The sequence below is a fragment of the Aythya marila genome (assembly GCF_965140915.1).
Source record: "Aythya marila genome assembly, chromosome: Z".
Classification (NCBI taxonomy): domain Eukaryota; kingdom Metazoa; phylum Chordata; class Aves; order Anseriformes; family Anatidae; genus Aythya; species Aythya marila.
In genome coordinates, this window is record NC_139080.1 from 14,250,991 (window position 1) to 14,323,079 (window position 72,089).

Sequence of the window (72,089 nt, forward strand, 5' to 3'; positions counted from 1 at the left end):
TTAGCTCTGTGATCCCTTTAAATAAACAGGGAAAACACTGTCTTACCCTGTTGCCTATTAAAGTTGTATATAATAGAATCATAGAATAGTTTGGATTGGAACAGACCTTAAAGGTCATCTAGTACCAATCCCTTTGCCATGGGCAGGGAGACCTTCCACTAGACCACCATGAGCAATAAGTCTACACTTCTAGTTCAGCCTCAACAAATCAAGTATGATTTCCTAAGTTTACAACAAAAATGAGAACCTGAATATTCCATTAATATTTTTTTCTACTCAAAATTACTTATGAAGTAATGAAAGGTAATTTGTGAAGAAATTGGGAGATTTATTAGGCATGAGCTCATGACTCAAATGTCAGGTACAGGCTGTTTGACCACCACCTTTTGATCAGTCTACATTTGTACTTCCAGCTGACAGCAAAGGTGACCTGAAATGCTGCTATCACCATAGATTTTTTTTCTCCTTAGCAGTTTTAATTGAAAGTGATTTTTTTTTTTTCTGTCTTAAAAAGCTTCTTTCATGTTGCAGTCTGCTCCTACTTCCAAATGAGGGATCTTAGTATCACCTTCAGAGAAATCAGAAACTCTTAGACACCGATAGAAATTTAAAACTTTGCAGTACCATTGAGATGCTTTTGTTAATAGTAGGGAAAATGGGGTTAAACAAGGAGAGGCATTGTACTTTTAAGTGATGAAAATTAAGAAGAGACATTTTTTTTCAAATCTTAAAAGTGCATTCACAAGATAAGAAAGTTAGAAATGACTTTTCTTTTTACCTTCAAAATGGTGAAGCAGACAGAAGTAGAATCAGATTTTTAGAGGCGTGAAGAATAGCTGTGTCTCAAAATACCACAGATAGTTGATAGAACTTGGATATTTATTTTCTTTATTTTATTTTATCTTCTTCAGAAAATCTCTTCCTAAGAGACTTTCCTGACCATTTATGGCCATGACAGGTCCAAGAATCAAGACCAGAACTCTTGGAGACTGTCACTACATATGCTCTTTTTATTTATTTATTTATTTATTTATTTATTTATTTATTTTGTCAAAATCTTGCTGCTAGTTTAGATTGAAGATCTAATGAGAAGATCTAATGGCTAACACAAAGCGGAGAAGAGAAGGAGGAGGAGGGATATGACACCAAACTAGTAGGTGAAGGCTGAATTGTCATTACAGGACTTGCCAGGCTCTCTTTAGGGAAGTCATTTTCTGAAGAAATGTCCTGGCATGCTGATATCCCCTGCATACCAAAATGTATTCTATTTCTGTGCACGCCCTCCACCTCTGAAAAGCATAAAACTAAAAACTTAATAATGTCCTGGACAAAACTAAGAGAATAAAAATAAAACAAAACAAAACAAAACAAAAACCCTCTGAGCAGATTTAAATCCCAAAAGTATTTTCACAGATGCCAGTTTCTTAGTTTCATAGACTCCAAAAAGCAGCTAATCCTTTTAACTCATAAAATCTCATGAAGTACTGACATGTCTACACTAAGACTCAACATATGTCCTTCAATTTCTATGTCAGAGGAAGATTTTTATTCAGCATATGAGGGTTTTTATTTTGCTGTGGACTGATGATACCAAGACATTTTAACCTTATAACCTTATTGATTTTCTGACTTATTTTTCAGTGTTCTTTCTAGTAATACATTAAGGAAGAATCTCATATATATGTACTTGATTTATTTATCATTTCAGATTGTTCAGCAAAATAATAAAGTACTTTTACATCAGTTGTAAGATAAATACAGTCTCTGGCTGGGCAACCCTACAATCTATTGGGAAAGAAAAGACTCTGGGAAAGCAGAATGTTTCTGTTGCAGTGTAGCTATTTTGCTTTGGTCCAAATTACAACCCTTGGAACACATTCTAAAAACATAGAGAGACATTTAAAAAAATAGTATAGAGAGAACTGAGTCCTACTCAGATTTGGACACAAACCTAGGTCAATAAGCAGGCCTTGCACTGTAACTGAAGGATCAGTAAGTTTTGTCTCTGTCAAATTTTGAATCAAGTAAATTATAGAGGAAGGGAACATTGCTGTCAGTCCTTTGTTTCCCAGATACACTGGGAAGCTCACTGCACAGGCTCAGTGCTGAGAAACCCTGACTAAATTCCTGTGGTGCCTAAAAAAGGCAAAGTGATTTCTCAAATACCTAAGCTACAGAGAACCTGAAGTGCTACAGATCAAGGTAAACAACTCATTTGCCATCAAATATAATTGTTTTGCGTATGAACACCAGAGATCTTTATCATGTTCAGTTAGACACAATATATATTTTTGCATTTCTAATTAAACTGAGCCTGGAAGAACACTTGTTTTTACATCTCTACTCAAACACAAGCATCAAACATTGAATCCCTCAGCTCCTTGTAGAAGAAAAGAAAACCAGGCCTGTGAGGAAATGTAGAAATTTTCTTATGATGATCTGGACACTTAATGATTGGTAATGCTTTCTCCTGTTTGGTACTTAGCCAAGTTGGTTTTGAGACATTGAAGCTGATTCAGATGGGGGCTGGGGCATGGAAATGATGTGAGCCCTGGTTCTGATTCATTATTGAATAATTTCTGACACTTTAAATTACTGATAATCAAACTGTGCTCATGTCTGGACAGCTCAGATGTGGAAATGAGCTATACTCAAGTTTATTTATAGTCTGCAGTGGGCAATAGAAACTGTTTTCTTTAGTTGGGTTGGATTTACATGAGATTGTGTAGAATAACCCCCAAAACAATTTTAGAATGTTTTAGAGAGGTGGGCTTGTGTTTGTAAGTAAGTCTTCTATCCACTAATGTGATAATAGAGACATTGATTTACAAGACTCTGGAAGTATGAAGTAGATAGCGTCTGACCTGGAGTCACTTCATTAGTGCTGCCTCCTGTAGTATTCCCCTCAATGGCCTAGACAGAATGAACATGTTGAGTTGCATTTGCAGAAGGAATCAAAGTGGATTGAAAACTGAGCTGCTCATTGTCTACTGGTACATAGACTCTAGATTAGTTATTTGTGCTCTCTGGAATGGTTGTGGTCTCATGAACTTATTCTGTGAACAACTAGATGCTTTCAGCAGGAGGAGAAGCAAATTCAGAGGACAGGATGGGGCCTTTCATGTTCAAGTCTAAAAATGTTAAGCTGGCAAGTATACGTCCATATTATATTTCTGTATAATTATTTCAGGAAGCAATCACAAAGATTTGTCACACAGATGGAAAATTCCCTGTTGTTAATTGCCTTCAATGGGTCAAGGTCGTCAGGATCAGTGTCAGGTTGTACAGTGTCTTCTCAGTGGTTTTGTCCTATACAAAGTTCACTTCAAGGTTCCCTCTTGGCTGGAAGCTGAAAATTAATTAAAAATTTGCTATCTGTTATCTGTTCTTGCTGCACAGTCTGTGATACTTCTGAATGCCATCCTGACAGCACTGTGTCCAAAGTCTTTGGGTATAAAACTTCATAGGAAAATTCTATTAATATTCCAAGGTTTCATGCATTTTTTCAGTTGGTTTGATAACTTGACAAGCAGTTCAGTACATAATTCTTGTTTTGTTTTGATTTGTGTTTTTTTGTTTGTTTGTTTGTTGTTTTTTTTTTTGTTTTTCAGGCCCGGCACAGTCAGTGAAATGATATCGTGAATATCATTTGTTATGCTACATGCATTTCTTCTTGTGCATTTAATGACAGTAGATAATTGTTCTCTTTTTTCTGTTAACTCTGCAAACAAACCAGAGAAAAGCTATAGATGTCAGATGTCATAAGTGACTTATTGGGACTATTCTTGCAATGAAGTTCACATATCAACTTGTGGAAAATTAAGTTTGAAACTTTCCCTGTTTCCTACCTTTACAGATTAAAAGGGTTTGCTATGTTCTGAAGCCTGACAACTCAAGCAGAAGGTTATACTTAGCTCTTCAGGTCTTCAGATGTGGATTTCTATGTGCTTTGTGTTTTTTTCTTTGTTTGTTTGTTTGTTTGTTGTTTGTTTTTGTTTTGTTTGTTTGGTTGTTTTGTTTTGTTTTATATCATATTCAGTTATTTTTTAGCTCCAACAAAGCTACAAAACCTCTCTCTTTTGCCCTCCAGTACATACTAGTGTACAGGGCAGTCAATAGGGAACAGGAGAATCGGGGAATTTATTTTCAGACTTAAACAAAAATGTTCTCTTCTAACAACAACAGGAGAGAAGAAATAGCACTACTAGGACAGTGCTTATACTGCACAGGATTTTGCAAGAAGTGTTTAGAGTGCAAGTTTGGCAGAGAGCTGGTATATATATACATAGACATTGTGACAGGATAGTCAGTTTTGATTAATGGAGGGCTCGGAACTGAATACATATTTTAGTGGGGATATTTCTTAATACACATCAGTAGTCAGGTGACCATGAGAGAATCTAGGTTTGTTTGTTTAAGTGCTTTCAGCTCTTGCTGTTACACTACTGAGAGCCTGAACAATGTGTACTTTAAAATTTCAAAATAAAAGTTCACAAACTGTCAGTCCTTAAATGTAGTATTGTTTTTAAAATCAAAGGATTTTCTGAACACTTGGAGTTGAGTATATTGGATAAATATTTCATAGCAGTGCACACATATTGCTTCTCTGGACAGGCTCTGTTCTTTAGAAGATTGTGGTGGTTTTACCATGCTAGGCAGCTAAACACCACAACTGTTCTCTCACTCCCCCTCCTTAGATGACGAGTGGAAGAACTAAAGTGAAGAGATAAGGGGTTGAGATAAGGATAATTTAATTAAAGGAATAATAATAATAATAATAGTTATTAATATTAGTTAGAAAATATTATTATTAACTAAACAATTTAACTAAAGGAAAAAAAAAAAAAAAGAAAAGAAAGAACGGGGAAAAGGGAAGGGGAAAGGGAAAAAAAGAAAAACAAACAAACAAACAAACAAACAAAACAAAAAAAGGCTATGTGGAAGCACAGAGGAAAGAAATTACTCTCTACTTCCCACAAATTAGTGATGCTTGACCATGTCATTGAAGCAGGGCCTCAATGCACGTAGCCAGTGTTCAGGAGGAGGACTGATGTTTTCACGAGAACCCACCCCTCCCCTCTTCTTCCTGTTTCTACCTTTTATTGCTGAGTGTGACATCATATGGTATGGAATATCTCTTTGGTTGGTTTAGGTCAGCTGCTCTGGTGATGTTTCTTTTCACACTTTTTTGCCCACCACCTAGGAGGGTTAGAGAGAGTCCTGATGCTGTGCCAGCACTGCTCAGCAGCAAACACAACACTGGTGTGATACCACTGCTGTTCTAGCTACAAGTGCAGAGCACAGCACTGTAGGGTTGCTGCAGGGAAAGTTAACATCCCAGACAGAGCCAGTACAAAGATCTTCTTTATATAACTTGAACTAGAATTGCCAATGAATTCAAATGTTCCTGCAGAAATATTTGGTTTCACCTCCCAAAAGAAGGAACTAGAGCGATGAAGAGACTGAGCCTTTCTTCTCCACTCCTGTCCCATGTCCTATTTGTTACTGAGGCAATGAGGAGTGGTGACTGCAAGCTGGCCATTACTTCCTGCAGCATTACTATGTGAGTACCACAAGAGCTTGTTTCACGGTTCTTCGGTTCTTCGAAGAGTGTGGAAAGCCAGCCCTACGGGCCTCCACTTGCCTTGCAGCCCTAATTCAGGACAAGGTCTGCTCAACATCAGCAGAAACACAGCATTCGTCAGCACATCATTGGGTCCCCAGATCACTCCCTCTTCTGCATACAATCAGCACAACAAGAAGTCCAGATGATTTTTTTTCCCATCTGTCTTCTCTAAAACGAATATTAGTATTTCTAAGCTACTTTGTTTTTAAATACCAGCAAGACTGCTTACAAGGCAGATGTTTTTATTGAACACAGTTGGCACAGTTTTTCTTTAATGTTCTCTGTGGACAAGTTGCAGTGTGAACAAGCAAGCACCCTCACCTGTAGAAAACTGTGGTAAGAAGTCTTACCAATGGTAAAGAAATATTGCTGTATATATACAGGGCCTGTGGAGCAACATTAAAGCTGTCCTTTGAACATGCTTTTGCATCTAACTGCTGCACTAATTTGGTTAAGGTTCAAGGCTGATTTGTACAACACACCACCAAGTCAGAAAAACTGTTTCCTTGCTGCCAAAAGCCAAGGCACTGCTGTTCCCAGGTTAGTGTGCCTTGTTTCTAAAGAAAATTATTGTGCCTGGACATAGTGCAATAACAACATAGTATGGCTGTGAGTGTAGCCAGAGCTGGTTCAGTCTTGATACATGCCACAGTCTGATCACAGAATCACAGAATTGTTGAGGTTGGAAGGAACCTCTGAAGATCATCTAGTCCAACGCCACTGCCAAGCAGGATCTCCTAGAGCACATTGTGCAGGATAATACCCAGGTGGGTTTTGAATATCTCCAGAGAAGGAGACTCCACAACCTCCCTGGGCAACCTGCTCCAGTGCTCTGTCACCTTCATAGTAAAGAAGTGCCCTCTCATAATCAGCCGGAACATCCTGTGCTTCAGGTTGTGCCCATTGCCTCTTGTCCTGTTGCTGGGCACAACTGAAAAAAGAGTGGCTCCATCCTCTCAACTCCCTCCCCTCAGATATTTATACATGTTGATGAGGTCTCCCCTCAGTCTTCTCTTTTCCACGCTAAACAAGCCCAGCTCTCTCAGCCTGTCCTCGTACAATGGGTGCTCTTGTCCTCTCATCATCTTTATAGCCCTTAGTACTTAGGACTACTTCACATCTTATTATGACCTGGTGGTAGTATACCCTTATGCAATTGTAAGTGCCACAATACTTACATTTTCCAAACCTGAATAAAATAGAGAATACAAATTTTATAATTCAAGACCTTTGGCTCTGTAAAGTGCGAAACACACACACACACACACAAAATAGTAATAATTAATTTTTAAAAAATATTGGACAGCTAACAAGGTAATGTAAGAAATTCAAATACTATCAAGGGATCTGGTTACAGAGAGACAGCAGGAAACCACATAAAGGACATCTTCCACCTCTCAGAGGCTTACTCTTTTTCAATGTGGCAGTAGTACGATGAGCAATCCCTCACAGCTGGACAGATGTCCAAGACGAACACTCTGCCCTCATTGCTTGGTGCGGGAGCATACCCTCTGAGCAAGGGGTTTCCAGCAGCAGAACCAAGGTATTCTGCCCAGATTGTAACTGCAGCTTCAGGAACATTAATGGAAAGTACAGAATTAAAACCAATTTTCTTAGAGCCCCATTAAATTGGCTACCTTTACTGACACCATTTCTGTCACTTAGAAATTGAATTAAGAGGGTGATTTCAATATAGATTTTTAGCAAGACATTTCAGGAAATGATCCAGGACAAAGGGACACCCAGCCTGGAATGAGGTGTCAAAGCCCTAGATAGACCCAGTGTCTATCTTATGTGCAGAATATACACTATCTGAGCAGATTTTAAGAAGCTCCCTGGCCTCAACAGTGGTCATAAGGAAGCCTATTTTGAGGTAATGTTCAGGCTTTGCATAAAGCCCACTTTAGTACCAAAGAGTGGATTCTCCTTGAGAGAGGTGAAGGGTAAAATTCTTTAACCCACAGGCATTGCAAGGCCTGACTTTCAGAAATATGTATTTGTAATGTGAAAAACAACACCTGTATTTCAAAACCATACTATTACATCTTGAAAGAATTTGCATCTACTTGAAAATACAGACAAAAAATTCTCCTCTGTTGTACCAGGCTGACTGTGTAAAGCTTTTAGCAAATGTCTCTGTTAGACTGGGCAATAAAAAATAAACTATCATTTATTTAAAATTATAACACTTCCCAAGAACTAAGAGATGAAATCTTTCCATGGAGTCACCTCAAGATAATATTTGCCAATCAAAAGATGTATTTGTTTACAGTCCTTCTAGAATAAGTCTATTATAGGATGTTATGTTCATCATAATAGACTTTAGCCATTGCAGAATAATTCACTAGATTGATCCCATGTGACACAGATAAAAGATCTGACTGATGGTGGTAAGAATCCTGTTTGCAGATATTATTAACCTTGTGAAATAGATGAAGAAATGTAAGGCAAGTGAATTCAAAAGAGCATAGATTATTTAGGGTACTGGATGAAGTCTAAATAATATTGTACATAGTCTGGGAACTAGAGAGTACGAGGTGAATCAAACAGCCATCCAATAGAGAAAAAAGGAGACAGAGGTTATTTTAAGAAAATAAAATTATAAAATAATATGAAACTTTTGTTCCAGTACAAGCAGGCAAATAAGGTTATAGTTTAAATTAGCTGAGATTTTGTGGTTGCAAATTCTGTTTACTCTGAGTTCATTGGTAATGCTGGGGAACATTCCTGATTGCCGTAGGGTAATCCAAAAATGAGTCCAGGATTCCAAAAATGTGTCCAAAAATGTCCAGGAGATCCCACCACTCTTATTCAGTGGATGCAAAGACCAAATAACTTGCTCAGCCTGAAAATCCCATAAACCAATAAAGAAAGAAAGTCTGCCTAGAAACAGCCAAGTTACTTGCAAGTGGAAGAAAGTCTGAAAACAGCCTGTGAGAAAAATGTGGTCATTTCAGGACCTTCCCACTTTAATTACCTAACACTTTTGTATAGATGATCACACAAACATGTTGTTGGCAGCCATTCCCTTTACTCCCCCTTCAGAATCTCTATGTATATTCCCACAGTGAACTGCTGGAAAAGAACTGCCTGCTTTGCATACACGTAAGTAATTAGCACAGCATACCCCATCTTGGCATCCTACAACAACAAGTGTTTTCCACTGGAGTGTTTTTTTTTAAAAAGCAGCCAATCTGTAGATATTCAGATAGAAAGTGGGTCTTATTTTATTTCAGAAAAGAAATTGCCTAGTGGAAATTTTGAAAGTAAACCTTGTTGATCCAGGCTGTGATACAAACATTTTATTGTTTGAGAAATTAGCTCATTCATATCCTTTTTTACATTTTTGACTTTTTTAATGTGAACTAACTAATCACCTGAAAAAATTCCGTAGACATCTGTCATATGAGAACAGGCTGAGAGAGCTGGGCTTGTTTAGCGTGGAAAAGAGAAGACTGAGGGGAGACCTCATCAACATGTATAAATATCTGAGGGGAGGGAGTTGAGAGGATGGAGCCACTCTTTTTTCAGTTGTGCCCAGCAACAGGACAAGAGGCAATGGGCACAACCTGAAGCACAGGATGTTCCGGCTGATTATGAGAGGGCACTTCTTTACTATGAAGGTGACAGAGCACTGGAGCAGGTTGCCCAGGGAGGTTGTGGAGTCTCCTTCTCTGGAGATATTCAAAACCCACCTGGGTATTATCCTGCACAATGTGCTCTAGGAGATCCTGCTTGGCAGTGGCGTTGGACTAGATGATCTTCAGAGGTTCCTTCCAACCTCAACCATTCTGTGATTCTGTAACCTCGTTTTATCTACCTCAGTTAGAGCATGGAGTAAACATTCCAAGGTTGGATATTTTAATGTATATCATAAACTGACTTCTTCAAATAAGTAAATAAAAAGAAAGAAATTCAGAAAGCACAATGATTTGATGATAGGAGGATTAGAGGAGAAGTCTGGAGAAAAAAAAAAAATAATAAGGTAAACCATGAAGAGAGGACACAAATGTATAGATTTTTCTTGTTCCTCCAGTTTCTAAAGTTCTTGTGTGAAAGCTGCTTAAAGCATATGCACTTCCTCATATCAAATTTAATATTAATGCTGGTGCTTGTTTATGAAAGACATGAACAAACACCACATTATTGGTCAAATTCTTATTCTAGAACAAATAAAGGGGATCAGAAGTTTTTGAAACAAAGAATGATTCACAGAAGAAAAAGAGCAGGTAAGGTGGAAGATGTTATCCTCAACATGAGAAATGCAACATAATCTGGAATTGTCCTGACAGTGACCATACAAATATACTTGTTGTATATTTAGTTATGACAAACACACACACACATAAAAAGTCTTCTGAAGTGACAAGTGAGAAAACCAAGCAGAAGGCAATAAGTCTAAAACTATGTTCTAATCATCAAAACAATCCCGTTTAACATACAACTATAATTGTTTTTAGGATGAAGTTTTTGTTTGTTTGTTTGTTTGTTTGTTTGTTTTTACGTGGGAAGAATCGTTCTTAGCTGGCTAGCTTCTGTGCCCCCATGAATGAAATCAGGAAATAGAATATTTCTGTCTTTCACTAAGTGACTGGAAAAAGAGGGTTATTTTCACCAACACAACATCTTCTGCTACTTTATCATGAGATGTTCTCAAATGAAACAAAAAATTATGTTTAATATGCCTGCAACAGGAAGCTCTTATTGCAGTTCTTAATGATTTTATTTCTGCAGCTGGGGGATGTATTACAAATGGAAAATCTCTTTGTTTTTTATTTTGTGTTGTACTTTGTCATTTGTAAAATCAGCAGAACTGAAGTTGCTGTTACACTAATGTGTTGTTTTCATAATAACAGTTATTGCAAAGAATTTATTCCTGTCTAGTTTAGATTGAGATTTCCAAAATAGATAGAATTTAAAATAGAATTTAAAATGATAGATGGGAATGATATAAAATCAAAATTTCATAGAACAAACCTGTTATGATGTTTTTCCAGCAGATTTTTTTTTCATCTTCATGCAGTCTGATCATTATGTTTGCTGTTTAGAAAGAAAGATAAAAGCAGTATTAGAAAGTATTTCTTTCAATTTTTTATTCCTGATTTCTCATTGTAGCTGACAGGCAGAATGTTTATGTGTCCTAGGCTGGACGATTGCCTTTTCTGGCTCTTAGAAACCCTATTTGGAAACAACTCTTTCACAGAACCAGGGGAGATGTGAAAATACAAGGGAATATTGTATGTGTAACAGTAGAAGAATCAGATGATGTTGCAGTTCAAATTACAGTAATATCATTTTATGAAATATATTTCATTTTGTCACAATTTACTCAGAGAACTAAAAAATCTGTCTATGTAATATCTAGTTCCTATTGAACTAACTAAAGACATAGTATATGACTTAAAACTACATTCAATTAGTAAGAGTTTGTGAATCTTTTTCTTTTTTTTTAGGTAAGATGAAAGTACATCAGCCTAGGATTAAGAACATAGTGGGATAATTATCTCATTGGTTTAACATTGAACATGCCTCTTCAGTTCATAACCCACACTGAGTGGGATCTGAGCTAGGTAATCTGTGTCATAACTTGTGTCAAGGCACAGGGGAACAGTCTGCTCCACAAAAGAACAGAAATTTGGGAGCTAAGGGGACAGGCAGTTAGGCGGGACCCCATCCCACAGCACCCAAATAAGAAAGACAGAGCAGGGCTGGTGGCAGTGGCCAGGGTCAGCCCTGACTATAAGACAAGAGCTGATGATGAAGAGAAAGGCCCTAAGCCCTGACCAGGAGGAAAAAAGGTTGCAGAGGCTGTTAGTGAGCACAGGGCCCTGGCAGCTGTTTTGGAAGTTGGACGTCGGGGTTGAGGGAGGCCAGAGTAAAAATCAGTGCTGGGCTTAATTAGTTTAGTTCTGAGGCCATTGAAAAGACCATCATGAAAGTTTTTCCACCAGTAGTTCTCTCAAGAAAGGCAGGTTTTAAATTTGGGGACACATCAAATAAAATGAAATAGAGAAGTCTTCTCATTAATTAACTGAATGGAACCGGAAAATAGGAACTGTTATTACCATATCCAATTACCACTTCCACTGGAATGTCATTTTAGGACACTTACACAATGTTTTGTATGGATCACATGTATGTGTGCATGAAAGCACACATCCAGGGGAAAAAAAAAAAAAAAAAAAAAAAAAAAGAGTATATGTTTTTGTATATGTTTTTTCCATAAGCAGTTCCATAAAATGGAGAGTCTGGCAATATCTGCAGTAGAAATGGAGGGATGAAGGCAATTTATAGGGATATGCCTGAATGAGCTTTTAGCAACCTGGTTATGATATGAGATGCATAATGAAGACAGTAACTGCAAAATTCTGTCTATCCTGAATTCTTCATATTTATTTCTATGACCAACATGCATTGAGAGCTTATTTGCTACAGTCCCTACATCAGACAGTAGAGCTGGTCTGGGAGTGACTACATATGACCATATCACTTGGCTGAGCCCAGTGAAGACACCTCTAAAACATAGCCTCTATGTCAGTTCTGATATACATGTCAGTTCTGGCATATACTTTTCTCCCTGTATATATTTTAACATTTAGATCTATCTGCGTCACTGTGTATTGACATTTCAATGTTTTCATATTTAACTAGCTCAAGAAAAATATAAATCAAAATCTGTGACAAATATTCTCATATAGAAAGTGTTTTTATGGGCCCTTGCAATCAAACCCTTACGGAAAGATTACCCACCAAGCAAAAGACCATCTAACTGTAGGGTCTTATCTAAAAGGTAGGAACCTCTTCATTAATGCGATCTTCTAGACATTCCATCAATCTGTGAATTATATATTGATACTGTACAAAGGTACTCTCTTGTCTGATCCACATGTTACAAAATATTAGCAGTAAAACTTCCACATTTTCAGTCATTGTATAGGAATGATTCACCATGTATTTCATGGTTTGTGGTTTGCTTACCCAGCAAATTTTCTCAGTTTCCTGTATGTTTTCCTATTACCTGTTTGGTGCTTCTTGTCCTTAACACTGATCAACCATTCTTAAGAATTCAAATACTGTAATTTATTATTTAGGGCCTTAGTGTACACTGATAAGAAAAATCTTGCTAGGCTGAAAATTATGAGACTTCCATCTTTCTTGGAACCCACATGCATGCACATATGTACACAAATCCCCTTTCATTGACATCTTCCAAGAGTTCCAAATTTCTGGGTTTTACATGGTTTAAATTCTTCAGTGTGTACATCAAGCTGTGTGTCTTCCACATATAATACCATCTTATTTTGACTCAGAGAAGTCAAGTACCTTCGTATTTTAGAATTGCTCTTTAACATCTGCCAAGATGCTGGTTTAAAATATTTTGCCTACAAGCTTTTGATAATTTCCAAGTAAAATTATTTTGCTGTGCTGAGGATCACCGAATAATTAGTACAGTGTGATACAACTCAGGTATTCAGATCAATTGGTGACAGATGTCTGGCTACTGAGCAAAATACCATGCAGAGGTAGCTGTGTACTGGCTTTTCACAATTACACAGATGCTTGAAAATATCAGGAATAGGCTGAAGTTCAAGGCTTCCATCGATAACATTGTCAATTAATAAAACATTACTTAAATAGAAAGTTACACACACCCTTTTTTGTACTGAAAGAACTTTTTCTTTTCAGTGTTTGTTCTTTCATTTATTTACCCATGACATTCTGATTGATATGATAATACAGAAATAGCCTAGTCAGGTGGCCACAACACCATTTGCTTCATGGAGAAATCATGGACAAAGCTTGGGGAGACTCATTCCTGATGCCTGAAAACCTGTATTTGAGCAGGAGCTGACTCCTACTGCAAAGTATTTTAGTAGAAATCTATGAAATAAAAAATCATGCTTTTGTTTTGTTTTGTTTTGTTTTGTTATGTTCACATATCAGTGAACATAAAGGATGTGTTACTAATATGTCTAGAAAAAATGCTAGATTTAAATTACAAATTTTTGTATATCTAAGGAATGCATCCTTTCAGATAGCAAAATAGATGGCTTAACAGCATTTTCCATCTCTAATGCATATAGTCAGTCAGTGTTAAAGAATTATTTTTCTTTTTCAAAGGGAGGTAGATTCATTTTTTATCCCTTTCATCCCTTAACCATTGTTAAAGATAGTACCTGACACTTTTAACAAGCAAACTTTATAAAATCAGAAATTTTTCATCCATAGTTTCCTCATTAATTCCTTTTTCCCCAGTACATACCAGTCAATGTTTCCTGCACTAAACCCTTAAGGAATATATTACAATATTTCTTTTAGTATTGCGCTTACCCAAGCTAATGCAGAGAGAATACATTACAAAAACAAACACAGCAGCTGGGTTGAAGTAATATTAATGCTTCTTTATAAAATGTTCTGAGACACACAGAGAGAACACATTTTAGAAAAGCAAAACATTTCTGAATGGATGACTTGCAAAACATCCTTCACCTTCTTCTGATTTGGTTTTGACAAAATTCACATCTGTAAACACACACCTTCAAAGGAAATCTATTTGAAAACACGACCCCAGAAGTAAGGAGAGTACCATTCTTCAGAATAGCTATGCTGGTGTTTAAAAGGGTTTTATGTTAATCTCATACAGTTGAAAAAATTCTGATTTTATAGTGCCTTCCTTTGCAGAGGAAGGCCAAGACAGAGCTCCACCTCTTCTTTTGATGGGTCTCTAATGAGCTGCAATTCAAAATTTCTAACTACAACCTTAGCTGGGGAGAGATACAAAGCCGTCGATTTACCATTGTCAGAATGATGCCATGACAACAGAGTAAAACCACAGAATCTCACTGTTAAAATGATAGGCTTTATCTCTGTAACATAGACTTACAAACTCAGCCAAGTTGCCTTCCACCTTCAAAACTCACAGAGAGAAACAGGAAATCCCTCATTTCTCTTGCCTGCAAAATGAGGCGTTTGCATGGTTAAAAAAACTTCAGCAAAAAACCACAGACCACAGTTAGCAGCAATGAATTACTGACCCAGAAAATGCTTGCAGACCTCACAGTGGTTTTTGTGATAGCAAGTACTTATTACCAATTACAGCCATCTAAATGATGATAATCTCTATGCATTATCTAACAATCTTGCTTTCTTACATTGGCAGTGATTCTGTGAGGGTTTGCAAGGTACACTTACCTGTATGCATATAAAAGGGCTCAATAAAAGCCATGATACTGTGCTTAAAGGTAATGCTGCAAGCAGTTGGGTATTTGATTTTAAATTACAGATTCAATAGCCCAACATGGACATAGAGGATATTCTGCTGCAGACAAGCTTCTATTAAGTGGACTTATTAATGGCATAGTTTGTTAGCCCCTGTGTTTAGCTGTAAATCTGTAGGTGTTTAGTTTCAAAATTATCCTTTTGAAACATAACAACAGGGTTTATAAGGTAACTTTCCATGGTGGCAGGGAGGGTTTTTATTGCATTATCAGAGTAAAGGCCGCACTGCTTCTGATAGATGTCTTATTTCTTCTCATCAGAGGTGACAGCAATGCTTTCACCTTCAGCTGATGAAACAAAGCTCAGAAACATTGAGCATATTAAACCCTGTTGATAAGTGAGGTAAAATGACATTCAGAAAAAAAAAGCAATTTATATAAGGTCAAATTGACCAGATGAGTATCTCTTTTCTGAAATTTGATTTACTACAATAAAAAGGATTAACTGTGTCCTATATAAATGGTTGTATCCTTGTTTGTACAAAATCTGACATCTGCTTTTAAATCTACTTATACCCAGACTTCTGCGATGTATCCCAATTACTAGAGAAATTCTCCTCTGGGAATCTTCTTGACACTTCTAAAAGATATCCCAACATTTTTGGGAATTAAAACATTTTTGCATTTTTTGTTTGTTTGTTTCTTTAAGACTCAGGTTTCAAATAAATTATTGTGTTACCCTTGTTCCCTCTCAATACTGTTTGTTTCATAAATTGCAGTATCTGTTGAACAAGTTTGTCTGCAACTGTTTGGGTCTTATAGAATAAGAGGTAAAGAATGGTGTGAAAAGAGGAAAGATTTCAAAAAGCCATTCTTCTGTCCTGAAGGCAGAATAATCTATTTCAAAATTACTATTGATATACTCATACAACAGCACTGATTTTGTTCTTACGGTCACTGATTGAGGGAAGTTTAGAAGACTCTTCCGATAACCTATTGAAGTACCTGTTTTCATTGTTAGAGAAAGTCTTTGTGTTTTAGATGTACTGGCATGCAATTTAAGCCCATTATTTTTTGCTCTCTACTTAGCAGAGATTATTACTTCTCCTTTTGCAACAGCCTTTTGCATATTTGAAGGCTGTTATCATGTCTCCCCACAGTCTTTCTTCTTGTTAAGAATAAACAAATACTGTTCTTTCCTCACAGGTCATGTTCTCTAGACCTCTGATCTGTTTGTAGCTCTCCTCTGCACTCTCTCCACTTGATCTGCATTTCCCTCGGGAAATGGCTGAGAACTTGCTTGCAGCCCATGAAGCAAAAGGATTATTTCTTCTGTCTCAGATATGAAACTTCTTCTCAGACTTGTCATTAAATTTGGTGGTTTTTTTCTCAGTAATGTGGCTTTGCTTTGTGCACAGTTTATTATCAGTTTTAATATCAGATTCATCCTCTGAAAACCTGCAACCTAACTGTTCATGTCCCAGTTATCTCTGCTGGAACAGTATTTTTAAATTTTTTCACAAAAATCTTTTTGTTAAGAGCTTGTTGAATTTGAATTACATTTCTCAAAATAACTGAAATACTATCTTGTACCAAATCTCAGACAAACTCTTTTGAAATCCTACCTCATATATATGTAGCGTGACAGTAAATGCATTGAAATTGCACTCTGGACTTTCCAATTAACATTTGCACTCATTTGACAAGTATTGAATCTAAGCTTTTTACTAATGTAAGTGGTGTGAAAAGAAGCCCTCTCCAAGTTAGTGTAGTACACACCTCTCTTTCTCAAAGGCTCTTACTTTTTCATAGATACAAACTAGGTTTGATGGTTCTTGACAAATCAGCACTAGTTATTCTTTATTTCAGTGTTATCTTCAGGATTCTTGTAATGGATTTATTTTTTATTTTAGTATTTTGTAAAGACTTTAAGTTAGGCTGACCAGTCACCAGTCTTCTGGCTGCTCCCAGCCCCTTTTTCAAAACTAATTATTCTTTTGCTGTTTTCAGTCTTCTGGAAACTCATCCAGCAATAAATCTTTCCCTGAGTGCTCTGGGATGATTTCACTCCCTCACAACCCAATTCAAAACCATTGTCCATGTAAACAGCCTCCTCTTTTCCTGATCCAGGCTGACTTCATCACCCTTTGTCACTCATCCTAATTATTATCAGCTTCCTTGCTCTGTTAGTCTTCCTACAAAAGGCATCCCATACATTGTCCTTCTCTGTGTTCACTATTGGAATTGTGGAACCATTTAGGTTGGAAAAAAACCTCAAGATCAAATATTGTTATCTTTCCTTTCCAGCTGAACAGACTGACTTTCGTCTTACAAAAAATGTGAACAGAAATTACTTATTTGTTCTTTACACTTCCTGTTTTTAATTTTTCCCCAAATCCTTGAACTATTTCTTAAAATATATTCTCTGTTATTTGCCATACCTTTTGCTTATGTATTCTTTATCCTGAGCTTTAGACAGTCTTTTGCTTTTTCTCTGTGATTGGGAGAGTTCACACTTTATTCTTAATTCCATCAAGAAAACACCAGTCTCTCATTTATCCCTAGAGGTCTTCAGGTAGAACCAGTTTTATGTATGTCATTACCGTGCATGGGGTTGATTACTAATAACATTTGCCTTGCTTCTCCCATGAGGAGAATCCCTGGGGTCTGACATCCCTCTCTCTTCCTCACCCCCTGAAATTTAGGAGGAGACTAAATTTAGGAGGACTCTTTTTTTTCTTTCTTTTTTTTTTTTTCTTTTTTCCCTATGTATCTCCCAAGCTCTTTCCAGTCCCCAGTCTCTTTTGAAATATTATCTCTCATCCTACAATAGTGGGTGGCATGTCTTGAACATACTTGCACTATTTTTGCACACATGCTTTCAGTCAGCTCTTGCTTTATCTCTGTAATTCTTCCTATTCACCTGACCAGGCTGATTCTAAGATAATAGGACCAAAGAATAATTCAGGGGGAAAAGCATCTCCAGAGGACTGACCTCTAACCCAACAAGCCTTCCAGAACAGGACCAGCTTCAGAGTCAGATCAATCTGTTCAGGGCTTTGTCCTTCTGAGTTTTGAAAGTCTCCAGAGATGGAGATTCTGCAGATTCTGTGGGCAACTTGTTCCAGTGCTGTACCGCTCTCATTGTGAAACATTTTTTCCTTATATCTGGTTGAAATTTCCCTTGTGACCATTGCCTCTTGCCCTTTCTCTGTACAAATGTCAGAAGATGAATCTGCATTCAGTCTTATTGTGTGCTGAGGACTATGAAATCTGTAAGGATATGCAGAAATCCAAGCCTGGTTTGTGTGGATTTGTTAATGATCATTTCTTTCCACATTATATTTCAGGTAGATTCAAACAACACACTACTTTGTAAAAAAAAAAAAAAAAAAAAGTGAAAAATGAAGATGCGTGACATGGTGATATTCTGGCTAGTGCAAATGGTGCTCTGAAGTTGCAGGGGCAAGATCATAAAAGTAACCTTTCGCACTAAAAGCAAAGATACACAATTTTCCAGCTGAAGTTTTCCCTCATGCTCCAAGCAGATGTAGCAGCAAAGAATGAAAAAATATAGGGATCTGTAATCAGTAAATACATATTGCAATTTGGATAATATTATGACAATCTTATCTCCGGATATCTTATTTCCATGTTTGTCAAGGAGCAGAGGCAACAGTAGTGAGATTCATAGAGCAGAACTAAAACACACAGCGTGCTGGAAAGCAGTACTGTACTTCACCTCTTCTTTCTAAGAATTTATCTTTCATTATGAGGCACCTTCCGAATGTTCCTGTTTATCTTTGCACATTTGTACAGTAGGTACTAATCATAAAGGCAGCTTTTGTTATAGACTTTAGTAAAGAGCTAACTTCAAAAGGATACTCATGTTTTCTGTTGACTGATGGTGTATTAAGTGATGATAGATATCACCTGGCAGGTGATAGATATCATGATAAGGGTGAACCTCAGTGACTCTTCTCAAGCACACTATCTTTTTTGTCCAAAGATAAGAAGCTCTGCAGTAAAGCAGTTTGTGATTTTTAGTCAATTTACAGAATCAGAGAATCATAGGTTGGAAGAGACCTCAAGATCATCGAGTCTAACCTCTGACCTAACACTAACAAGTCCTCCACTAAACTATTTTGCTAAGTTCAACATTTAAACATCTTTTACAGACCTCCAGGGATGGTGACTCCACCATTTCCCTGGGCAGGCCATTCCAATGCCTCACAACCCTCTCAGTAAAGAAGTTCTTCCTAATATCCAACCTAAAACGCCCTGGTGCAACTTTAACCCATTCCCTCTCATCCTGTCACCAGGCACATGGGAGAATAGACCAAACACCAACTCTCTATAGCCTTTTTTAATATACTTATAAAAAGCGATAAGGTCACCCCTGAGCCTCCTTTTCTCCAGGCTGAACAAACCCTGCTCCCTCAGCCACTCCTCGTAGAACTTGTTCTCCAGACTCCTCACCAGCTTTGTCACCCTTCTCTGGACTTGCTTGAGCACCTCCATGTCCTTCCTGTAGCGAGGGGCCCAAAACTGAACACAGCACTTGAGGTGCAGCCTCACCAGAGACGAATACAGGGGGACAATCACTTCCCTAGCCCTGCTGGCCACACTGCTTCTTATACAAGCCAGGATGCTGTTGGTCTTCTTGGCCAACTGAGAACACTGCTGGCTCATATTCAGTGGACTATCAACCAATATTCCCACGTCCTTCTCTGCCTGGCAGCTGTCCAACCACTCATCTCCCAGCCTGTAGTGCTGCTTGGGGTTATTGCGCCCCAGGTGCAGGATCCGGCACTTGGCTTTGTTGAACTTCATACAGCTGACCTCAGCCCATCAGTCCAGACTATCCAGGTCCTCCTGCAGAGCCTTCCTACACTCGAGCAGATCGACACATGCACCCAACTTGGTGTCATCTGCAAACTTACTGAGGGTGCACTCAATGCCCTCATCCAGATCATTGATAAAGATATTAAAGAGAACTGTCCCTAGTATTGAGCCCTGGGGAACACCACTAGTGACTGGCCTCCAGCTGGATTTGACTCCACTAACCACGACTCTTGGGCCAGTTTTTAACCCAACAAAGTGTACACCAGTCCAAGCCATGAGCGAACAGTTTCTTGAGGAGAATGCTGTGGGAAACAGTGTCAAAAGCCTTACTGAAGTCAAGGTAGACCACATCCGCCATCTTTCCTTCGTCCACTAAGTGCGTCACTTTGTCACAGAAGGAGATCAGGTCCGTCAAGCAGGACCTGTCTTTCATAAACCCATGCTGACTGGGCCTGATCACCTGGTTGTCCCATAAGTGCCTCATGATGACACTCAAGATAATCTGCTCCATGAATTTCCCTGGCACTGAGGTCAAACTGACAGGCCTATAGTTTCCCGGGTCTGCCCTCCAGCCCTTCTTATAGATGGGCATTATATTTGCCATCTGCTAGTCGACTGGGATGATAACCAGGACTGCTGATAAATGATGGGAAATGGCTTCGCCAGCTCCTCTGCCAGTTCTCTCAGTATCCTCAGGTGGATCCCATCCGGCCCCATCGACTTGCGTACATCCAAGTCCCATAGCAGGTCGCCAACCATTTCCTCATGGATAGTGAGGGCCACATTCTGCTCCCCATCCCCTTCCACCAGCTCAGGGTACTGGGTATCCAGAGAACAAGTGGTTTTTCCACTAAAGACTGAGGCAAAGAAGGCATTAAGCACCTCCGCCTTTTCCTCATCTTTTGTAACCAAGTTCCCCCTCACATCCAGTAAAGGCTGAAGATTTTCCATAGTCCTCCATTTTTCTGAGAGTGAAAGTGGTGATTTCCATCCTGGCTGTCCTTTTGAGAATTACGTCAGTTCACAACAATTTGAATTCCTCTGAAATTTGACAAAGCAACACAGAGAGAGACAGAAGTAAGAGCATCAGTTTTTATGATCCTGGCTAGCACAAGCTGAAATGTTTTAGTATTAATTTGTGCCACAGAAAATGGAAGTTGTTCAGTGACACCTGAGTATAAAGAACAGATCTACACACTGAAATCTCTTTTTCATCAAGTTTGGACAATGTGAATAATGGCCATTGTTGAAAATGCATCTTATGGGTAAAGAACTTTCCCAAAGTGGCTAGCTAGTCTTCCATTTCCAGAAGGAAAGGAGCAATGCCTGACACGTTGTTTGAAATAGAGAGCAAATTTAAAGGCTTGAAAATGAGGCTTATAGAAATGAAGCAGACAACTTTGTTTTGTCAAAAAATGTATAAGTCAAACATAATGCCACATTTCCTCAATAATTAATTGTGCATGCAGATATGCACATCTACACACACTTTTGAACTGCAGTAAGATAACTGAAGTCAGGGAACAGCCCTTAAAAATCTGCTGGGATTTTGATAGTAAGTCTTTGTAAAAAATATGATTAGCAAAAAATAACCAGGATATATATATATATATATTATATATATATGTATATATATTCCATGTTGAGCAGACACTGTAACTGCTAACATTTAGTTTGTGAACCTCATAAATCATACAAGTTTCATATATACCTTAGAGTAGTGGTGAATAGCGTGAAATCCAGCTGGTGACTGATCACCAGTGGTGTTCCCTAGGGGTTGACGTTGGGGCCCATCCTCTTTAATATCTTTATTGATGATTTGGTGGAGGGAATTCAGTACTGTGTTCGGTTTTGGGCCCTTCAAAACAGGAAGGACTTCGAGGTGCTGGAACGTGTCCAGAGAAGGCCTACCAAGCTGGTGAAACGTCTGGAACACAAGTCCTGTGAGGAACAGCTGAGGAAACTGGGGTTGTTTAGTCTGGAGAAGAGGAGGATCAGGAGAGACCTTATTGTTCTCTATAACCACCGGAAAGGAAGCTGTGGGGAGCTGGGGGTTGGCCTCTTCTTGCTGATAACTAGTGATAAGACTAAAGGGAATGACCTCAAGCTGCACCAGGGGAGGCTCAGGTTGGAAATTAGGAGACATTTCTTCTCAGAAAGAACAGTGAGGTATTGGAACAGGTTGCTCAGGGAGGTGGTGGTGTCACCATCCCTGGGGGTGTTTAAATAAAGGTTGGACATGGTGCTTAGGGACATGGTTTAGTGGGTGACATTGGTGGTAGTGTGATGGTTGGATCAGGTGATCTTGGATATCTTTTCCAACCCTTATGATTCTATGTATGCTAAAATATCTTCTTTAAAACTAGGAGTATTTCAAACTGGCATTATTTCTGCATCGCAAAGATAGTTTTTTTTGGTATAATGTAAAACCTTTGGTTAATTACTCTTCTAGACAGCTATTTACCTGAGACAGATCACAGATGACTCAACTATAATTCAATCTTTTTTTTTTTTTCGAAACATTTATGCTAAGTCTTAATGGCTAGACCATGGCATGAGTAAACAATTCCAAGTGCTATTCTGTTATTTCATTTTAAAATTCATCTGAGTTTGTCTATATGTATTTTAAACACTCTTTCATTAGAAAAGGCAAAATTGTGTTGTCATTCTTTATTGAAATTCCCATGGAAGCAACTAGAATGGACTCTTAGAATAAATGGAAACTTCAGTAAAATCAAAATAATATGCTTTGATCTTACTGAAACAGTAAGTTTTTGAAACAGTAAGCTCAGTAAAACAGTGTTACTGAAACAATAAGTTGCAGTAGCTTTTCAAAAAGTGTTCCATGGAAGCATTGCTTTGGAATACTTCTAGTTGGAATAAGGAAGAATTTTCTTATTCCAGGATTTAGCTGTTATCAGCCAGTATCTTGTTAACGCCATGTAGATATTCAGAAATCCCACTTTTCATAAGCTTGCAGTGCTAAGCAGCTTGGATGATATGATATAAAGGAAGTTTCTTGGCTATTTTTACCTTCGCATGCATCTCCTTGAAACTCCATGCATCATATACAAGGCCTTCAAAAATGTCACTAGAGATCTACATTAAATAAAAATTCTTAACAGTGTTCACTGCACAATAATACCTTATAGATAAGATCCACAAGACACACTCCACACACTCCAAAGACTCAAAAGGACAAGTAGCAGAAGCAATGAAAGATTATAATAGTTCTCCCAACTACTATACTGCTAAGAGGATTAGGTTAAAAGGGAACTGGGGCAGCCTTATGACCCTGATTTTAGCAGCCCTTATTTACTCATTTTTTTTCCTATAATAAGGGGTATGGTTTCAGAACAGTCTCTCATAGAACACTGTTTCCTAATTCTCAAGGTCCTCCTAATGCTTCAGCCTAAAATCGCATTCATCTGCTCATAAGCCATAAGTAGTGGTCTCTGTGAGTACTACCTTCTGATAGTGGTTGTATCTATTTCTACTAATGTATATATATATTCTTTTATGCACAGAGTTTTAGAGTCTGAGTCTGAGTTATTAGAAAACAGGATTAAGCAGCTACAGAACAACCCAAGGATACATGAAATGTCCTGATTTCTATCTAGAGTATCAATCATCCAGCAGGAGACTGGCCATATAGTTACTGATTGGTATTCTACCATTAAGATTTTACCTGTGAAGAAAGTTGCAGAAAAAGACTTGAAATTATTATTAACATGTGAGAGAAGAACTTAAATCGCATGAGATTTTATGAGTGTATGAGCAGAAGGAATTTTACATAGAGATATGAGTCTTACATAGAGATATGGAGTCAGGAAAGATGTTATGTTAACGTCTTGTCAATGTCCTATGTGTGCACTATCTTCTTAGTGCACTCCCCCCTCTAGGTGGGGATTTATGTGAAGCAGAATTATAGTTCCCAACCTCCTGCGCAAAGGCTTTTTTAGAAGAATACAAAAAATATCCCTCTGCAGCAACCCAGGCTTTGCTGAAAGACAATGACTGCCTGTTTTTTCTCTTTTATGTACTCATTAATTTGTAGTTAATATTTGCACATAGTATTTTAACCTTCTATCTAGTAAGAGTGACAAAGTGACATCAGGGGTGACCTTATCGCTTTTTATAAGTATATTAAAAAAGGCTACAGAGAGTTGGTGTTTGGTCTATTCTCCCATGTGCCTGGTGACAGGATGAGAGGGAATGGGTTAAAGTTGCACCAGGGCGTTTTAGGTTGGATATTAGGAAGAACTTCTTTACTGAGAGGGTTGTGAGGCATTGGAATGGCCTGCCCAGGGAAATGGTGGAGTCACCATCCCTGGAGGTCTGTAAAAGACGTTTAGATGTTGAACTTAGCGAAATGGTTTAGTGGAGGACTTGTTAGTGTTAGGTCAGAGGTTAGACTCGATGATCTTGAGGTCTCTTCCAACCTAGACAATTCTGTGTTTCTGTGATTCTGTGAGTTACACTGAAATGCAGATTCTTTACACGAAAAACTAGAAATGAGTTTCTGTTTTTAGTGAGGAGCATATCCTCCACACTTGCTTTTCTTCTCATTAGCACAGTGATTTACTTGTAAAAGTATCTCTTAGGAGATACTGTAAACAGAAAAAAGAATGTGAAAATTAAATGCTAAAACCTTTGGAGAGATTGAGGATCTGTAACAGATACTAAGATTATATATATATATACATATATATATTTACAGAGACGTATATATAAAATTTTGGACAATGAGAGGAAAGACATTTTCTAAAAGAGACTAAAAAACAAAAAGCAGTCTGCAAATTTCAGGAAGGATTGAAAGAAGGTGAAATCTCCTTCAGTAATAAATAATTTGTGCAGACAGGAAAAAAAAGAAAAAAAAAAAAAAAAAAAAGACAGAGATCTGCTTTAGCCAAAAACAAATGCAGGAAAGAAGGAAATAAAAAGGCAAAAACTTGCCAAAATGTTGCTTAACTTCTTGTAATTTGGGGACTTGACTTTCAAAATACGAGGTCAGTTGAACAACATTTTTTTCCTCCAAGAATGGTAGGAAGGAACCACAGCAAAAACACAATGAATAGAGCTTAACTCTAGAATTTGGATACAAATCAGGATGTGGTGAGGCCTGTTTATCTGTCTTAGAAGTCTGATCTTCTCCTGTTACATTAAGGAGTTCTCCTATTACATTAAGGATATAGTTGAAGTAGCTACCATGTAAGGATTGTGCAATGTCTTGCATGAAATGACCTTGGTGGTCTCCATCCCATTCCTTTTAAGCCTGTGTCAAAAACTCCCTTTGTCTCACTTGGCATTTGGTGGAAAGAGCTTGGGGTTGCACTGAAAAAGGGTAGATTTAAATTAGATATTTCCAATATCTATATAGAGAGATAGATAGGTATCTATATACACATCTATAGATGCATATATATAAATATGTAATTATTTATGTATATTATAATATTCTAGATATATTTTATATATTAGATATGTAAATATCCTTCCTAGAAAAAATTCTTTACTCAGAGGGTTTGTGGCACTGGAAAAGGTTGTCCAGAGAATCTGTGGATGCCCCATCCCTGGAAGTGTTCAAGGCGAGGCTGGGTGGGGCTTTGGGCAACATTGTAGGTGTCTCTGTATGGTAGGGAAGTTGAAACTGGATGATCTTTAAGGTTTCTTCCAACCCAAACTATTCCATGATTCTACGATGCGGTGACAAATGAGACTTCTGTTGGGAAGTTTCAAGAAGCCTAAACCATTCCCAGGAATCACTTTTGTTCATTGCTTAATCAGAAAAAATGGTGGTAACATAATCATGAGGCCAGACAGAAAATATCTTTCTTATTCTGAGCTTACTCATAAAGCAAAGAAAATAGACGGATTAAAAACCTTTCTGTGTTTTACCGTGTCTGTCTTCTTCCGTCTAGATAGCATCAGAATCAGGCATACTAACTAGAAAGAAATGCAGCTTTCAAAGATTTATTTGTTTGTTTGTTTGTTTGTTTGTTTGTTTTTTAAGTGTCTCTTTGCTGTTGAACACTGAGGCTGTTATCTTAGCCTAATTAGCTGGTACTGTTAACAAAAGAACATTATTGCTTTTCCAGAAAAGCATCTATCCTGTTCACTAAAAAAATTCAAGAGCTTCTTAAAGCAAGTCCAAAGAAAGGTGTGGAAACTTGTTAGATGACTTAGATGACTTAAGAAAGAAAGAGAATAAAGGAAAAAACAGAAGATAAAGAAAACTTTGAACTTCGCTTCTGCTTCATGTAAAGGACCATTGCTCCTATGGAGGAACAAAAAAATAAAAATGGTTCTCCCCTTTAGTTCATACAAGAATAGATTTACATACAGAGTTTCACAGCTTCTATTGCCAAGTTTCTGTCTAGATATCTGCAATGCTGTTTACTCTGTAGCACCTGATCATGCTAATAAGTTTATCCCCACAAATCCACTTTGATGATAAGACTTAATATTATTAATGTTTTACAGATATCAAGAATTATGTGATCTAGCCAAAGATCATGAAGCTTTTCTAAAAGAGATCAAGCAGTAGAATTCACGCTGCTAGTCCTGAGTGTCTTGCCATAAATCAATCGTTCTACCCTTCCACAAAAAGTTTACATGGAAGAGGATGTAATAGCACAAAGTGCTCCTTCAGAAAGACTGTAATTTGTCTTTAAAGCCACTGGTTGAGTGCTGAAACCTACAGAAGTGCAAAATGAAGTCACTATATCTGATATACAATGAGTTTTCTGCACCAGAGGATGATCCATGTCATATCACAGTCATACAGTTAGTTTGCATAGGAGCAGATGGCAGATTTTTTATTTAGTTAGTTAGTTAGTTTGTTTTAAAAAGTTTATATTTAGAAGCTGTCAGCAGCCAGCAACAAATATAGACAAATATGGTATAGTTAGTAAAAGTTATTTGGTGTCCAGCTGTTTCTCAGTGGTTTCCTTCATATTATTGTTTCATAAAGAACGAACAAAAAGACCCAAGCAGATGATTTACAGGTCCTGTGCTTGGCAAAATCACGGAGAAAAAAGGATGTCACCTTCCTCTTGGGTAATAGCCAGGAGTTTGTGCACTTTGGTCTGTAATCAACTGATCATGACTCTTCATTTCTAATGAATCTCTCTCTTTCTCTCTCTCTTTCTCTCTCTCCCTATTTCTACTAAATCAACAGAGAAGAAATAAATCTTCTAGGTAGTTCAGTCTTTTCATAGATAAGGTTTCAATTTTAGTTTCACATAGGAGACAGGTAGGACTGATACTTGATATATAGAAAATGTCATAGAAATTCTGAGTTAAAGATTGTTCTCCATATACAAATGACTTCATCTACATTGGCATCTTATGCTACAGCAATACCTGAGATTCTATTGCTTTTTTCATGCTGCGGTATTCATGAAGTTCTTACTACTTTGAAACCTTTCACCAAATGACAGTTGATGAAACCTTGTTGAATTAGGGTTATGCTCTTTACAAGCAATTTTCTAACCACCATACAGAGAACAAATTCACATGAAGTAAATTGACTTTTGGTTACTGAAGGATTAAAGAATAAGAGTCAAGTTACAGCCATGAATGTGGCTTCACTAAAAAATAAGGTTTTTGTTTGTTTGTTTTTGTTTTGTTTTGTTTTGTTTTGTAGGCCTGATGGCATTATCTGAGGAAGCAGAATGACAAGCTGAAATGTAATTGTGTGGATACTAAAAGCTAGAGATTTTGGTGTATGTGTGGTTTGAGCAATGCACCAAGAAGTATTAGGAAAAGCATATAGTAGGTAGTCAAAGAGCTAGCAGACAATCTTGAGAGATCATCACTTCCAAGTCAAATTCAAGGTGCCCATGGAGCACCTTCCAGCCACTTCTCAATATGCCCAGTATGGATGCCCTTCTTCCCGTGGCACTTCCTCAGCTTCCTTAGACGACCCACTTTGGCACTGTAGGAGACTCATGAGTCTTTGTTCTGTTGAGACCCTTTCCAGCTTTATTTTCTGTCATTTCCATACATACTTACTGTCAGTTTTGTGTCTGTATTTTGTGGAATAATGCTAGAATTAACACATGACTCCCTTTAGTCCCACTTGAAGCATCCCTCCACTCAATTTCTTAACAGCTATTTTGTGAGCACTGGTCCCATTTGAAGCATCTCTCCACTCAATGATGTCTTAACAGCTATTTAGTGAGCACTTTCAGTTAGCTAATTCCTTGAATACCTACTATGTGGAAAATAGATTATTCCCTTCCTGTTGGCTTTTCCATGTCTGAAGACTGATACCATTTAGTCCTTCAATTTTCTCATTTCTAGTCTGAGTACTATTGGTTCTTCCAATTTCTGCACAAAAGACATGTTTCTAGACAGATTTGTTTATTCTCTAGACTCTCTTCATTTGCTCCACAGTTCTTTGAAAAACAGAAGGAGGAGGAAGAAAGAAATTCTCTAGATTTCCCCAAGACAGACAAGATATTTGAGGTGAAGGTTTACCAAGTAAAATTACTTTGTCTTCCTGCTCATAGAGACACTGTTTGCCTTTTTCATGCTGTTGACGCTGCTAAGTCACACCTATTTATGATCTTTTGTAAGGTCCAAACCCTTTTCTTCTAAACTGCTTCCTAGACAACTGTACTCTACCTTGAACTGGTAGAGTTGATTGTCCTTGACAAAAGAGGTCTTATATTCAGACTAAGTTGGTAGTCTCTGTTTTTCTTTTCTCAGGACAATTTTCTCTATTTTTCCAAGAACTTTTTGCATTCTAATACTGTCCTCGAATGCACTGGCAGTCCCTCCCAGCAGTATACATGACCAATTAGTTCTGGGCCTCATCAGATCTTGATAAGAACTGAATAATTTGTAAGGCAAAGCACAGTATTACTTTCACTGGATGTTGTTTTTCTCATCTCTATGAATAAATTAAACACATGTAGGACTCATCTGGAATCAACATGAACTGCATGGTCTCTGTCTGTATCATTAAATTCCAGAACATGATATCTGCATCTAGACTCTGTGTGTATTGGGATTGACTCTGTATTAACTACTGATCTCAGGATCATCTGGGAAAATAATCATTCAGCCAAATCCAGAACTATTCCAGGACAATGTGATTGTCTTCGTAATTGAGTTCTACTGCCTGGGAACCTCCTCTGTTTAACTGTTTAATTTACTAGTATTGACTTTGCCACAATGTGAGCAGTTAGGCGAGTCTAACTGTAAGATACTACCCATGCATCTGAAGCCTGATGGCATGGTCTTTGCTATTTGCAGGCTGTAAGAATAGACATTCATGTTTGAAGAAAAGAGTCATCAAGATAAGGAGCGTTCCACTTTGGCAGTGTAAAACAGATGTCTGCCTACTTGCCAGCTGCTGTAAAGCAGTAAATTATCTTTTAGGTTTAATCTGAACCAAATCTGTTCTGAGTGAATGGCTTAAAAATAAGCAAAAATTAACCGTAAATTACAAGGAGGACTTCTCCAGATGAATGGCTCACGGATCCCAAATCTAACACCTACACAGGATGTTGGTATGCACTTAAAGTGTTTTAGTCACTCAGGAGAGTCCATAGAAAATAAAAACTGAACTCTCAGGGCCAATGAGAAAGACTGATCCAGTGTGTCTGGTTGGGATATTGTTCCTAGTAGATGTGCTACTTATTTGTGAAAGATTACATTAGTGTTTGTCAGCTGAAGGACAGCATAATGTTTCTTCCTTCCCTGGTGCCCAATCATTCATCAGTGCATTAAATGCAGTACAAGATTGGGCATGAACTTCTGTTGCTGCATTTGACACCAACAGGGAAGTGCTGTAATCTCCAGTGCTGTATTTGTTGCTTTGTTAGAGACAGAGGATTGTTTTATTTATCCAGGTTCTGGTACTGGAGCTTATCCTGGAACATTTCAGCTTATGCAAGTACACATAAGAAGACTGAACAAGTCAGCATTTGATAAAGGATTTGTATGCTATGGAAAAGGCTTCAGCATTCACCTGCTGCCAGGGTGTGCAGAGCCAAACTATAGATTCTGAAAACAGTATTCAGCAACCATGAGACCTTGAATGTGCAGAAAGAGTATGACTTTTGGAAAGGAAGGTTCCAAGTTTTTCCCTCAGCCTTGCTTAGATCCTATCATGGGCATGCAATATAGTATATATTATAGACAACTTGACTAGGTCAAACATGGTACACAACAGCCCAGGAACTTCTGTTACACCCAGGAGTCAACGTAGAGCTCCACAGCTGTCAATGTTTTGTTTATCACAAGAACAGGATTCTGGAAAGATATGGCTCTGAAAAAAAAAAAAAAAAAAAAAAAAAAAAAAGCTTAGAGGTAACAGAGGGCAATCTGCAATTCTCTCACCTGAACCCATGTATATGAACCCTCCAGGGCTGTCACGCAGTGCTGATAAACTCTTGCACACACTGTAGTTAGTTGACATTTGTAAACTCAGCTTCATTCTTTACAGCAGGGCTGTTCAGTGATGTCTGCTTAGATGATATTTTATTCCTCTTCCACAAATTCTTTTTTTCTAGAGAACTAGATGAAGAGTTGTGTTGCTGAGGGACCATCTACTCACAGAGAAGCTAACCACACTTCCAGAGTATTGGATACGTGACTGTGAGCTACTTTCTCTTCTTGTTATGTGTCTGACTCCAACTGCTTTTTCTTTAAAAGACTGTCCTCACCATTGTAATAGTCACTCTTTCTAGTATTGACTTAATTTTGATCAAATTTCTAGATAGAAGGGAGTAAGTTAAACAGAACAGACTGAAGGGGCCCAATTCTGCCACAGTTCTGTAAGGGGAAAAATAAGATCCTCAAGTAGGTAGCAGTGTGGTTCCACTTGTGCAGTGGGAGAATGTGGACCTACCTCTCTGCACCCTGCATGAGGTCTCTGACTATTGCCTGGGACTGGACTGGCACTCACTTCCTTTTCCATCATATGTGAATGTTTCCCTAGTCACTTAATTCTGTGCTGGAAGTCAGAACATTGAATCTTACAGAAAACGAGAAAGAAATGAAAACAATGTGATGCAGCATGAGGATCCACAAAAAACCTGAGGAATGGACAATAAAGACAACTACATGTATGTCTTCAGGGTTCATCCAAGTGTGCTAGATATCCATACTTTGCTTCACATGGGCTGGTATTTGAGAATCTGTATAGATTGTGTAGAAGTGGTTTTTTTTAGGATATTCTGCAGCCTGTTTTGCTCTACACGGTCAAAAATTTCCACTTATTAGCATTTGTTGTTGGTTAACTTGGGCAATGGATAGTTTTCAGCGGATGTTACTGTCACGAAACGATTGGTACCGTACAGAATGTATGGGGATTTCTTCTATAAATCACATGAAATGTAGCTAAAGCTTTATTCTCAAACATCTCACACATACACATACACAGAGCACATTCTTAGAGGGCAGAAATGCTGAACATGGTCAAGACCATGTTCAATGCTGAATATGGTCAAGAGTAGAACATGCCATGTTCTACTTATGCCTTCCCTGAACAGTGGGGGAACAGTGGGGAACTGAGAAGCAGATAAAAAAAAAAAAAAAAAAAAAAAAAAAGTGAATAGGTGTATTCGTGTATTCTATTTATTAGCAGTTAATAAATTGATTTTCATCTGAGTCTGTTTTCAAGGCTTTAAAGAAAGGTGTTAATTTTGTAATGAAATGGACCACATGTTTTCTAATGGGCTTGTTTTCTGAAGAAAAATTCTGGAGAACAATGTCTATATGTCTATTCATGCCAGCTAGCTGGGTGGCTAGTTTCCCTGTCTGATTTCTGTTGGCCATTTAAGCAGGCTGGATTATTTGCTGTTTAAGAAGCCAGAAAGCATGACAGCAGGACAATAAATTCCTTTATTTATTTATTTATTTGCGATTCTCTTAGAACTACTCTACCATTTTTGGTTGAAGTTTCTATTTTTTTATTTCTATTTAGAGACATTTCCCTATTTGTGTTTGGTTTCTTTCCCAAGGGAAAACTATGTTTTCTGTCTACCTTTGCTATTTACCTGCAAAATAATCAAGAGACAGGAACATATTGGACCAGACTCACATAATGAAAAGTATGACTCAGGCTATAAAGGAAATAAGTAAATACTAAAATAAAATTCAAAGTGGGCCTTTTATGTTTCTTCCATGCTATTGCTCGCATATGAATACTTTTGCAGAGGCTGGCCTGGAATCTATTTTGAAATGAAAAGCTTTGTTGTTTGTTTTGTTTGTTTTCTTTTCTCCATAAGCAGGATTAGTCCAGGAAGCTATATATATATAAGTCGAGAAATGTGTCTTTCACACAATATTATACAGGTTTTCCACATTTATTTCTTCATCCCAGTAAGCAAGTGGACAAGCAGACAGTGATGAAGTTTGAATCAACAGATTAGTGCTTCTCGTATTTGGCCACCCTTCATGGTCCTGCTTGTGCCCATGTTGTTTGTGCCCTTGGAAGAAAGGAATATCTAGAATGTTTTACATGTTGGATGAAAACAGTCCTACTCTCTTGTAGGGAGATAAACCTCTGTCAAGTCCTTTTACTGGTCCTTTTTCCCTTGTTTTTTCCACTGCTTGCAGGTGACTGCTCATTAGCCCTCTCAGCCAGGTCTTCGTTAAAGAGAGTATGAATTATTCACTTTGCAAAAGGCAGCCAGATGTTCAAGTTAAGCTAAGAAAGCTCTCTTCTAATCTGGACCAGATTAAACTTCATGTAAATTTCCTAAATTGAACATTAAATTAATTCATTGTGTTTCTAAATCTGCATTAGCATCTGCTTTAATGCAGTCAGTACTGCAGAACCAGTCACATACACACATGAAATCACCGGCAGCTTCATGTGTTTCCCAGGTGAAGTTTCATTTGTTTATTGTTATTTTCAGAGTGAATTGAAAAAAACATCCAAACAGACAGGAATTTCAGTACATTCTTGGAGTGAATTGTGAATGATAGCTGAGGCATGAAAAGTTTACTTTAATCTGGAACATTGATTTTGATAGACTGATTGGATGCTGCTTGCTTTTCTATTCTAAACCCCCAAGAGCTACTTCAATGCACAATAAGGGAGAAAGAAATTTCAACACTATATCTGTAGATAGCATAGCAAGTTAAATGTAAGTGTTCATGGATGTATTTTAGTGACCCTTTATAAACAATAATAACTGAGTATAACATCATACAGAACAGAAACAAGGAACTAATTAAAATTAGGTTAGCCTTGGGTAAGTTTTTTGCATCTGTATTAGATATTGGTTGGATGAAAGAAAATGAAAAAGTATATGAGTTTCTCTCCTAAGTTCTGATCTCATCATGTGTAGATATATAGTATGACCATGATATTTGTTTGAAAACCTTGGAAAGTGCTTGGAAACTACCTCAAAATACAAAAGTATTTGTAAATGGAAGATGTTAAATCATTGACTCAGCACAAAAAGGATTTTACTTTTTCCAGATAATAGCACCTAAAACTGTTCTGGTATAGTTTGTATAGGGGTAAATTTTCTCCTCTCATTGGCAAGTATATATTGAGAGCACAACGGGACGTGGATAGGCAGAACGCATCCATCTGGGTTTTGGAAGAAATTGTGCTGTGGTGTTTACCCAGAGAGAGAGGGAGGAAGGGGGATTCCTCCATGCAGATGTGTAGAAAAACTGGGGCTATTCTTGGAAGTATCATGTGGGATATATTTGTGTTTATAATGATGCTACTGAGATGCCTTGCAAGTCTAGGTGGGTTTTCTTTGCTTATTGTGATTATCCAACTTGGCCTAGGTTTCTAAGTTTTTTGAAGCCCATGCGGGATGTATTACTGAATTTGAGGTTTGTTTCTGTTTGTCTATCATACAGAGAATATGATCCATACTACAAGTTTATCAGGGCACATTTTATCTCGTTGTTCTTCTCTGCTGTTGCTGGAGTTCAGGATTTTGGCAGCATTTTCTCTCCTCCTTTTTGTGGATTTACACATTTTTGGAGGTCTTGGAAGGGGTAGAATTATCCCATATATTCCCCATAATGCTATGTTGGGTAGTTTGTCATTTGTAATCAGCAGGAGTTGAGTGAGATGTATTTTTACCAACCCTTCTTAGCTTACCACTTCTTGAATGGTTATCTGCAGTTAAAGGATCCAGAGTTTGTGGCTCTGGTGGCACCCTCCACTATGCAGGCCAGAGCACAGCGGTGAGCCCCCATCACATGGACAAAGACATGGGCCAAAGAGGAGCAGTGCTTTGTATGCTCAGGCCTTCAGTCAACCACCACTGAGATTTTGCATCTGCTAGGCTGGACAGGAATGCTCTTTTGGACAGAGGCCGGGCTGGGCCCAGGATGCCTGGGATGCATCCTGTCAGTGCCTCATTGCCAGTGACAAACTGGTGTATCCCCTAACCTCCATTTCCTCAATAAAGAAAAAAGACACAAATTTAGCTCCTGCACAAGTCAGTTAGGGAGAAATGATTTGATATTTACAAAAAAAATATTCTTCTTTGTAGGCAATTTCATGGTGGAAAATGTTTTTTCAGCCCTGTGCTAATACACTCACAGAAATTTTGGAGCCAGACAAATACGTATGAGTCTAGACTGCCAGTGTGTTTTTCCCTTTATATCTATCTCATTTCTACATAGATGCTGCTCAGACAGGAACTGTGTATGCATGCTCATAGAGTGCTGTGGCACATTTGTACTCCCCTCCCCATATGTTCCCACTGTAAGTCACTCCATCTACATTCAGAGCAGCAGCGTGCAACCCTGCAGCGTCAGGGGGTTTTGTTTGGACGGGGGAGGAAAAAGTAAGTGTTCTCTCCCTTGAGAATGGCAAGCAGAAAGAAGGCAATGGATGGGCCAGCTGGCCAATATATATTTAGATAAACCAATTGCTTCTGTATTCTTACAGACAGTAATTAATCCTGTCCCTGGGACTTGAACTTATTGCCTTTTGGAAGAACTAGGAAAAACATTACCCTTTGTCAGCTGTCTGGAGTAGGTTACGGGCTTGTCATGCTATGTTATTTTATTCTTTACTTCTCCAGAACAGATTGAGGGCCCTTCAGAAGAAAGCAGAAATGTTGATTAGGAGAATTAGATTCAAACAGCCATAAATCATTATCTCACACCAGGGATCTGGTTCCAGCCTGGCTCAGTGGTGAACTGGGGGTGGGTGAGGACATTCCTCTGAAAGGCTGGGGAATGGGAGTGGACAACCTTCTGTCTCCTTGTCAGAGAAGGTGCCAGGTGTGTCAGTGTGTTTTTCATGAATAGCCTCTGAGAGCTGCTGCAGATAAGCTTGTGTAGCAAAATAAAAGCATTACCGATATGTTTTATACTGATCTGTACTCATTTGTACATTGAACCAGAATGAGAAAACTGCTTTTGCATTGCAATCTGTGGAAAACAACTGTTTACCAGCCTTTTTAAACCAGATGTTTTCTAATGCTCTGGTAATTTTAGGATTTTGATCACTCCAACAGCTAAAATACTTTGACTCTTTCCATAATTCTGTAGAGTGCCCTTTATTTAGTTTAATAATTTGCTTCGCTGATGCTTTGCTATGGCCAACCTCAAGTGCAGTGGCCCATGTCACCACATGCAGGTGCATGTGTAGCAGCTGTGCTAATGCAGTACGCATACTGTTCATGTATGATAAAGCTCCACATTGTATTTTGAAATTATTATACCTCTATGTTGATGCTACACGGTATATCTTCCCCTTTATTTTAATTTCTAGAGTAAGGAACAGAGTTGAGTGTACAGACAAGTTTGGTGTGTCACCTTGCTGCAGGGTTTTAATTGGTAATGAAACTGTTAAGTGTATTAGCATGTTGTAACATTTATTCATAGTTTTATTGTTTATCTCCTAATTGATAATTTTGAACAAACTAATGAGCCTGCCTTTTAATGTCATGATCTTTCTTTGTGACCTTCCTAATCTGCCATTCTAATGAATGTATTGAACTTAGTTTTACAAATGAAATCATCCCATTTATTTCAAGTGTTTTCAAGTGGATCAGTATCATACACAGTTATCCTTTCTGGAATATCAAGATGCATCTCAGCCTCAGCAATGTAGCTAGGAGTAAATCTTATGAAAAGTTTACATCTGAACATTTCCAATTTAGAAAGAATTGCCAAGCAATGAAAAATGTGGAATGGGTTTATTATGCATTACTCCCTAAAGATAAATATTGCTCAAGTTCTTTGCCAATTCCTTTGGCAAGTTAAGTTATTCCAAACAATAACAAATGCATACCTGTAGCTTTCCACTTTATTTGTGTTGATTGACCACGTATTAACTATTTTTTCCCAACTGCTTCTTCCCAAGAGTGCTCAGAATAACTTTAGCTATATAGAAATAAAGAATTGACTGCACACAAAGAGAATCTACTTTTCCATAAAATATAGGACTATAGTACCAAGAAATATGGCATTTTAGTTAATAAAATGTCTCGCAGTTATATTGAAGGTATTGATTCACTGAGAAAACAAGCACGTTAGTGCATATAAACATCAGGTAAGAGGTTTCTGTACTATAGCTGTAACTTTCAATTGATTAATATAAGAAGCTGTACGGAGCTGATCTGAAAAGCAGTTAATTTGATTTCTATATTCAGTAGAAGGAAATGCTTCCATAAGATGCTAAGAACAAAGACACAGCCTCTTTCATTAGTGTGACACTTTAAAGCTGACAGTGAATACAATATTATATAGATACAAGTAAGGCAAAAATATTGATGGAAAATACAGTGGGGGGGAAGTGTATGCAGTGTGCCTGATTGAAAAATGTGAAATGTTAGATGGGAACTTGTATTTTTAAGCTATAAAATGGTCTGGATGAAATACGAATGTATATATAGTCTGGCATCTGGCATGTGTTACATGGCTAGCTTTGTTTGAAGAAACCCTACCAGTCCTGCATTAAGCCAAGTCCCTCCCTATTAATAGGATCCATAGTTCATAAAAAGTCAGCCTACACACTGCCAGTTAAAGTGCTCTGAGAAATGTCCTCCAAAATGTCAACAGTTCAGATTGTTGTCCTTGTGCTACTGCCACCCGCACAGTGGAAATCTTTCCCCATTTTTCTGGGCATGCCTGTGTCAAGTTGTCATCTGCTGGCCTTGTGGTCAAGTCATCAGGGATGTCAACCCAGAAAATGTGACCTCATCTGCCCACTGCAAATTTTCTCTTTGATTCATGTGTCTGAGAGCAGTCATTAAAAATAATATTAATTCTAACTTGAGGCTTCACCTTGGCTGTAAATGTAATCCGTACTGCATGGTCCCATTTGAGTTAAAACACTACAATAAAACAAAGACTCCCTTCTTCCACTCCCTTCCCACCACATCAGTTTTATGAATTCAGAATGAAATCCAGACAGTGTAAGAGAATATATTCTTCATTTGCACTATACCATGATAATTACTTGCTACTATATTTCTTGGTTCAATGTCCAGATTCAAAATTAAGCCATCTGTCTTACCTCTGGACATGATTTTCTATTCCAAGAAGACTTGCACACTAATGAATATGTTTCCTCAAGTCCTGATTTCAAATTACCATACTCTATCTTTCATGAAAAATAAATAAATAAAATAAAATAAAATAAAATAAAATAAAATAAAATAAAATAAAATAAAATAAAATAAAAAGGCAAGTTCTGTAATGGGATTTTCAGCAACAAATTAGGCTCTAAGGGGAATTATTAATATTTGTAACAGTTTGTGTTTTCTTGAGAACTTTAGCTGTTGGGGGAAGGAAGGGTTGAGAGGTTACATTTTTCTTCATTTCTCCCACTCTAACAAGTAGATACAGTTTATAATTTATGATTCATCCAAATATGGAACTAGATCTTTCCTATAACCATCTCCTCTTCAGGGAGGTTTGGAACAGCCCACACAGTTATTTTTGTCAACTCCTCCACTCTAAAATTCTGTTTTTATAGTGCTGGAGATAAAGGCTTTCAAAATGCTAATCGCAAAACTGAAACTGTAAGCAGTGCACCTTTCAAGCTTGATATGTACATGACATAACATGAATGAAGAGGAGTACCTGGGGAAATAAAATCTTGATATTTCAGATCTCCCTTTAAAAATCTTTCATTAAATAAAACATCTAAAAGAATGGGCATTTAACAGCGCTTCTGAGATAAAGTACTTCTGAATTCAGGACAATTGACTGGGCAAAATTAATGTGCATGGTCTTAAAGCAATCTTTGGGAAAAAAAATAATAATAATAATAAATGTATATTTCTCCACCACACTTATTAGTACTGACCTAGGAACTTCTCCTATGCACATGGATAAAGATAGGAATCATAACACTAACTTTCCTGGGATCCAGATAAGTCTGTAAACCTTCGTCTGGTTTCTAAAAGAATACCCAAATAAGATGCAATCACATCCTTCCTTATTTACCTGAAATTGAAGGATAGCTTTTTTTTTTTTTTTCAAAGTGTTATCCAAAATAAACTTTGCTTTTCTCTTAATCCACCAGAATAACATGGTCATTCATACTCTGTGCTGTCAGTCATTTGTATACCACTTTTCATATTATGTTTTACAAAACAATTTATATAATTAAACTAAATAATACCTTAAGGCTTGAATACACAATCTGGGAGCAGGTCTGAACTAGAAAGTTTGTTCCTGTATCTCTTCTTTTCAAAAGCAGTAAACTTACAGTGTCCGCATATGCCACTGAGCAAGCTACTTGCTCATCTGGCTTGCCTGCCTCAGAGATGTGGTACTGAAGGATTTGCTGCTGTTTTCTCTTTTCTGTGTAGGTCCCTAAGACCTCTAATTTTCACCCACCCCTAATTAGTAAACAAGGCAGTGTCTCTGACCAGTTAAGTCTCCTGTAAGCCGTTCTCCTCTATGTTCCCATGACCCGTAACTGCTTAAAATAATTGCACAACAACTTTTTTAAACAGAACTTTTTGTTTTATTTTGTTTTGTTTTGTTTTTCTCCTTTAAGATTGTCATCAAGGAGAAGAGCACAAAAGAGCAAAATGCCCATGCATCTGTGTCTTGGCTTAACATAACCATTTACTTGCAAGTTTGGCATAAATTTCCCTTCTCTTGTTCTGCTCTGATCTGGAGGAGATGTGCAACCCCCACATAACAAGCTTGGCACATCTATGCCAGAAATGTGTTAGCTTCTGCCTGCTTCCTCTTCCATTCTTCTCAGCTGGTTTCTTTTAAGTAGTGTTGCATTCCCATGATTGTGGGTTTTTCCTTGGAAAAAAATAATCTTGCATGCATCTGTGAGACAAATAGGGGGATGCACCTTATTACAATACATACAATATATTCAAGTACATACAATACATTCAAGTGCAATAAAGCCAATGTATAAAATATGCTGGGATAACAATGCATACCCCATACCTTCTACTCAGCTGTTATGGCTTATACTTATTCTATTACCCCTTAGAAACTGCAATGTAACCTTTCCCTCTTTCATGACTTTTAAAGCCATATTTCATGCATGTAAAATCAGACTGTGCTGATGTTAATCCATGTTGTGCTACTGCCTTCTGTGATCCCTCCCAAGTTATACTTTCTGATGATCTGTTCCAAACCTCTCGTAAGTGAGAGGCTATCACCATTTCTTCAGGTCTTGTGTTCTTTTCCTCCTAGTTTTTTTTCCCTCAGTTCTGTCCCTGATATGCTTCCTTAGAAAATCTTTATATGTATTTTGCATGGTTAATATGCTATAACTGTCTTGTCCCTCCAGTTAGTAACTGGAAGGGTGCTGTCTCCTTATATTGCCTTATAGGCTTCAAGACAGTCCAGGATTTCTGCAGTGTTGTGTGAATTGGTCCTGCCTCTGACATACCTTGGCTCCAGGGTATACTGCACACACCCTTTGCCCAGCTTGAGAGGTCTTCACTGAATGGTTGCTCATGGCAGCTTTCCATATGGCTTGCACTAACATATCCTTCTCGTAAGAGGTGGGATTTTAGGGCTTCTTTCATTGTTCTCATTCTTTTACCTGGTGTGAGAAGGCTAGGCTGGTGAAAAGGCTGTCATTTTCCACACTGCATTACTGATGCTGACTCCAAAGGCAATGATGAGCTGGTGTCATGACAGAGTTGTGTAAGGGTACTGCAATTGCTCTGTGTCACCTGCTAATGTCACCCAAAACTCAAAGCTTGGCTCACCAAATAAAACAAAACCAGCCACAGGGAACTTCCAGGTGAAGTGAGTAGAAGGGATCATTTTGTTTGCCTGAAACTGTAGTAGATAATGAGGCTCAAAATGGATGTTGAAACACAAAAGGACAGTCCTGTTTACTGGTTTTCCAATAACACAAAGTACATTCTTACATAAGGCTCCATTGCACAAAAGCTTAACAGACAATTCAAGAACTATTGTGTATTTAATCAATGCTAATGACATCCCCTTTAACACGGTTACAATCATCTGTCTCTGTGCTTGCAGGGATAAAAAGTTTCTCCTGAGGTATTAATGACTGAACAAAAGCAACTTCTGGAGCTATCACATTCTTCTGAAATATTGACATATTTGTTTACTGCCAAAGGCAAGAGAGAGGATGGAAATGGCCTTTCTATACTCCCATAGGCTGAGCGCAAATCATTACAGTTAAAAACTCTTGCTAAAATAGACAAATTCTGAGGATATGTACTGCACCAGTCAATAGATGCTTAAAAACATCAGGATTAAAGTGAACATGAGTAGTTTTGGACTGAAAATTTTGTGGAGTACTATAAGTAGATCACAAGGAAATTAATTTTGAAAAATCACCTTCATTTCATACAAAGCTTTCCAGATCAACTCATGTCACCACTTATTCATAAGGAATTTGGCAAGCATGTACCAATCCAACTGGTATTTTTTTATAAAGCTGAGCAAAACAACAAATATATTTTGATAGTCTAGTCTTTGGTTAACAAAACCTGTAGAAATACAGGGTTAAATATTTCTCTTCTTCTTCTTATTCACCTCTCCCAGAAACCTTTGGGGAACTAAACTGGGATTTCAGCAAAATTTCAGCACTGTAACCCTAACCTGTGGTTTTACGGCCAACCCACTCAACATCTGTGAAACCTCTGAGCATGTCCAGAATTGCCTTGCGTCTTGACAGTGCAGAGGTGTCTGGCACTACAATAATATCTAATCCCAGCCACATCTCAAACTTGGCCTCCATCCCACAGAGCTCCCTGCAGGTCCAAACATAGACAGCTTTCACTGATGTGCACTGGTGGGATAAGGCTCCCTACAAAATGTATTGATGGCAGGGTTTTTTTTTTTTTGTTTGTTTGTTTGTCTGTTTTGTTTTTTTGTTGTTGTTGTTGTTGTTTTGTTTTGTTTTGTTTGTTTGTTTGTTTTTGGGGGGGGGAAGGAGGGGAAGATACCTGCATAAGAAGAGATGTTAATGGTGTCCTCTTCTAATTATTACTCATTAAGATAGTAGTGGAATAATTAAAAGATCCATGTAAGAAGGGATGAAAGACACTATATTCAACATCTCCTCACAGTGAAGGTATTAAAATCCACATCTCTCAGTACAACAGGGCCGTTTTCTTGAGAAGTTTTTTAGTAGAAAGCAATTTTAAAGAGCAGAACTTCCAAAAGTATCAACTACAATTCCCCAGAAACATTATCCAAAACATTTTTATAGTAATCACCCATTTGTAGGGACAATTTTATGTCTCAAGGAACCACATGAAATGCCTTAAAATAGGCCTTTTCCATTGCTAACTGCTGTCATTGCTTATAGAATGAACTGCAACAAATGTCATAAAAGAAAAAACATAATTCTGTGTGTAGGATGGTAGCTAATAACTAATATTATTCTTTTTCCTCTGCTTTTACTAAATTAATGGCGGTCTTCTTTTCTTTACTGAGGCAGCCATAGTTGCATGGGAAAATGCTTCATCAGTGCTCTGGTATTTTAGAAACTCTAAACTTTGAGTCAAAAACTTTTCCACCAAAAAAACAAAAATTTCTATATGGGAAGACTGCCAAGCTGTCTGTTGCCCAAATAATCTGTGTCCCACTGCCACAGTGCTTATGTGTCTTTTGGGAGAGGATGGTATGAAGTGTACAAGTCAGCAAAGGAGGCCAACAAAAATGTGGAATACATCTCTCATCTTCCTCTCTTATCAGACTGAACTCCACAAAAACATGGAGTGTTTCACCATGAAATTCTGCAAATGGACTGCATGAGCCTCCACCTTCTCAATTCCAGTTGCTGCTGTTATATGGCCCATCAAAAATCACAAAGTGTTTTGATAAAATGCATGTAATTTATGGCAATCTCCTCCAGGTCAGATCTGCTTCTCATCTTTTGAGTATGGTCCAGGAAAGTAATAGAATCACAGAATGGCTCAAGTTGGAAGGCTCCTTAAAGATTATCTAACTCCAACCCCCATGTTGTAGGCAGGCATGCCATCCACTAGATCAGGTTGGCCAAGGCCCCATCCAGCCTGGCCTTGAACACCTCCTGGGGCGTTCAAGCATCCACCACTTCTCTGGGCAACCTGTTCCAGTGCCTCACTACCCTTACAGAGAAGAATCTCCTCCTAATATTCTGTTTAAATCTATCCCCTTTTAGTTTAAGACCATTCCCCCCGTCCTATCATTATCCACCCAAGTAAAGAGTCCTTGTCCATCTTTTTGATAAACATCCTTTAAGTATTGAAAGGCTGCAATAAGGTCTCCCTGGAGCCTTCTCTTCTCCAGGCTGAACTTCCCCAGCTTTCTCAGCCTTTCTTCACAGGAGAGGTATTCCAGCCCTCTGATCATCTTTGTGGCCCTCCTCTGGACTAGCTCTAACAGCCCCACATCCTTCTTGTGTTGGGGACCCCAGGTCAGGACTCAGCACTCCATCCAGGTGGGGCCTCACAAGGGCAGAGCAGAGGGGCACAATCACCTCTCTTGACCTGCTGGTCACACTTTTTTTGATGCATCCTTGTCAATGAAGCCACAGAAGGAGGCTTGCCCCAGTTTATTGTCAGCACACCATAGGAGTCAGAGAGGAGTTTGGGGACTTAGGCAGGAGGAAATTTTAAAACATCATTGAAAAATGACATAGTCATTTTAAGTATTTTCTGTAAAGATGTATCTTTGTAGTTTACAGAAGTTATTGCTTGAACTTACAGCTTTATCAGCAAGGGAAGACCTGGGGAAAAAAAAATCTTCTAGCGCTGCAGCATTGCTAAAATTTGGACCTGCATTTCTCCAACAGCCGGACTGTTTTAATGTTGTAGTATAATTGAGGTTTTGACATTTATTTTGACAGATATAGCATCTGGCCTTCATATTTGTAGTACTTGTCCTACTTATTCCAGAGAGACTATATATCATTTTGATCAACACTCTAAGTTGAAGTTCCCCTCAGAGCCAAGAAAATGACATTTACTGAGCCATAGTCCATCAAATATTTATGAATCATATCACACTAAATAAAAATAGAAAAGAAACTGTGAGAGAAAAAAAAAATGTTTAGATTTATTTCCCTCTGCTTATTTCCAATCTGAAGTGAATTCTTCTGAAGTTCTGCTTAAATATGATATGAGTATTTTCCACACAAAACAAGCCCATTTCAAAATAGTTATAAGACATTGCAGTGTTCATCATATGGGACATGCAAGGGTAAACTGATGACTAACTCTGTAAGCATTATTTATTAACTTTATTTCATACTATCTCATATCCTCCTGTCGGTTCACTCCCCTCCTCCTTTTTATTATAGATGTTTTTGCATTCTGAAAACTGATGCTTCTGCATTCTTTTTTAACCATCAAAATATGTTAATTATTTACAGTAAGACATCATAATGAATACAAAATTTGTCCCTTAAATTTTCATCTTCCTTTTGCAGAAGTTTCTTGGCTTAAGCATTGTTTAAAACAAAAGACATGAAATGATCCCCAACACAGAATTAAAATAATAATAATAATAATAATAATAATAATAATAATAATAATAATAATAATAATAATAATAATAATAATAATAATAATAATAATTAATAACAAAAGAGAGAGAGAGAGAAGAGAGAGAAGGCCAGCACACTTTTACACTTTTCTTCAGAATTTTACTGTGCCAAACTTAGGACAATTGGAGATTATTAACATTGATACTTGGAGCAGTCATCTGAAATGCTGTCAGACTCACATATTCTAGTGTTACATGTCCAAGTGTACTTTCAAAAGCTGTTTTTTCACAATAAAAAGTTATAGGAAGTAGGAAGGGACTTTGTGTCAATATAAGCTCAAAATACAGCACTGATTTAAATGTGAAGTCTACATGGAAACTCTTGTCACTGTGAATACCTTTAACTACAGTAACTAAAAATCTTAGCTTCAAATATATGTTATATACCTGAACATTTAGGCATCTTTTTTTCTAATACTAAACCACAGGAAACAACAAATCAGTATATAGCAGACCTGTGGCCACTGAGAGCACCTGTGTACTCCACATTAAGCCAATGGCTCTGTGAATGTGCTCCCAGTGAAGTACCTTTGTTCTAAAATCACAGTCTAAAGATCCGTTTTTGTCTCTTTAGAGTGGATGAGCTAGAACACAAGAAATTATTTGGATCTGAAAGGAGTATCAACCCTTTGATTTAGAATGACTGATTGTTGTCAGTGTAAGATCCTGTCATGTTTTTCCTTGCAAGTTAAATTAGCATCATGATCATGCTACAAAGATGAATAAGGTCTGTACCATATCTCCTTCCAATAGCATGGTAAGTGGTGCAAGATAGATTTATGTCTCTGGGGTACTAGATGCAACAGAGAAATTAGAAACTGAACTTCTGTGTCTCAAAAAGAGAAGCCAAGGATAGGATTCTGCAGTTTTAAAAACATAATTATCTGCAGATATAACAAAGCCAGGTTTACAGGTTTACAAAAAAAGTTGTGTGGGGGGGAGCAGAACTCTGACCTGAAGAGGATTAAAAATAAGGTCAAGAGAGTTTATGTTTGTATAAAGAATTTTCATGTTGTCATGTTGTTCCTTTTAATCCCAGGAGAAAATTCCATCCATATTTTTGTGGGTATCATCAAATACTGCTCCAGCTGATGAACTAAATGCAGATCATTAATGGTCTGACAGTGATAAATCCATAATGCAAAGAGAGGTGAGGTCCTGATTTTGAAAGAAATGTCTTCACCCGTCAAAGCCATTGTAATTTAGGAAGAGGTTGTCCTCTCTGTGATCTCCCACAGGGAAAAGTTCCCACACTGTGAAGCTTCCTGACCAGAGGAGGGGACATCCCCATCATCTGTTTGCAGACAATGGCCCTGGCAGTAGATCACATCTGTCCCTGATCAGCATACACTAGTCTTCACCTGACCTGAGTTACCTTCACTCATCTGCAAAGGGACAGCTTTATCTAAGAGCTTTCCAAAACTTCAGTTCAGTCTTTTACATGAGTCTGAATCAAATCTATTCTGAGCTTTCAGGAATGTGTCATAGTGAATCTTTTTCAAAATGTGGAAAATGTCAATTTGCTACCCTACATTTCCTAGTTTCAGCAAAAAATGGGCATAGATATGGTTGAAAACCAATGGAAGCTGTCATGACAATATTTTCAGACTGGTAAAATACAGGAAATATCAAAAATCTTTGGGGGATTGGGGATGATGAGATTAGCATGTAACTTTTACTTATCAGTAAAATTCAGAGAATGTGGGAAAGACTTTATTGAGTTTATTGAGGGAAAAAAAATCTTTAAACCTTTAAACCTTTAATCTTTAAATCTGGAAATCCCACCATAGGTTCTCATGAGCTGAATTGCCAGGGTTCTCTAGCAGGAGAGAATTATTATACGTTATTATACGCATGTGAAAGTTTCCAGCTTCCTTCATTAAAAAAAAAAAAAAAAAAAAAACCTTTCTTAAACCACAACTCAAAATTTTATTAAACCTTACTACTAATATTTTTGACAAATAATTTGGGGAAGTCATAACCATTCATTACACAACCCCACCTTAAATGGGGTACCCTTGGGAAAACGCAATGCCAAGAAACTGGAGCAAATACATATGCCTTTAATTAGTAAAGTTAGTACTTAGCTGAATACAGTCAATTAAAGAAAAATAAATAAATAAAGAAAAGAAAAGAAAAGAAAAGAAAAGAAAAGAAAAGAAAAGAAAAGAAAAGAAAAGAAAAGAAAAGAAAAGAAAAGAAAAGAAAAGAAAAGAAAAGAAAAGAAAGGATTAGCGTTTTTATCAGCAGCCCACAGTGTATTTGTAATTCTTCAAATTTCTGGGGTTTTACAGGCTTGTGCACTGTTCAATCTACTTTCTAGTTTCCTTTTTATTCAACAGTAGTTAATACATACTAGAAAAGAAGTATCTCATGATTTCTTTTCTTTTTTTTTTTTTTTTTTTTTTTTTTTTTATCCTACTGAAGTACGGAACATGAGTGACAAAGCTCATCTGGTTCTGCAGTCACAGCACACCTCTGGTTCTATTACATCACATGGCTGCATGAATCAGAAGAAATAAGGGGCATTTCATAGAATAGAATCATAGAATCATAGAATATCCTGAGTTGGCAGGGACCCTTAAGGATCATCAAGTCCAACTCTTGACACCGCACAGGTCTACCCAAAAGTTCAGACCATGTGCCTAAGTTCACAGTCCAATCTCTTCTTAAATTCAGACAGGCTCGGTGCAGTGACCACTTCCCTGGGGAGCCTGTTCCAGTGTGCAACCACCCTCTCTGTGAAGAACCCCCTCCTGACGTCCAGCCTAAATTTCCCCTGCCTCAGCTTAACCCCATTCCCGCGGGTCCTGTCACTAGTGTTGATGGAGAAAAGGTCTCCTGCCTCTCGACACCCCCTTATGAGGAAGTTGTAGACTGTGATGAGGTCTCCCCTCAGCCTCCTCTTCTCCAGGCTGAACAGGCCCAGTGACCTCAGCCGTTCCTCGTACGTCTTCCCCTCAAGGCCTTTCACCATCTTTGTAGCCCTCCTCTGGACACTTTCCAACAGTTTCATGTCCTTTTTATACTGTGGTGCCCAGAACTGCACACAGTACTCGAGGTGAGGCCGCACCAGCGCAGAGTAGAGCGGGACAATCACCTCCCTTGACCTATTTCTTCCTGTCTGTTTTTGAATCTTTGCAGATTTCCAGCTCAATAATCCCAAAGCCTTAGAAAGATATTCTGCAGGTTGTCTGGTGATGTCAGGAGGTTGTCTCCAGTCATGTCAGGAGGCATTTCACCTACAGGGACTTGAAGTCACCTGTGGATATATAGTGACCAGGGAACCATCAAGCTCCCCTACAGAAAATTGTACAAATATAAAGTGAATATGGGCCAGGTGGCAAGTAGAGTGCACATACTCTCAAATCAAAGAACACAGTGGTACCAAACATTTCTTAACTCAGCTGATTTGTCTCTCCTGCTCCTTTGGCTGTGTAAAATTTCTCTGCATCTGTGAGATGTCAGTTGGACTGGTCGTGTCAGTAAGTGCTCACCACAGTAAGGAAGCATTGCAAAATCTGTTCCCTCCTGGGAAAGGCAGAGAGGAGGGTGTTTGTGTGTGGGGACCAGAGGGCAGGGAGAGGAAGGGAAGTCACCAGTAGCAAAATATCTAGAAGTTTTTCTTTCTTATAATTTCTCCCTTTCCATTTATTATTATTACTATGTCTAAAAGTTTTTGAATTTCATTGTGCCATTTCCTCTGTTGTTTTTTCTTGAAAGTACAAAAGACCTTGTGCCAGATTTTAAGTGAAGTTAATTAGCTATGAAGCCACTTGAAAGCTTTATACTAGGCAAAGATGTCTGTTTCTGATAGGTGCAGATTGTCCTTTTATATTAAAGCAAGTATTTGTAGCCGATGGGATTCCCAGTGTGCTCACAGCCAAGAACCAAAGCTCCTTGTGTGGTAGCAGAGCTAGCGCCTGATGGGGCAGAGGGAATATTTCACAAGTGAAGACACATTTGCAAAAGCTGCTATTGCTCCTTTTTCTGGCGGTGCTCTCAAGTGACTTCACCAGGCAAACATCCCTCTCAGAAGACTTGGAGATTATTATCCTAAAACTTGTGGTGTGTAGTAAAATTCAGCCACCATACCTCAAAGTTAACAATTTAGTTACAGGATTTGGAGGGGTTTATAAATATAATGGAAGAGATTGTTCAGTTCCTGAAGAAGAGACTTAATACATTTGGATTTTCAATTACATGAATCTGAGAATTAATGCCACAAACCCAGAGAAGTATTATCTAGAATGAGATATGGGTGAGGGTATAAATGGAAATGAAAGGGGAACTTCTCAGAAAAAAATATAATGGGTTGATGGTCATAGTATTTCAACTGTCTATTTCTAGAAGGGTGGAAAGAGGAGTAGTTTCTGTGTAAATCTTCTCCAGGCTGGTCCTGGACCTTGGTGAATCTCTGCTCCCTGAAGAAGAGGTGTGCCAGCTGATACTGTTCCTCTGGTGGCTATGGCCAGCCTCTGCATGTGTAGGGTCTCAACAGCTGCTTTCTTGCACCTGCTAGATGGGCAAATCTATGTCACTGAGACAGAGGTGAAGGTCCTTCTGTCACTAAAAACATGTAACTTTCAAATTAATTAACTTGTAAAAAATACATAGTCCAATTGCTTCCTCAATTATCACCAACCTATTCAGTCTCTGGAAAGCCTGTATGTAGAATAACTATGTTTTCTTAATTTATCATAGAATTATTCAGGTTCAGAAAGGCCTCTAACATCTTGTTATATCTTTTCATTATATCCTTATATATCATCTTATATCCTACCTTATATCCTATCACTTACATCCTATTCTTTTAAAAACATCTACAAGTTCCTCACTGGTCTTGTAAAGAGAGTGTGACATTATAGATTTATTGTAAATGAATAAAATGTAGTTATGCTCCAGCCTGTATCACAGAATCATAGAAACACAGACTGGCCAAGGTTGGAAGGGACCTTTGAAAATCATCTAGTCCAACCACCTTGCCAAGCAGGATAATCTAGAACACATTGCACAGGAAGGGTATCCAGATGGGTTTCGAATATCTCCAGAGAAGAATGTTTACATTCCTTTATCTTACTCCCTTTTTTTTTTTTTTGACCCTATTTTTGACTGCTGTGTTGTCACATAGATAGAATTGTTTTTTCCCAATTTCTGTGTCTAAAATGTGATTAAAAATCTCTTCTTAGGAACAATCCATGAAAAATACCCAAATTTACAAAGTTAATTACTCTGTTTGAGTGTAGTGAATATATCTAAAGATACTTTTGGAACAGGATGGTTAGAAGAGTTGCAGATGTCCCATCTCTGGATGTGCTCAAGGCCAGGTTGGGTGGAGTTCTAAGCAACCTAGTCTAGTGGGAGGTGCTCCTGTTCCTGGAAGGAGGGTTTGAACTATACAATCTTTAAAGAACCTTCCAATCCAAACTACTTTATCATTCTGTGATTTTACAGCAGTAAAAAATCTCATAGTTGGCAGATACTGTCTATTTTATTTTATTTTATTTTATTTTATTTTATTTTATTTTATTTTATTTTATTTTATTTTATTTTATTTTATTTTAATTTATTTTATTTTATTTTATTTTATTTTATTTTATATTTTATTTTATTTTATTTTATTTTGTCATTGCTTTACAGAGCTTTCTGAATAGCTGGATGCTTTTGCATCTTCTCCAGTTTTCCCAAACATTTGCCTAGACCCAAGTGGTTTTTGTCACCTTTGAAGGGTTGTGAAAGGATTTGATGGCTGTGTCCTCAACCTTGCAGTCCATTTGAAGGCATAAATTGCAGAAGTTCTCCTTTGTAAACTGGCCAGATACTATTTGATAGCATGGGAAATGATCACAGAAATCATAGAATCATAGCATCATAGAATATCTTGAGTCAGAATGATCCACAAGGATCATCCAGTCCAACACCTGGATCCCGAAAACCAAACCATGTGTCTGAGCGCATTGTCCAAATGCTTATTGAAATCTGGCAGCTTGGTGCTGTGACCACTGCCCTGGGCAGCCTGTCCCAGGGCTGACCACCTTCTGGGTGCAGAACCTTTCCCTAACACCCAGCCTGACCCTCCCCTGTCCCAGCTTCATGAGGCCTCCCTGCTCTGCTCTGGGCTGAACAAGCCAAGGGACCTCAGCCACGCCTCATACATCTTGCCCTCCAGACCCTTCACCATCTCTTTGGACACTCTCTAACAGTTTTATATCTTTCTTATACTGTGACACCCAAACTACACACAGTACGGGAGGTGAGGCCGCATCAGCGCAGAGCACAGCAGAATAATCCCTTCCCTCGGCCAGCTAGCAGCGCTGTGCCTGATGCTCCCCAGGGTATGGTTGGACCTCCTGGCTGCCAGGGCACACTGCTAGCTCGTGTTCAACTTGCTGTCATCCAAAACCCCCAGATCTCTTTCCATGGGACTGCTCCCATGCTGCTGTGCACAGTATGATAGGACAGGTAACACTGTAATATGGAACCCCAAACAATTAATCTTTTTTATAATTACATATGTTATCACTACAATTTCAGGGAAAAAAAAAAAAAAAAAAGAAAAAAAGAAATCAAGGTATCCAAACACATTGCTTTTTAGTGCAAATGGAGCTTGATTTGTCCATTGCATATGAAATACAGAAAATTCCTTCTGATGACATTGAAGATTATTAAGATTTTTTAAAAAATGTATTTTTTAAATGAAAGATCTACTAAGATGATTTATAGAAGAATTGCTACAGTGGGGCAATTTGGGAAAATAAGCACAAAGAAAAGTTTGTTTTTATATCAAAATTATCAGCATCTTGCTTAAAATGTAGCAAAAACTGTTTGCATGTCATCTGATCACCAGAGTCAAGGATCCTCGTTAAAATCTTCCTGAATTTTTGTATTAGCCCTTTGTCAGGATTACCAGTACTTGCTGCTGTCCTTCTTAGCACGCAAATGGCCTCTGCTCTGGTAGACAACCCCATCCTGCCAAATGCTCTTTGCTCTACTGGTAGTTGTAGCAAACAATTTAATCTTTCCTCAAAGATTTTTTGGCACTTAGAAAGAATGTAACATACTGAATGTAGACAGTCTATTCCACACAGGATGCCCTTAAGTAAATTCTCATGAATCTTTGTTCTCATGAGACTCTTCAAAAGATTTTTGTATTTCAGATCTTACAAAAGACAAAGGCTTGTGTCTTTTTTTCTTTTTTAAAGCTATCATCTTTTGCATCCCTGTACTAGAATCTACTTCGTGGTATTAGGATGATATATTATACAGGGTTTAGAGTGGTTCAGTTTACCATAAACTATTATGACTGGAGGTCAACAAAGCTGGTAAAAGGGCTGGAGGGCATGTCCTATGACGAGACGCTGAGGATACTTGCATATGTCTAGTCAACATTTATTTTTTTTCTCCATAAAACATAATAAATCAGCACATAAGAGAAACATGTTGCAACATTGCCCCCTGATTTACAGCATTTAATCTCCATTTGTATCAGATATCAGCTGATTGGCATGGTCTTACCCTCCCTTCCAAAAATCTCTAGAGGAGAAGTAGCAGTGGGTTTGGCTTTACTTTAGGCTGTAGGCATTATACTTCAGAGCCAAATATTAATTTCCATGGTGTTGCCAGGAAAAATCAACAACAACAACAAACTGGACCATGATCAAAAGAACATTTTACGTATAAAAATGTGCTGACTCAGGCAGAGCAGAATGATTATAATGTGTCTCAAATTTGGCAGCATCAGCCAAAAATAAATGGATGCTCTAATCTTATTTTCACTGTGTTAAATGATTACTGCTTATTCCTCAGTTGGACTCCATGTCAGTGCAAGATATTTTGCATGGAGCCAAGATGACTTTGCAGGGACAGTGACTGAGAATGGGGTCCCCAAAGGACAATATATTCTATAGTAAGAGCCACAAAGAATAGGTCACAGAAAAAACACAAAAGAAGGGTGATTCAGGCCCTAGAGGCACTCATCTTAGAAGGGGGAGCCCTGGATGAAGAATTTACATACAGAAGTCTGCAATGCACACATGCTATCTGAAAATCAACATCAGAATCAACTTGTGGCCTTCTGTTTAAAATCAAAATATTTTTTCTGAGTTAGTTTAAGCACCTGTAGCAAATCCCTGAAGAAGATCCTTGGTTTCCTTCCAAATGTTCTTGTCTGGACAGCATACACTATTTTCCTAGATGCACAAGAGCCAGTAGCTATATAGAAAATACCCTGGCCAAGACAAACTCACAAACTGCCATTGGGACATCCTTCTCAGGCTTGAGACTTTTGGGTTTACTAGGTGGATGGATACAGGCAGTCTCATTTTCTATAAAAGATGGGTGCATGGGCTGCTTCTTTGTTTTAGTGCTTTCAGATAGCTGTAGGCATTTCCTCAGAAGATAATGCTATGATCTGCGTCGCATAGGTAGGAAGACTCCACAGTCAGTTGAGATACCAGAGGCTGTTGTTTAAACACCAACAAGTCAGGATGATCTGACAGAGTTTCATCAGCCTTTCCTGCTGGCCAGGTGTAGGTAGCTGCCTACTCGATACATGTATTTTCTTATTGTCATCCTGAGGTTTCTTGGTTTTGCTATGAATGGCAGGTGTTGAGTCAGATTATACAATAAGAACTCGGTAGGTAAAACTGAGGTACTTGTGTTCTGGATTGAATTTGTATTTGTCTTTATTTTCCATATTGATCTTAGGTCAGGATGCCTAACACACAATAGATAGACAGATAGATTATCTTAATGCCTAGCTTATGCATGTGACTGTTGTACAGTCACATTGCATATACACGATAATGACAGACATACATCAGGAATACACATCCTACCCATAAAGTTTCCTATACTTTTGTAATTCACATCACGAATCACAAAATGTTTATTAAACCTAGAATGTCTACATTAGTTAAATATCAGTTTTGCACACAAGCACTGAAAAAAAAAAAAAAAAGAAAAAAAAAAAAAGTGAGAGAATTATCAGCCATTCTTTGACTTCCTTTTTAATTAAAGCTAACCATGACATTTATCTGCAAATGAATAAAATTCATTTTTACCTACAGATTAGCTTTGAGCTGACTCTTCCACAACCATTAATCATTAAAGGCACTTTGACATTATACACACAATCCTCCTGATTGTGCAAATAATTTCTATTAAAACAAACAAACAAACCATGAACTCAGGGATAAAGTTACAGGGAAAAAATATGGCTTAATAAGTAGGATTGTTTGGACACCAATGGAATCTAGCTCACATGATCCTCTCTTTTCTTGTATTTCTTTTTACAGAACTAATTAGAAAATGAAGCCAGTAACAGAAGTGCAGTAGATTCAGGTGTCACCAATTTAGCAGAAAGTTCACTCCCTGGTGAAACTTGATATTGCTTTATTTACTTGTGAATGCAAGAAAAAAAAAAAAAAAACAAAAAAAAAAAACAGTATTTGCTGAGTCATGTCACTCCAGAAATTCCAGTGAGAGACATCAGAAAAGACAGATAGCTTTAGCATCCAAAGGCAGACAATTCCATAAATTATTGAACAACATGCTTCTTTTGGAATGGAGGTGGAACATTTGGGAACGGGATATTAAAGGAACCATAGGAGTAGGATATGCATAAGTACAGCAAGGTGTTTTGGAACTAGTTCCCCCTTCAGCCTACCAGCATACAGACACAAGTCCTCACAGCCAAGAGCTTTCCTTGTCTGAGTCAAACAAAACATTTGGGCCCCATGTTCTCCTGTTTCAATAGTGCAACCTGTGGCCTATTCCCACCCGTATCATACCATCATCTCTTCACCTGCTGATTGGCCCGTCTTTTTCCCTTGTTGTTTCTTCAAAATGGGGAATAGTGACAGCAGTTGCCAACATTTCAAAAAGCTAGAGGAAACTAAGGGAGCTCCAGGGAAAACCCTAGGTGATCAAGGTAGTACAAGGGAAGGTATTCTTAGGGTCACCAGATATTGCTGCTTTACCTAGGGTATTGTAAAGACCTACGGTACCTCTGTTCCCCAGAGTGGCTGTCAGGATCCTGACAAAATGGCAGTCCTGCTCTGCATTATTCTTTTCAGAGAATGGGTTGCTTGTCCCTTCAACCTGCCTTACTGGCCGAGGTGCTCACAGGAGCACCTCTGCAAGCTACCTCCTTCCAGGCCACCATTAAGCTTAGGAGAAGGAAGTTAGGAGATCAAGATGGGGACATGTCCCCTGAAATTCCTTTCTGCTTCCCCTAGGTCCTATACACAGGGGAAGAAATCAATATGAGAAAAGACTGGTAACTGGGTCTGAATATGAAAATAAGAGTAGCTGATACTTCCCAGCCTCTCCAGTGACCAATGGGTCATTCAGAGATGACCCATTGACATCTGCCAGAAGCATTAGTCAGCAGATTTACGTTAACATGTCTATGTTAACATGCACTGTGCTCCCAGACAGAAAGATGATCAGAAAGAGTAAGGAATGAGCCAGATGTGTCTCTGCAGCTTCTGTTTCACCTCCAAAGGAGATAATCCATTGTGCATGAGGATCATGTCTGTAAATTTGCAAGTAATTAATAAAAAGCTAAAGATTAACAGAACTTTTTCCTACTTAAAAAATAGACCTTTTATATTACTGTTCCATTTTTCCCAGTTCTGGCAGTTTCACAGACAATGGAAAGCCTCAAGTTTCATTTGGGAAGGATTATGGAACAGCTGAATTTTGGAATGGGTCTTCTAATATTCCTGCAATAGTAATTGCCATATATGAAGTTCAAAATGCATCCTTAGAGCTCTCTTATTATTTCCCAAAAGACAAATTAAAAAAAAAATAATAAAAATGCTATTAATATGAATGCTTGTGAACACAGATTATAATATCCTTACAGGTAACTATTTATTATATATTTAACTACGTATTATCTGTATCTTCAGGACATTTGTTTTTAATTAATACTTAGGTTTCTGTGTATTTTAATTTTCCTGATGTGTATAATAAAAATGCCTGTATAGCATGTCTTGTAATCAGTTTACACAAAACAGGTTTTTCTCTCTTATTGGGACTTCTGGGATAAAATACTTAATTATTTTTCCTTTACACATATTATCAATATTTATACAGTGTCATGCTTAATAGGCAAAGTGTGCCAAAACCCTGCCTCCCTGATTTTCTCATGCTTTGTCCAAAGGCAAGAAAAATATTTTGAAAATATTATTTGAAAATATTCTCTATAATTTCTGCATTATCAGAGCCAAGAATATGTCTCCTTGATTTCAGCTGATCCCCCTTCACTTTAATTTTTCTGAAATAATACCTACATGAGAAAAAAATTGTGATGAGCAAAAAACCTTCACACACAGAAAAGATTAAGTAAATAACTGGATTTATCAAAAGCCAGAGTCAAATGCAATACTTTGTTTAGTTCTCATATTGATGTTTTTTTCACTTGAATTAACATTGTTGGTATTGTCTCATAATCCATAATACGGTTTATTTAACACAAGTGCTCTCTAAGAGATAGAGTGTCAGGAAGAGACTGCAAATGTAACCTTGTAGATTTGGGATAAGCATGATCTTAATCTAATTGATTCCTTAGCATCTTCTCCTGTAGCTAAAGAAAAGGCACCATAATATTACTTTATTTAATTGCAAGCCCTTCAGCATCTTCCTCTGTGTTTGTACGCTGTCTAGTGCCATGGAGACTTCTCCCCAGTTAAGGCCTGTGGGTGCTGCTGCAATATCAATAAATGAGAATAAGAAATGAAAGAAGAGATTGCTCTAATAATTCTGTATGTGAAGCTGATATTCTCTCCTAACAAAAGCCAGTCCCAGTAGAAATGTAGATGTTTCCTCAGAAAGTCCTAGTGCAGAGCAGTAATTGTCCTTGCGAGTGTTCTTGCTTTAGGAGAGAAATAGAATAAAATTAGGCTAAGGAGCTTTTTCATAGCTGAGAACACTCCAGGAACATATTTATTGGATCATCTTGCCTTTTTGTCAAAAAAGCAATAAACAACCATCATGAACAGCGGTAGAGTCAAAGAGGGCTTAAAAGTTGGAATTTATCAGAAGCATTTCCTGATACTTAGTACTAAGCCTTCCTCTCTTGAATGTTCATTCCATGTTCTTTTTGGAACCAAGAACTGTGCTCAAACGCCCATCTGTCTCATCCCAATGTCTTCTCTAGGATTGTTATGCAGAGCCAAACCTTGTGTCCTTCATCTGTATTTGTCGACACTGGCAAACATTCATCTGTAAATGATAATGCAAATGGGACATAAGTCTATGTCAGTTCATAGAATTATTTAGTAACTTGAGAAACTGTTGGGGAAATAGTTCTCTCTAGTGGGGAAAGGTCCTCACAGCTCTGTAAACAAGATCCAAGTCTCCTGAACGGAAATACACTTTTCAGCACAATTCTCCTGTTTTTGCGCTTTCAGTGTAGCTTTACTTATTACCATTCTCTAAAGTCTACATGGGTCAGATGGCTGAGATGCGTGCTTCAAGGTAAGGCAGCATACCTGCGTGTCCCTGACTTTCACGGTCCCCTTGAAATCATCCAGAGCAACCCGTCCTGACAGAGGTCCCGTGGGAACTGAAACACTTGAATTCTGTTTGGTGTAAGTCATCTTGAGTAATCTGTGCATATCACATTTTTCCATGTAATCTTCTGGTTGGCCTTAGGAGAGTTGGAAAGAAGTGCCCAAGCCACTTCTCAGGTAGCCAGCTGCCCAAAGTTCCATAGCTCACAGGAATTCAGTAATTCAACCATATTTATCTCAGGGCCCTGTACAGAGTCACAGAGGGACAAATGATTTTCCTCACACACAGCCCCTCCAAACTGTTATTCAACAATAGTCCTGTGACATCTAGTTTACATTTTCTTACCACTGTGTAAATATAATCCTCCTCCCTATACCCATGTGGGTTAGGTAAGTAAATGTTTGATTTCCTCTTCACAGCCAGGAAAGCTGGCATAACTGGTATATAACAGTGGGGTACAGTTCTTAGCTGCTTTGGGAGAACAAAAACTCATAGCCATAGACATTCTGTCAGTAGAGACTTCTGGAGACCATTTAGTTCAACCTCCTGATCTAAGCAGGACTGTTTCCAACACAAGATCAGATCACTTGCAGCTCTGTTAAATTAAGTAATCACTAGCATTAGAAGATAATTTTTGAAATGTTATAAATATTCATTATCTATCATTTTGGATGGTTGTTTTTTGTTTCTCCTAATCATAGATATTTCTTTGAAAAATGCAGTGAAAATAATTGATCCTTATTTTTCTGCCATACACAGAAGAGCTGTCAAACATTGCTCTACAGTAGGCTCAATCTTATCTTTTTTCTAGCTGAACAGACTTAGAGGTTTGTAGAGGTGCTTTCAGCAACCTCCTGAAACCTGAGCATACCATTTCTTCTTATTGTACATAGCATGTCAGGTAAAGCAATGTAAGCAGTGAGAATTATTGTAAATTTAAATTTTCTCTACCTAATGGAATGTGACAACTAATAATTCTAACTATTCACTTTTTTTTTTTTCTTCAAATGCTGCTTTTGTCAGTTTTAAGCTATGTGTGTACTTCCAGATGAAAGGACTCCCAGTGGATTCCCATATTTACTGTGAAATAGTTAATTATTTTGTGGAATTCCTTGAACGTTTTCATGGAAATAAGTTAGTGAACATGTTACTACATGTAAAGTGACCATCTTCTAGGTGATTGCCCAAAGTGAGAAATGGTGAGGATGGTTAGCAGGAAAAGGGTTGATACATTATCTAATCTGCAGATTTATTGCACATGAATATGATATTATGTTGCTGGTGACATACCTGAAATTCCTTAGCAGTCCTTTGCAGTCCTGGGGAACATGCTCCTTTGCCCTTTCTCGTGCCAAGATGCTTGAAGCCAGCACACCATTTTATAATTTGCCTGTTGCTCCTTGGAGAAATTAGGAATAACAACAGCAGTGGAGGAGCAGTCAGGGTCATACCAGAGGTGGCAGGGTCAAGATCACTGCTTGCTCTCACTGGACAGCTGATTTCCCAAAACCCTAATGAAAGAAAGTATTTCCATTAACCACAAGGAATATAAATTAGTTTTGTTTTGTTTGGCAGCAGCACAATGGACATCTGGGTAGCTGTCACGGCAGGAGTCAAGGAAGCTGTAAAGCTGCCTGGCTGGCTCAATGAAGCACAAACTCACAAGTCTGTCAGACATGTGAAGTATGTGAAGAAGATTTTTTCCTGTTTAATTCCTGTTTTTTCTTGAGTTTAATTTACGATGGAGTATGGCCACACTGACACACTTACCTTTATCTAGCTGTGTCTAACCAACTCAAACAGCCTCCCCTGCACAGATTTTATGTCCATATGTGAGATAAAATCTCTACTCACCTGAGATGTTCTTGATCACTGGTATCCCAGTGAGATATTTGGAAAACCAGCCATGTTCAGGTGGTAACATAGGCAGATTTTCCTACATTTAGAATCCAAGGCTTTCTTGATTATTGCTGTTTTTTTCAAAGATGACAGCCTGCTGCTTGACATGTGGTAGCACATGCAGCCATTAACCTCAGGTAGGTGCAAGGAACAGACAAATTCTTTATCAAATCATTTTACACAAATTTTTGGCAGTTTTCACCATGCAAACCAATGGAGGCTCCAGTGCCCTCAATTTGTCATGTAATTGAACTACCACTGATTTCAGTAGAGAGGCTCTCGGTTTATCACAGAATCATAGAATGGCTTGGGTTGGAAGGGACCTTAAAAATCACCTAGTGTCAACCTCCCTGCTTGTGTCTGTGTATAATATGACCCTAGATATTTTTTGAAGCAAGATGCCAATTCACAGTCATAGCTGTAATGTAATACCATATGTTTTTGTATTGGCTAACATATAATATGGTCATTTTCATTTTCTAGTAAGCCAAAGAGAAGAACCAAAGTAATTCGTAGAAACACATAAGGCTGAAAATGATAGGGAATTATTACTTTGGTGTCTACAGTCTACTTACCAGCAGCTTTGCGTCATGTTACCTGGTCAAGTGAAGTTTCTACACTTTTGAAAAGGTAGAACTTCCTTTCATAAACATTCATGACAAAGTATAAAGGAAATGGTACCCAATTAAATTTTATGGCACTTACATAATCAAGCCAAATAATACAAAGCATAATACAAATAAATGACGTCTCTTGCTGGCATCATAAATGGTAGAATATTGGCCATCAATAGTCCCAATATAAAGTTAAGCCAAGAAAAGCTCAGGATCAAGAACAAGAACAAGGAAGTTCCCTGTCTGATATCTATTGCGAAGGTGCCTAGTCTTTAAGAGATGTTGCAAAACAAAAGATAAAGGTCACTTGAGTCTGAATACTACCTGTATTTTATATATTTTCTGAAAATGTATTTCCGTCACAGAAACAGAGATTAAAAATAAAAATAAAGATAAAAATTCATATTAAAAAGGATAGAGAGAAAAGAGGGGAGGTGGAAGGGGGGAGAGGGAAGGGGTAAAAGGCATTGCAAAGAGAGAAATCTCTGTTATGCTACAACTAATCTGGCCTTCCAACTGTAGATGGTCAACCACAACCAAATAGCATATTTTATAAGCACCTGCTAGAACATATTTTATAAGACCTGCTAGGTCTTTTAGGAAGCTGAAATTTTGATTGTTTAAATTACCAGAGTTGAAATACACTCTGCAGTGATCCACTGAAAATATTTGGTCAGCAGATCCAGATTGTCCCAGGTAGATATTTTTCTTCCTTCTGCTCATTCTTATCAGCTTTATCTTTCTTTGTTCATTCTATTTATCAGAAGAGGGTGGAGGAAAAAAGAAGGGAAAGAATAGAAAAAGCAAAGGAGAAAGAAAGGAAAGTTTACAACTGAATGTGAAAATAAAATGAAATATTAAGCTTAAATTTTCACTAAAAAGCTTCCCCAGAAATGCAGCCTCCCCATTCCTCCACATCACTTGTCACATTTCTTTCCGTTCAAAATCTCTAGGATTAATGTCTTTGTCAAATGTCTTTGACACATTTGTTACAATTTTTGTGTGTATGTTTGGAACAAATTCAGCTCTCATTCTTAACCACACAATAGGTAAATAACAAAATCCACAGGGCATGAGCCATGAGGTAGCCTGACCACAGGAGATGATGGGGGCTTTCTCACTTAAATTGGACTGAAATTTCACAATACAGTATTAAGAGGAAATAAGGAGCTGAACCAACAGCAAGATAAGAGCAGACTTTCAGCATTCATAGAGTGTTAAAATTTAGTTCTCACTTTCTACTTTCAAGACAAGAAGAAAATTAAAATAGGGAAACAACTTCTATAACCTTCTCCATTTTACACAGAGGAACAGCTTTTACTATGTTGAGGGAGCAGTGTTTGATATAACATAACCAAGTAAATTATCTTAAAATCACAATTCACTGTCACTGAAAAAAAAAAAAATATATATATATATATATATATATATATATATATATATATACATACATATATATTTCTCATCTCTGGAATCCCTGAAACATTAATTGTATAAAATAATTACAGAATCACAGAATGGGCAGGGTTGGAAAGGACCTCTGTAGATCATCTAGTCCAATGTCCCTGCTGGGCAGAATCCCCTAGAGCACATTGTGCAGGATGGCATCCAGGTAGGATTTGAATATCTCCAGAGAAGGAGACTCCACAACCTCTCTGGGCAACCTGTTCCAGTTCTCTGTCACCATCACAGTAAATAGTTGTCCTCTCATATTCAGCCGGAACATCCTGTGCTTCAATTTGTGCCCATTGCCCCTTGTCCTGTCACTGGGCACAACTGACAAGAGAATGGCTCCATCCTCTCAACACCCTCCCCTCGGAAATTCATACATATTGATGAGATCTCCCCTCAGTCTTCTCTAATAGTAATAGTAATAATGATTATAATAACAGCAACAACAACAACAAAAGGATTTTTTGGGTAGAATTTTAGTCCACATTCAACATGAAGGCTTTTATTCCCTGCAATTTAGTTGCAGTTTTTGATTCATTAACTACTTCACTTTGCTTCTACATTTAGTAATAATAATGTCTCAAGTAAAGAACATTAAATCTTTTCAACTCTTCTTCCCTGATCAGTTACTATTTGGCCAGTTCAACAATTGCACAGGGGTGCAGATGGGTTCTCTTTTCTACTTTTTTTTTTTTTTCTGTGTAGGTTTTCACATTTTTTTCATATTTCTGCTCAGACGCACTGCCTGGAAGCATAAGCAGAAGTGTTTTGTCCATTTGCTGTTTTGCTTCCCAAGATGTTCAAGAATTCCCTGACTTTCAGCACAGTTCTCTTGGCAATAATCTAATCATTTTTATAAAGAAAAGCAGAGCAGCACCTCTTCCTAAATTCCTGATTTTTCAGTATTACCCAGGATGTGGTGGGTACCCAGAATATTGTGAAGCATAGCGTCCAATAAATGTTAACATCTTAAATTAATTTTATTTAAGAAAACAAATTATTGAACTTCAACACTCATATGGAAGTGAATTGAGTTTAGGGAGCACTTATAGTTTGTAGCTGTATCTATATAAGATGACTGCTTTGTGCTTTGTGTATACCTTCACTATTCTAACAGAGACCTTCTGTGGTAGCTCTGTACCATCTATGTCATGCATTAAGATACCTACACTAATAAGTTAAAAAAATCTGGAAAATGGCTTAAAGCCTGTCATCTCCCATGCTGTTAAATCACTACCATGACTTTTGAAGTGGCTTCATCCCATTTCATTTCCCAGAAAATCCTGGATACAATCCAAGGAGATGGACAGGATGGAGACCACTATCCAAAAGCACTTTGCATATGATACCTTCCTTCAGAGGCTAAATGCCAGAAAATCATCCCTGTTGAGTCTGAGTCCAAGCTGAGCTGGGGATCTCAGGAGAGGAGAAGAGGAGTCTGGGAAGGAGACAGGGTTTTATAGGTGAGACCTGATGCAAACCTTTCTGCAGTTTGTCTCATCAGTGCTTTCCTCCTATTTCAGGGCTGTGCAATGTTTCCTTTTATATTGAAGACAAGTGCCAGTCTCTGCTTCTCTTACTCATCCATGAATTTTGGCAGTCTAGATCTGCTCTGTAATGCTCAGAGTGCTTTGACAGAGACCAAGGCAATGTGCATGCAAGGTGATTCTGCCTCCAGGCCACATCTGTATTTGTCACCTTTTAATTCTTGAAGTTCTTTTTAAATGAACCCAGTGAAATGAACGCAAATAAACTATTTCAGAGTAACACATTCCTTCCAATAATTTTACTACTTGAGTTTCCTTCAAACTGTGGTGTTCAATCCACTCCACCAAACTACCTGAAATCCTTCAGAATCCCATTAGGCAAGCACTCAAGTTTTAATGTGGTTGGCTGTTTTGTTGCTGTTGTTTCCAATTCACATTTGAGCTACTACATTAATTATCTGGACAGCAGAAAGTCTCATAAAAGTCACTGCTCCCAGAATAGCTATAGATGCAAAGCACTGTTTTCAGTGAGTGCCAGCAGATTAAAAAAATAATAATAATAAATAAATAGAATAGAATAGAATAGAATAGAATAGAATAGAATAGAATAGAATAGAATAGAATAGAATAGAATAGAATAAAATAGAATAGAATAAAATAAAATAAAATAAAATAAAATAAAATAAAATAAAATAAAATAAAATAAAATAAAATAAAATAAAATAAAATAAAATAAAATAAAATAAAATAAAATAAAATAAAATAAATAAAAAAGTACCGTGTCCTGCCAGAAGAAAAACAGCTTTCAGTTCACTTTTAGTGAATAATATTATGAGGTGAAATATAGCAAGTAATTTCCCTGTGTGCCAGCAGGACTTCTTACCCTCTTAAAATATCTACACACGTAGTCTCCTAACTCTTCACTCCTTCCATCACCGTGTAATACAAGATGTTGCCAATGTGTCAAAATCACAAATGTGCAAAGCTAAGATTTTGAACATATTGAGCTTTGGCCTACTTCTCAGTCTCTGGAAGTCAGTAGGCTTTCATAGAATGCAGTGGAGCAGTTAGGGCAGCATCTTCTGTACTTTAGAAAATCTTGTCTTGTTCTCTCTGTGAGGAACTGGAAAATTTTGGTATCTAACTCAGAAATATATGTATGTTTTTGCAACACAAAATGATTTTCAACATACAGTAAGCAGTGATAAGTGTCATCTGAAAATATCAGCTGATATCAGCTTTCATGCAACCTGAGCAAAAAGTCTGCTCTACTCATTGGTGGCTTTAGAAGGAAAAAAAATAATAATTCACCATTGTTATTTCATGCAGCACTGCATTATCCAACACAAATAAATTCTCAAGCGCTCATATTGCTTTTTCCATAGTATTATAGTTGTTTTTCTGATTGATGAGGAATGTGAATCTGATGGAACAAATTCAATTTTCAGTTTAAACTCAACCAAAAATTTCAAATCTTTCTTTAATTTCACATTAATATGGGAAAGGAAAGGAAAGGAAAGGAAAGGAAAGGAAAGGAAAGGAAAGGAAAGGAAAGGAAAGGAAAGGAAAGGAAAGGAAAGGAAAGGAAAGGAAAGGAAAGGAAAGGAAAGGAAAGGAAAGGAAAGGAAAGGAAAGGAAAGGAAAGGAAAGGAAAGGAAAGGAAAGGAAAGGAAAGGAAAGGAAAGGAAAGGAAAGGAAAGGAAAGGAAAGGAAAGGAAAGGAAAGGAAAGGAAAGGAAAGGAAAGGAAAGGAAAGGAAAGGAAAGGAAGAAAGGAAAAGTGCTGATTGACAAAAAATCCCATGAACTAGATTATAAATCTTAGAAACACAGTTCTATATGAAACTTGGCAAGAATTAGTACATATTCAGTGTAAACAAATAAGAACAGCAAATCTGAGACTATGTGGATTGAAATTCAAGTTTTTATCAAACTTGAAAAGTAAGCCTCTTTTTTTTTAAGTCATTGTTATGAAAATTTCAGTAACTCTTTTGCTTTGTGATATATCAAATTCTTTGAAAGTCCAGCACCTTACTTCAAGTTAACGTCATGTTGACTGGTGTTCATTTAAACTAGGAAGATTATTGAATGAACAAAATTTTACAGAGGTAAAAGCTGGATTAGTATTTTCTTTAGAATTTGGCACAGATTTGGAATGCTAAAGAAATGCAGCAGGCAATGAAAAACAGCAAATCCTAAAATTACCAAAAGACAAGAAACATTAACATTCTTGGATCACCACCTAAGTAGACCATTTACATATGCAAATGAGTCACCAGAACAGAACAAACTCATGCTCATCCCTTGGGTACGGTAGTCAGCTGTGCTTAGTGTTTCATTGCCTCAAGCATATCTGTTTACTGCTTTATATGCTTTCCAATTTTGCCAAGTTGACTCTTTTCTGATATCGCTTTTCCCTGATGGTCAATTTGGGAATCACTGTTTTGTAGTGTTCACACACTGAGATAGGACTTAGTCATGTTTGTGATGGATTTCAAATAACTATGTGAACTTAGTTTCCAGGAGTACAGTCATTTTGCTCTGCTGTTCAGATAACTGAAAAACACACTAACTTGTTACATTTTTTTTTTTTTTGACATTATTATTATTTAGTTTGTTTGATTTAGCCTTCCTTTTCTCAATATAACATGCTTGTTCCTATATGTTTGAAGCAGATAAGTTCAGATGCCAATGGCAACTTGCTCTGGGCAGGGTATTGTCTACGTTCAGTTATGCTTGGAAAACTAAGAATTGACTTATTTGCATTATTTAGGATGCACTATGCACTTTTTTTTTTAAGTTAAGATTTGAGCTAATTACAGATTTTCAGTTGATCAAATAGCCTATGTCATCTAGTTCATTTCTTTGCAATCTGAGTAACATCAACACATGAAAAGGAAAAGAGAAGAAAGGAAGGAGGGGAAGGGGAAGGGGAAGGGGAAGGGAAGGGGAAGGGGAAGGGGAAGGGGAAGGGGAAGGGGAAGGGGAAGGGGAAGGGGAAGGGGAAGGGGAAGGGGAAGGGGAAGGGAGGGAAGGGGAAGGGGAAGGGGGAAGGGGAAGGGGAAGGGGAAGGGGAAGGGGAAGGGGAAGGGGAAGGGGAAGGGGAAGGGGAAAGGGGAAGGGGAAGGGGAAGGGGAAGGGGAAGGGGAAGGGGAAGGGGAAGGGGAAGGGGAAGGGGAAGGGGAAGGGGAAGGGGGGGAAGGGGAAGGGGAAGGGGAAGGGGAAGGGGGAAGGGGAAGGGGAAGGGAGGGAAGGGGAAGGGAAGGGGAAGGGGAAGGGGAAGGGGAAGGGGAAGGGGAAGGGGAAGGGGAAGGGGAAGGGGAAGGGGAAGGGGAAGGGAAGGGAAGGGGAAGGGGAAGGGGAAGGGGAAGGGGAAGGGGAAGGGGAAGGGGAAGGGAAGGGGAAGGGGAAGGGGAAGGGGAAGGGGAAGGGAAGGGAAGGGGAAGGAAGGGAAGGGAGGAAGGGAAGGGAAGGGAAGGGAAGGAAGGGAAGGGAAGGGAAGGGAAGGGAAGGGAAGGGAAGGGAAGGGAAGGGAAGGGAAGGGAAGGGAAGGGAAGGGAAGGGAAGGGAAGGGAAGGGAAGGGAAGGGAAGGGAAGGGAAGGGAAGGGAAGGGAAGGGAAGGGAAGGGAAGGGAAGGGAAGGGAAGGGAAGGGAAGGGAAGGGAAGGGAAGGGAAGGGAAGGGAAGGGAAGGGAAGGGAAGGGAAGGGAAGGGAAGGGAAGGGAAGGGAAGGGAAATTATCTTTAGTGTTCAAATAAACTAATTAAAGAAGAGTAGCTGGCTGATCTGAGACTACATACCAGAAGGGGATGGGTGCTCTGATTTACAGAGGTGTCAAGTGCCTCAAGGACCTATTCACTTCAGAGGAGTGAACTGATGCTCAGTATATTTGAAAACTGAATCAGTGATTTTAACTAGGACTAGAAGTGTTATCACTACTTCAGGTAATAACATTTATTTGGGTAAGTCTCTGTCACTCCCTTCTGTACTTGGTATTTCCAGCTTGAAGTTCCTTACAGAAGCTGGTCTTCTGGCACCTCTTCAACTAAAACAAACATTTACAGATGTATAAAATTAAGCATTCCATGAAATATGAGGACAACATATGTAAATACAACTGCACTGACTGCAGTGGGAATTCAGTCTGCTTACTCAGAGGTCAGACATGACCCAAAGAAAAGCTGGGACTTGCCCAGGATCATGGTGAGGAGTCAGTGTCAGAGTTCCCAGCACCTGAGTCATATAGTTGGCTGAGTCATCCACACCTCTGTAGGTATACGGCTTCACACACAATGCATCATGCTTTCTTCCTTTCACTCACCCTTGGTTTGCTCCCAGTTTAAAATGAGCAATGCTAAAGTTTATCCTGGGTTCAGATTAATACATGTGTATCTTTCAGTCAACCTGGTAGTCTCACTCTTTTTTGTCCTTTCCCATCATTCTGTTTCATCCAAGATTTATATGAATGGCTAAGCCTTTTCTTCCAGTTTCTGTAAGAAATTTGTGTTTGGAGCACATCTCCCTCATCAACTATTCCCCGCTCCTACTTGCTCCCTTCAAATGCCATGCCTAGGAGATCAAGGACAGCAAAACTATTCCTGACTTCTGTCCACAGATGATGACTACCACTGATCGAACCAAACAGTTTTGTTGTAATCACAAGGAACAGTATTTTGTGTGGTCAGGGAAAAGATTCACTGGGTTTGAAGCCTGGGTTTTCTTCATTAATAAATTAGAGTAATTCTTAGTCAACCAGACCCTTTTCTCTATACAGAAACCTACTTATGCCGACTTCCACAGATTTTACCCACGACTAGAACAATGTCTGTCTGTAGCTAAAGACAATCTTGTGATACCATGGGTAAGAAACCAGAGCAATGGAAGAAAAAGAGAATTTTTCCAAAAAAAAAAAAAAAAGATTTCATACATGTATGTAAATAGTGTCTTTACTTGGAAAATGTTGCCGTACCTATGCTATCGCTGACAGGATGGCAATGCTAACTGCAGTTGCATTGGTTAGAGGTGGGAGCATATTCAGTGGTCCTTACACAGACAACTGTATTTTACCACCAAATGCAGGAAGGAAGGTAAGAGTGATGCCAAGCAGTTCCTTGAATAATACTCTTTCTATTTTTGATATTCTTGTAGGGTTTTTTTTTGAGTGCCTTAAGGTTTTGCTAACATCACTTTAAAAGTCTCAATGTCTAAATCATTCTTTATAACACAGAGTACTGCCTGCTTGGAAAAATTAACATATTTGGAAACCAGTCTTCTGCTTTTTGTGTTCCAAATAATTACAAGGGAAAATTTAACAAAGGCATCAAGTATTTAATATTCTCATATTTAAAATACAAGCTACAATGAGTGCCAACTAATTACAGTAATTGTTACTCATCACTTTTACCCACTGTCACAATATTTATAGAACTATCATAGAGTGTCGTAATGCTGTAATATGTAATTATGTAACATGTAATATGTAATAACTTCAAAGTCTGTCCCTTTATAAGGGAAGTCTTTACTTAAGTTTCTACCTTGTTTTTACTGACTAGCACTTAAATCAAGGCCACTAGTATCTCTGTGTGGACATGCCTAAAACAAATGGACATGCCTCTTAATAATAGGCAAAGAACAAACACCATTTTTAAATGCAAGGAAAAGATAAAAATAAATAAATAAATAAATAAAAAGCCAGACCTTGAGTTTCTCAGATCATCTTTGGAAAAATTGCAAGAATGGACGTTTAATGTATTGAAATTCATATAAACAAGTCTTTGACACCACCAGCTGCTGAATCAGGATTATCGCCATTTGTGAAGCAGACACAAGAATCATCAAAGTTTCCTCATCCTTCTCACTTAACCTGTGGTAATTTCAATTTATAATTAGAAGTCATTAACATTCTCATGCTCACATGTGAACAGTAATTTACTGGATGGAGCAACTTAGATTCTCAGAGGTCACAATGTCTATGTCCAGTTAAGGAAAAAAAAATAATAATAATAAAGTAGCTTTTAAGTGCTTTGTCCATAAGGTGAAATCCAACATTTCTGTGAGTTGCTCACTTGCCATGGGGCATGGACAGAGCTGGAAGCTTTGGCAGTGATGCAAAGCCCTGAGCACCAAGCCAGGTTCTGCCAGGACTGTCAGCAGAAGCTGCTGAGCACAGGTGTATATCCAGCACCCCGTTCTGCTCTGAGCCTGGGATTCTTTGCACAAGCAGACCCAGTTACCCTGTTGAAGGCCAGTAACGACACTTTTCCTTCAAAGAACAAAACACAATGTATTGTTTTATTTGTGGACAGTGAGAAATAGTCTCTTTTTTTTGAGTTGATGCCTAGGCCAGCATGGAAAAGCCCCGTACAGGCACCAGAGTAGTACCAGGACATTATGAGTAAGGTCAAGTCATACAGGGAAGTGGTGTGTGAACTCAGGTCCCACCGCTGTTGGGTACGCTCTGAGCAGAGAGGGACTGGCCTTAGTATTTTGGTTAGGTGTCCACCAAAATCCTGCCTTGGATTTATAAATTGTTAATTGGATCTATTCCTAAATTCACAGACTTTCTGGCAATAAAAATAAAAATAAAATAAAAAAATAAATAAGAATTAATAATACATTGAGTCCATCAAATGATAACATATATTTCCAAAGTGTTTGGCACTGTATTAATGGTTTGAATAAATGCAAGCTCTCCTAGGCTGACTTTGTTAGACCATACTATCAAATGGAGTTTTACGGTGACAGTTAATGGCAAACAGATTGAATTAAAACATCCCATTCAGATAAAATACAATGCTGTCACATGTCATATCATACTAAATTATTCCCTAGTAGTAAAAAAAAAAAAATAAATAAATAAATAAAAATAAAAGTATTTTTATGTTCCTTAACATAAACATGTGTGCAGCTTTTGTCAGACTTCAGCATATTTTTCCGACAAGCCTCGTGCTCTGTCCTCTACCTGCAAAATACAATAGCATAGTAAAATGTCAAAACAGATTAGTCACTCCTTTTCCAACATTTTCTGACTCTTTTCATTTGTAGATAGCTCAGCAAACTGGCAAACTGACAAAAGGATGTGAAGCTGCAAGAGTTAAACAGTTAGATCTTTGTTATTTAATTCTGCTGTTGGCTTCCACAAATCTTGAAATATTTGCAATTGTAAAGGATTTCTTTTTTGTCGTGAACTCTGCTGTATAGCATGGTATATCAAGAGAGATGTTCAAATAGAAATAAGGCTTTTCAGCCTACAGAAGAGAAGGCTCCAGGGTGACCTCATTGCAACCTTTCAGTACATAAAGGGGACTTATAAGAAAGATGGAGAGCAACTCTGCTCAATCAGATAATGGCAGGATGAGGAGGAATGGTTTTAAAGTGAGAGAGGAGATTTAGATTAGAGATTAGGAGGAAATTCTTCACTCAGAGGGTGGTGAGGCACAGGAACAGCTTGCCCAGAACAGCTGTGGAAGCCCCATCACTGGAGGTGTTCAGGAGTAGGTTGGATGAGGCCCTGAGCAACCTGATTTAGTGGTGGCATCCCTGCCCTTGGCAGGGAGGTTGGAACTAGGTGATCTTTGAGTTCCCTTCCAACCCAAGTCATTCTGTGATTCTAAGATAATGGAAATATATAATATATTAAGAGCAATATGTCTATTGCTCTTAATGAAAGGCTTAATTGGTGAGGGGGTGTGCAAAATAATCTATGGCTACAAATTGCATACATGAAATAATAAAAGCCTTCTGAAATAATCTGTTTTCATCATAAGAAAAGACAAGAGAGATGCCTAAAGATATGTGCCAGACAGGTCTGGACACGATTTCAGTACTGATTAGGGAAGGAGTTGCACAGCTTCTCCTCCACTCTATGATGATAGATTATAGTGCATACTTATTCTAAAAGGGGATTTAGTCTTATAAGACTTCTTCCCTCTACTCCATAAATCTTTTACTGCTATCGACAGATTTACTTAGCACATATCTCAGTGATTTATTAAAGGTAATGGGTGATGAAATGGCTTGACTTGCAGCCAATCTACATTACTGATATTTTTAGTGATTTCACAGCCTGGTCTGGTTCTTCCAGCACAATTGTCAGAGTAAAGCTCAACATCCTCAGTCTGCTCAGGTCCTATTGTCATGAGGTTTGCTCAGAGGCATTCCACCTTTGTTTTGTAGCTTTCAAATCAGCCTGTATGTGAATCAAGATAATTAAACTGACCTTGCCAGGTCCTCTCTTATTTTTACTTTTCCAGCATTACATCAGTTAGTGAATGGCCACAGGGGTCAGATTTTCATTGTCTTTCCCCTTCTGTACTGATCTACATCACAACAAACTAAAAGCGTTCTAAGGTAAGAAAACATCTAGCAGCAGCATGAACCATGTACATGTAAGCCTCCTGTGGTAAAGCCTGTACTATTGTCTTGTGGAAGTTTTTTCACACAGGTCTGATTTGTACTTATATGTCTCATGCCTGAGACAAAGAAGTAAAGTAATCACAGATTAATCTTAAGCTAAGAACTTTCAAGGGGCAGCCCAAATTCTAGATATCAATGTAAGGAATATACAGCCAGTTCTCACTGTGGTGAGAGCACAAGGAAAAAGAAGGTGATTATGAATAGCCACCAAAGAATTCTCAAGGACAAATCATGTCTGACTAACCGGATTGCCTTCAGCTATAAGATGTCTTTGGTTCCACGGATGACAAAAAGAGAACAGTGGATGCCAGATACCTTGAGTTTAACAAGGCTTTCAGCAGTTTTTTTCAGTGTTATCCTTGTAGCCAGACTGGGAAGGTGTGATCTTGATGGGTGGACTATCAAGCATGTAGATAATTAAACCATGAGACAATTGTAGTGATCAGTGGTTTGAAGTCTGAGTGGTGACTCACCACATGTGAGTGGTGGTGGTGTTTAGAAGCTAATGTTAAGTGTAATACCATTTAATACTTTCATAACCCCCCTGGGACTAGGGACAGAATGACCCACATGCAAGGGAAGAAGACACCAAAATGCATGATATGGTCAATGTACAGTAGGGCATGGCTGCCTTTCAGAGGAATCCCAAATGCTGCAGAAATAAGCAGATCAGAAGTTTGTGATATTCTTTAAGAGCAAATGCCAAGTCCTACACTTGGGATGATCAGCCCCATGTGAGAGTGCAGCTTGTGGGCCATCTGGCTGGAAAGCAGCTTTGCCAAAAAGGATCTGACAGACAACAAGCTGAAGATGACAGCAGGTTGCCCTTCGGATAATCAAGGTCAGCTGCATACTGAGTTGTATCAACAAGGATCTAGCCAGCAGATAAGAGAAGTGATTATTCCTCTTCATCTAATGCTGTAAATACCCTTTCCAGCTTTGATTTTCTCAGTAGATATTGGCAGATATGGAAAAAACACAGAAGGTTCAGTAAAGGATTACTAAAATGATTAGGGGCTGGAGCAGTTCTAGGCAGAGGCTGAAGGAGATGAGTTTTCTTTGTTTGGCTCCATTCTCTAAAGAAAAGACTAAGGGATGACATTGCTGCCTTCAACTACATAAAGGGAAGTGCTAAAAAAGGAGAAGCCAGACTTACCTCAAAAGTGTACAGCTATGGGACAAGAGTTGCATCAGGAAAAGTGTCAACAAAATATAAGGAGCAAAAAAACGTTTGTGGTGAGTGTGGGTAAGCAGGTAAACAGGTTTCCTAGGGAGGCTGTAGACTCTTAACCCTTAGAGATAAGCAAAACTTTGCTGGAGATTGCCTTGGGCAGCCTGATCTAACTTTGAAGATAACTTTGCAATTATTACAACAGACACCTTCCAGAGGTCCCTTCCAACCTAAATTATTTTATGATTCTGTGACTGCAAGTCAAAAGAAGCTTTTCCTTTGTCTCCCTGAAAGTTGGATAACTCTTGCAAAAAGCTTAAAAAAAAAAAAAAAAAAAAAAAAAAAAAAAAGAGTTTAGAAGTTCTCAGTGAAATGCAGAATCTACATCTGAGGAAAGTTGTTTAAGACTTCCCATTAGCAGAGTCAACATGCTGAATTTTATTCACAAATAGCAGTCACCCTGATTGAGCATATAAAGAAAATTGTTTTGCTCAGGTTGCTCTTCATTGGGGCTTTTGGAAAGTGTCCCAGTCCATGCACATTCATATGCTAGATGCCCTCTTGGTGTTGGCACCAATGGTCTTTCTTCCACAAGTAAGGCAGTACTTAATCTTTGTTGCTATATTCAAGTGCAACCTTCTGAAAAAGAATATATATATATAATATTATATTTATATTATATTATATATATTATAACAAATATAATAATATATAAAATATATTAGATATTATATACTATTATTTAATATATAACATATAAGTATATAATAAATATATTATATATCACAGAATCACAGAATCACAGAATTTCTAGGTTGGAAGAGACCTCAAGGTCATCGAGTCCAACCTCTGACCTAACGCTAACAGTCCCCACTAAACCATTTCCCTAA